At 41.3% G+C, this 72,089-nt stretch overlaps 3 protein-coding genes across 4 annotated transcripts in view; 1 reads left to right on the plus strand and 2 right to left on the minus strand.

Moving 5' to 3' along the window:
- Positions 1-1,756: 1,756 nt before the first annotated feature.
- Positions 1,757-10,359, minus strand: ccm2 (CCM2 scaffold protein). Of its 2 annotated transcripts, none has more exons than XM_020091999.2 (10): positions 9,911-10,359; positions 5,804-5,980; positions 5,547-5,630; positions 5,097-5,280; positions 4,619-4,755; positions 4,020-4,155; positions 3,747-3,804; positions 3,511-3,646; positions 3,272-3,410; positions 1,757-3,056 (listed from the first exon to the last, which is right to left on the minus strand). In XM_020091999.2, exons 1-10 carry the CDS (start codon positions 9,938-9,940, stop codon positions 2,752-2,754), a joined length of 1,386 nt encoding a protein of 461 aa, XP_019947558.2. In that variant the 5' UTR covers positions 9,941-10,359; the 3' UTR covers positions 1,757-2,751. The 2 variants fall into 2 exon arrangements, with proteins under 2 accessions (XP_019947558.2, XP_069370783.1); XM_069514682.1 differs by lacking the exon at positions 9,911-10,359 and adding an exon at positions 7,055-7,332.
- A 7,057-nt stretch (positions 10,360-17,416) lies between these two features.
- On the minus strand, positions 17,417-58,000 carry xkr6b (XK, Kell blood group complex subunit-related family, member 6b). The gene is made up of 3 exons (XM_020091998.2): positions 57,305-58,000; positions 19,303-19,499; positions 17,417-18,529 (listed from the first exon to the last, which is right to left on the minus strand). Exons 1-3 carry the CDS (start codon positions 57,865-57,867, stop codon positions 17,559-17,561), a joined length of 1,731 nt encoding a protein of 576 aa, XP_019947557.1. The 5' UTR covers positions 57,868-58,000; the 3' UTR covers positions 17,417-17,558.
- A 5,969-nt stretch (positions 58,001-63,969) lies between these two features.
- Positions 63,970-72,089, plus strand: part of mtmr9 (myotubularin related protein 9) — a 9,402-nt gene continuing 1,282 nt past the window's right edge. Inside the window, exons 1-11 of the mRNA XM_020091961.2 lie at positions 63,970-64,040; positions 64,423-64,607; positions 65,528-65,636; positions 65,775-65,900; positions 66,006-66,179; positions 66,303-66,520; positions 66,643-66,804; positions 66,968-67,109; positions 67,195-67,415; positions 67,554-67,705; positions 70,776-72,089. The exon at positions 70,776-72,089 is cut by the window's right edge and continues 1,282 nt beyond it. Coding sequence (XP_019947520.1) covers positions 64,426-64,607; positions 65,528-65,636; positions 65,775-65,900; positions 66,006-66,179; positions 66,303-66,520; positions 66,643-66,804; positions 66,968-67,109; positions 67,195-67,415; positions 67,554-67,705; positions 70,776-70,939 — 1,650 coding nt within the window. The 5' untranslated portion in view covers positions 63,970-64,040; positions 64,423-64,425 and the 3' untranslated portion in view covers positions 70,940-72,089. The remainder of the gene's footprint in view (positions 64,041-64,422; positions 64,608-65,527; positions 65,637-65,774; positions 65,901-66,005; positions 66,180-66,302; positions 66,521-66,642; positions 66,805-66,967; positions 67,110-67,194; positions 67,416-67,553; positions 67,706-70,775) is intronic.

Genomic DNA, 72,089 nt, shown 5'->3' on the forward strand with positions numbered 1-72,089 from the left:
ATTTAGGGAAAAGCCCCTTGCTTGCAGATTTTGTAAGAAGCTGCACACTGTGTGTGAAGAAAAGGGGTCTTAGCTGAATTATAGGTGACTAATTTTCTTAGCCATTCCCTTAAAAAGGTATGAAGTTGATACTGCAAGTTTAATAGCAAATAGTTCAGTGTGTTGAGCAGACATGCAGCAGCAACATTAGCATTGCTTTGGAGTTGTTTCTGGTCGCCTGTTGAATAAGTCTGTAATTTTTATCCTCCTTTTAGCTCAGATTTTGTCTCCACCAACTCCTGAAGGTGTCTGTCTCTTCAGCTGCCTCGTGCTCCACTGTGTTCAGCTACTTGCACATCCAACAAACTGCCAACTTTAGCTTTAAAATACAGGTAGTCGTGTCATCTGCGGTTACCCCTGCCAAGGAAGTTATGTTTTTCTGAGTTTTATTTGGTGGTTAATTAGTATGGTGGTCATCCTTAATACACAAAAATATCTGAAGACTTTGGGAAAAAAAGAGAACCCAATATATTTTAATGTGAACTGCGACAAAATAATGTTTCACCCTTTAACATTGTGAGATAGGCCCAGGATATAATTGACAGATCTTGATGAAAAAAATAAGGCACATATAAAGGACTTATATCCGTGTGTGCAAATTGGTGCAGCTTGATTGAATTCAAAGGGACTGTTGGGCCCTAGTGGAGGTATGCACTCTACTAAATTCTAATTAATCTTGTAACTACTACGACTTTGGCTTTATTCCTATGAAACTCGACCGAAACTTAATTAAAAACAATCAGACAATTCTACATTATATCGACCTATCCAACTGGAACAAGTAAAGAAATGCAAACATCTGATCTAGAGTCAGTATAGTAGGAATCAAGGGGGCTCTATTAGTAAAGATAATTGGTGACTTCATTACAAAACAGCATGGGAACTTTTAATGACTTAATTAAACCAACTGATCTATTTAATAATTATTTGCTTTGAGTGAGGCAGTGTAATGACTTGTTCTAAAATTGGATTAAGATGTCAAATTACAGGAGGCCAATTAGGACCCGTCCACACACTGTGAGAGCACACAGGTCAATTACACTGACAGCGAGTCAAAAACAATCATTTACACTCCTGAGCAGATTTTAGCGAGTCGTCTGTTAGTGAGAAAGAGTCTGTATCCTCACATGGAGATTACGGGCTTCTTGATCATCTCAACCCTTTGTTCCAGAAAGTCAGCGTCTCAGAGGCTATTTGAGCCCAGGTGTAGTGTTCCACTCTTTACATGCACTCTATACCTCCGCTTCAACCCCACAACAAACATGACACAACCCAGACAATCAGCTTTTTGATTCCCCTGTGTTCTGTACTTGAGCGGGAAAAGACAAAAACAAATCGGTGGATCTGAGATGAAATGGTTTAAACGCCTGGTGAGTGGCTTCGCAGTGGAATGTTTTCCACTCCGGCTGTCCTGCCAGCTTCTTCTCCCTCAGACTCACAAAACTAATCCCCCGATTTTGAGGGTAATTAAGCAACATCCAGCGTGACCGCTTTGATGAAACTCAGGCTAAAGTTCCACAGCAGCTTAGGTGCATCCAAGCAAATGATCAGTCAAAGGGGATCATACTCAAGATTTTAAAATCTTCACCTCGAGTCAATTTTGCTGTATGAGTCAAACTGGATTGAACATCAAACTGCTAATACAGCATCCAGGTGTAAATGATAATAATAACCATGTATTGTCCTTAGACATGCTTGCAATCAAACAACACACAAGCAGTGTTAAGTATGTTATTTAATAACTATGATTCGCTCAACAACTGGAGGTACAGTTCATAATGAGCTGTCTGTATGTGACAGACAGTTGGCAACAGTACTGCAGTGTAAAGGCACGAGGACAGATGTGATGTTACACAAAACAAGATGACCTGCATGAAGAACAAATATGTAAAATCAAAAAGTTACATCAGCCATCAGCTAACTGGCTTTGTCGAATACCGTCCCCACTCAGTCACGAGACTGAATGAATTTGTCTTTACAGCATTTCCTTGGTCAGTTTCATTAAGGCAAATTTATATAAATGAGTAAACACTGATAACAAATAATAGTGTAAAACAAAAGGTACACAAATCTTATTGAAAAAAAATTATATATATATATATTTATATAGCAAAATGTTACACTCTCACAGCAAACGCAGAAATGTGAAATCTCAACAAAAACCAACGTTCTTCAAATGCATGAAGCTGATTGACTTATCGTAATATGAAAGCACAAAACCAGTTCAGCTTCACTCGAACACATTTACACAGTCCTCAGATGGATGCTCCAGTGTCTTTGAAGGGATTCAAAACAGAAATGTTCCCAAAGACTCCGGAGGTTTTCGCTACATTGCTGACAGCAGTGGCAGATACTGCCAATAAAAGGAGTACAAAAATCTTAATTTTTTTTAAAACACACCAGCGGTTGCGTGAGAGTCCCTCTGAAATGCAAAAATAGCGAAGTGACTGAATGTCATCTACAGGGTCTGCATAAGTGCGTTTGTTGACTTCATGTGTTTGTGGTAATAAGTCGAGGTTTTCCTTGAGTGCTTCAGGATTATGGAACATCCTCTTGACAATTACAGGAAAATACAAGTAATCAAATCTTAGGTCACTGCTAAGGACCACCTTCATCTGATCCCTTCAGCTCATGCCTACTGTTCAATTGAGGAGTGGCCATCAGTTCGAGTCCTCAGCTCTTGCCGGTACAGTACATCTTTGTGGAGCCGTGTCAGGGAGTCACTCCCTCCTGGTCCATACTGCAGCCGAGAGCTTCAATGTCATTACTGATGTCGGTGATCATGCGGTCCCATTCGTCACCCTCGGAGGCCTCCTGGCCCTCGTCCGAGGCCACGCTGTCCCCACTTCCTCCCACTGCTCCATTGCCATTGGTGGTAGAATCAGAGGCGGAGCTTGCCGTGCGTCGATAGCGGCCAAAGCTGTCTGTGATGATTCCTCGGCCGTCTTTGACACCAATGGTCTCAAGGAAGTTCTCAAAGTGCTGGCTGTCTTTCTCTGGAATGAAGGGACGCAGGCCTGCAAACACAATACTGTCAATACTACTTTCTCCCATATGGATTGTGGCAATAGCCTTTTTAGCACATGTGTGTAAGGTGTGTATTACTGAGAAACCAGCAGCATAGATGTCTCACTTTGTGTGCGGAGACATTTCAAGGGGTTCAGACAGATTCAGCACAAGAAACCAGAGCAAGGGATTACCACACACACAGTCACATTAAAAGTGGTTGTACCAAGTAGGAGGAACTTTCTGCTGTCCCCGTAGAGTTGTCGAAGGTTTATGCAGAACTCATGGATGGATGCACCATTGCGGTATTCATGCAGCAGTGTGGCAAATTGCTGGATCTCCTGCGATGAGAGTTTTGTCCGCAGCTGTCAGACGGAAAAAGGAAAGGGGAAAAATACAAATGAGGATCGATAGAGCTTGTTCTCATAAGGAAGGGACAAAGGAAGAAAAGGTTAAACATCGTACTGTGGTCATATAGTCCTGCAGCAGCTCTGCAGCAGTGGTGCTGAGCTCTCCTTCACTCGCCGTCTTCGTCTGAGGTGATGCTGGGGTGGAAGTTGTTGGAGAGTTTCCTTCTGCCTCCACAGGGACCTGGAAAGGACTGATAGAAGAGAGCATCCCTTGTAAGTGACGAGCCAAAGCAAACCACTTTCAGCCTGTGCGTATCTAAAATAGGAACTAAATTGAAATCTTGCACTTACAATGTGCTGCCTTCTGCTTCAAAGGCCTCTTTAACATCGACTTTACTTGAAGAGTCATCTGCAAAATCAAAACAAAGAGGATAATTTGCATGTAAATTATGAAGTGTTTAAAGCTTTAAAACACGGCAAGTTCGCTGTACTGCAAGGCACAAAACAGCATGACAGTAAACTATTGAACCAAATTAGATTTTACAAGAAAAAACTGTTCTACCTGCTAACAAATGTTGCCATTGCCTGTAAAATGTGTTTTCTTTTGTCTGTTTCTTTCCTTACCGCTGTACAGAGAGAGGTGTCTCGTCGGAGTCGTTGCACCATCAAATATGGCTCGGTCCAAGAAGTCGATGGTTGATTCTGTGTAAACGATCTGAAAGACCTGGCTGAGCAAAAGACACAATTCCTCTGCTGCTGTCTGAAAGAGAAGAGGAAAAAGGAAAAATCTAGTATTTTTTTATAATTTTGCTGAAATATTTTAACTTTACTGTTATTACCCTTTTGGGTCTTTTTAAAATCACCCAATCAAATAGTTAGTCATACGTATTTATCAAGACTGTTAAAATTAAGGTTAAGAACTACATTCATTTTATCAAAGAAGGCTTTCCAAACGTTAGTAAATGCTACAATTATAAGATAAAATCTATCTCACTGTGTCAAAAACTACATTGTTGAGGATAATTTCCATAGTTTATTGAGTTCACATTCTGAAACAGCTCTGCTGGGGGTTTGGAGCAAGATTTAGTTTGTTGTGCACTCAAGATATTCTGGTAACCTGTGAGACCTAACTCAGATTAAAAAAAAATGCAGTGAACCCGGTAAACTGCCATTTACTTCCTCAAAACGTGCTTGTCTGCATAAACTCACATGCAAAACATTACCTTATTATCAACAGCCAGCACAAGCAGACAGCAAACTTCTACAAGCACAGCTCCACTCTCTGATAAGGAGCTCAGGGTCTGAGATTTGTTGAGATCGGGACATGAGCTGGGACAGGGAGAACCTCCCGACTCCTGGGCTGAAAGAAAATAACAAAATACATACATTTAAATGTGATAATTCAAAAACTCTAAGAAAGTAGACATTTACTACTTGAATGTTTCTGAAATATCTGAATTAAAACTCCATGATTATTATCTCCCAGACAGAAGGCAAATGAACCAGAGGGATCTGGCAAAATAAACAACTTTGTTGCAAGACTGTGTGTAATTGTGTCTAATATACCTTTTATCTATAACAATATCTAAACCACGTCCAGTTGTGTATTCCTAAACTGCGGTATTCTTGCACCTTTCAACATTCTGAGAATTTTTATAGCTTCATTTTATTTCGTCAACTATCATGGCAAGTATATGATACCTGTTTTGATCACCACAAGGTGCAACGAGTCGTCTCTGATGTAGGAGACAGCAGCAATATCATGGATGGGCACTCTCAGGATGATGTCCTCTCCATCGCGCCACACAAGCTTTATGTTGTACGCCGACAAGCTCACCACTGCATCTTGCTCTGATGTCAGCTGGCCCGCCAACTGATGTGACTTCTGAGAATCACACAGTCACATACAACCTGTGTAAATATTCCTCTTATGATAGAAATTATAATTTTGAAATAATATTTATCTGGCAACTAAAATATTCCACTTCATTATGAATAAGTATAAGCATTAAAGCTTTTATCGGGGACCAGTAAGGATTAAATTAATTCCAAATACTATTATGAGTTATCTTAGTAATGTAAAAGTAGAGATAGGAAGAAGGAGACCAACAAATAGTATCAGGTTGAATCTCCTTGTGCAGATATTCTTACCCTTGCATTATCAATGAGCTGTAGCACTTCTGTGCGACTTGATGGATTCAAGTATCCTGGAACTGATGTGAGCTGCCCCAGGTACTGAGAAAAAATAAAACACAACACACAAAACATACATATGAAAGTGTTTAATAGAGTAAATGAAATAAAAACAAACACCTAAGATTCCTCCATCTTTTCCTTCTGACTGAAAAGGCACTGCAGTTTTTTTGATAAACAGGCAAGGATTTTGTTTCTCTGCTTATATCACTCACTTTGACCTCCTTCTCAATGTAGTTGTTAAGTAGGATGTCAGGGTCGATGCGGTGATCCGGCTGAGAGAGCGGGAAGGTGTGTAGGGCCCTGCGCTCTGTGGCCTTCTCCTGTGCCTTCTTGTCCCTCCCCTTCTCTCCTTTCAGGAAGACTCTCTTGAACGGAGACACGATACCAGGCTGGTGAATAAAGACAAAGAGAGCGAGGAGAAATTAGAAGACAGTTTGTCTGTGTGGTGATGCATCAGCATTTGTGTGCACTTCTGTTGCCATGTTACCTTTCCAAATACACTATTCAGTTTATGGGGTATACCATAGGAGGCCATGCATTTTAAATTATAAGCCAAGGGCAATCTAACAGCATATCATTAATTATTACAGGACTTTTTATGTCAAAAATACACACATGATGCAGTTAGAACAAGCTGGCAACACAGTAAAGCACTTCCAACGCAGCTACAAGATATATGTCCTAAAGCAACCCAGGAGGAAGCTGTATCAAACTTCTGTTGACTGCGGTTCTTGTGTTCCTTGTAATTTCTGCTGAGCCTGCTTCCCCTGACTGTGCTGGATGGACTCATTGACAGATCACGTACAGCTATTTTCATTTCCCAGTGTGTATAATATCAACCACAGTGCATGCAAACACTCTGTACTTTGCAAGAATTGAACAGAATCACATCTTTGACAATCAAAATCAAAAAAATCTACCAAGGACCATGAACAAGTAAATATGTCACAAGAGAAATAGATGTACTTTCTTTTTCTACAATGTTTCTGTAGAAGCTATGCTGTGTGTTACGACTGATTGTAAAACATCAAATAATAAGACAAGAAAGCTGTATCAAATTGCACAAACTGATAGGTAACAGTCCTCTTAATATTTTTAGATTTTTCTCATCATGATCCTGGAATATTCCCTAGAAAACTGGTGCATAAAAACGTCCTATCTCGCAGTGTTAAAGAGAGTGCAATAAATATACTGAATTTGCTGCTTTGTGTGAAAAACAGTAGTTTTTTGCATAATCCTGCTGAAAAACAAACAAGTAGTCAGGGGTGAAGACATAACCACATTGACAGAGGTAACCATTTAACACTATTATCAACTAGCACCATGTCAACACTTTAGCTTTATTTAACAGCTCTGTAACAAGGACTTAACAAAAACCTTGACAAAGCTTTCATGATACTAAGCCTGAGCACAAAGCAAATTCAGAGCATGTTTCTAGATTCAAAGATTTTTAGAAAGCCTACCTCGTAATCCATTAACACGATTCAAGAGTCGCCTACTCAACGTCAAGCACAAACCCTGGACACAGATGCTGCAACCCTCACAATGTCTAAAGAGTCACCTGTTGTTCGCTCAATCAGCTGCCAACTGTCACTGAGGATCAAACACTCCCCGGGCGTGTGTGAGAGGGGTATGGCCCCCCACAAAGGAAGTGAAGTGACTCCGTCTCTATACGCAGGCACAAGAACAGGAAGGGGACTAGCCACAACTTCCTGTGATGACACGCTTTTATTTGTGTTGAAGTCGAAACCATTGAAAACATGTGACATTGTGCACTTGCTTCGAAAGCCTAATCCACATATGTTAAAGCCAGATGGATTAAAAGAGTGTTATGATGCTATTATGATGTGATGAATGCTCCCTTCCATCACTTACTCACTCAGGACTATGCAACTGAAGGTTCATGCACATTACTTCTAAACCCTGGAAACACACTGTGCTGGACTGACTGTATATAACCCACTCTGCTAACCACAGATATCATATTTGCAATGTTGTTTACACTACAGACTTAATATGCCGAACATCTGAAATATAATTTCAACTCATATTCCCATTATGTGACTGCTGCCTGATGTGCTGACACTTGATCACAGACTGCATAGAGCTACACAACCTACAGTGCATTATTTAACAGCATGTAGCTGAAGATACGTGCATTAACATTTTATGGCTTATGCTTGAGAAATGTGAGACAAGAGCTACCATATGTGACCCCAGAGAATGTCCACAGCACGTGTCATTTATAGTGAAAGTGTGTGTGCAGAAAAACTTGAGTGAGGATACCGTATTGTGCTGTGATGATCCTAGTCACAACAGGTGAAAGAAGACTTTTAAACTTTCCTACATAATAAGTACAGGTCAGACTACGATAATACATGCTGCTTTTTATATTGTTTTAACCATATTCACAGTAATACAATCCTAAAATTAATCACTATTCCTAGTTCATGCAAAAGCCATTCATAGCGAAATACATTTGTTTTCATAGAGTATTTGTCCAAGTACATGAATAAATTTTCTTCTGTGAAATTCTATGATCTTTAAGTTGTACCATTTCCAGTGCGTAAAGCTGCTCACTCACTCTTAACTTGTTTGTAAGATATTCATACCATTACAAGTGGGCTGATAGCAAGAATATATAATTTATGAGTGAGTGCACGTACATTTGTTGTGCTATATTACTGTATTTCAGTAATTCAGCTGCAAAATCAATTCAAATTTTTATTTATCCTCATCGTATATGCTTATATAAATTACATGCCAATATAAAGGGGTTTGTACTTTCACATAAACCTGTGTGATCTCATAAAGCTCCATACAGTGAATATGAAAATACAGCTGGGCCAAAAGCTATTAAATGTCACCACCAAGTGGCAGAAAGAAGAATTGTGCGTACAATTGAACATGGTGCCTAAAAGTTGAGGTAGCACCAATGTGACATGAACAAGCAGAAAACTGAGATGGAATAACTTTCACTTGAGGATATTTGAATTTACAAAAGGCTCAAACTCAATAAAGGAGCATCAGCACACTTAAATCTGTGCAAACACCTATTTGGTCATAGTCCTTGGAGGCAGGAATTGGTAACAAGTGAATTAAGAACTAAAAGAGCTATAAAAAAATGCTTTATTTGCCTCAATGCAGAAACTTGTGTCAATGTATAAAACCTTAGTGGATAGACATCAAGGGAACTGTTGTACTGGATATAGTTGACTTAAATCAACTTTACAATATTTACTATATAAATAACAAAATAACTAGGATATATATAAATGCTATGTGAGCATCGGGTTACAGCCTTCAAAGGAGGTATAGTGTATAGTGTAGTGTATTTAGAGCAATACAAATCCTCATTATCCTTAATCTTAATCTTAACCTGCAGTAATTATCATTACTGTGTCTCATCAACCTTAGGAGCACACTTTGGATTTGTGGACATGGTGGAAAAAACATTTCCCTGCCATGCCAACCTTACTGAAATCCCCCCTCAAATCAAGAGGAGGGTTAATGTTGTCACAGTGGAAAGATGAGGACATGAGCAGCACAATCAAACAAAGATGTTAGCTTCAGGGTTCAGACACTTCACTTCTCCTCAATATAATAACGCTTTCTCCTGTGCTAACCAGGAAAACTGAGGGAGAATGTCACTTTCAACAGCAGGAAGAGAAGATAGAGGCATCGTGTCGCCCAAAGAAATGTCTAAACATGAGGATCTGCCTTCAAAATCAAGGATCAGTGTGTGGTGTATATGTGAGGGAGGGGGCTGGATGGTATAAACAAGGAGTAAAGGGTCATTTCAGCATTAACTCAGGTCTCTATTGAACCACACCTGTACAAACCTTCACTAGTAAAAAGGGTGAACTCACTAGATACACAACAGTGATCCATAGTTTCCTCTGCAGCCGATTCACCACAATCTGCCCCATTTCAAGACATTCAACCAAGAAGTGTTGAAGATGATGTTCATGATGTAAACACAACTCCTTCAAATAATACTCGTCTTAAACTTAACTTGGAAAACTTCACTCGCTCCATCAAGTTAAATCTGTGACGCTCCACTTGAAGTTAAAGCCCTTCAGCAAGTTGAATCATTGTGTCAGTTTAATTAACACCAGTTGAGGGAAAAGACAGAAAACATGTCGGTGTGTTAAAACGAGTGTTTCCACGAGTGTTAGCTAACACACGCTGCTTTATGTTTAACTCCACTTAGCCGGCTAACAGCTAAGCTAGCTAGCCCCGGTCTAACTAGCTACTAAGTTAGCATGCTAGCCGGGCAACTTCCACGAAGTAGCGTCACCTCAATCGCCGGGACTTACCTTTTTCACTTTTTTCACATCATCCTCCATCTCTACGTAAATGTCCTCTTCTTCATATTCATCTCAGCGAGGAGGTCCGGGTGAGACAAGACATATCCACCGAAGCTTTTCACCAACACTCATCTGACAGCAGTCAGCTTGCTAGCCTAGCCTAGCCTAGCATTGGGAAAGTGATGCCCGAATTTGAGGGTGATAGCAAAACGCCATGCCGCTGTTTGCCTCGCTCGGCAACCATGAGAAGAAACACCGGCGCGTCACCGAATATGAAAACTGTGTGTTTCGGTGCAGCTAAAACATTAGAGGGGAAAATCTGAGGAGAAGACAAACTCGGACAAGACAGGCAAAACTTTTCAATCGTGCCGCCATTTTGGGCGTTGAGCAGCGGTCCAGCATGCTTTGCTTTGCACAAACCAAAACAGCTGCTGAGCACGATCACACCAGCTGAGGAGGAGAGGGAGCAGCCTGAGCTCCTCACACTAATACTTATGAATCATTAAATGTTCAATACACGTCGTTCTTCTACACTATTACCACAAAATACAGACACCAGGTGACTACTCGTTGTTTGCTTCGCTAGTTTTGTTACTCACTCTTGTTTCTGATCCGTGGTAAAATATCACCTGCAAAGAAAACCACATTGTTTTCTTATGAACAATGAAACGATGGATTACAATGACGTGTGGTGCTCTCCCAAAGAGAGGTAATGTCTTCTAAAATAATAACTGTGATATATTAAGGTCTCTTTTTGTTTTAAGTGTATATTAAGCTATCTAATTGCTTAACCTCCATGCCTAATACAGCTGCTATTAATGTTAAAACTGTGCTTTCCTGTTCAAAATAAGCCTTAATTTCTTGCACTGAGGAATATGAAAACGTACAGGATGTTTAAATGCTGGTGTTTTCACATGTACAATTTGTAATTTCCCTTCAAAACAATATCTTAATGACACACTGTTTACTATCCATGTTTTACTAGGACGAGAGTACGAACGGACAATCAAGACAATCGACAGAGGGAAAGAAAGGCAGATGAAACGAGTGGAGAGAGACAGAAAGAAAGATGCATAGATACAGTGGGAGGAGAGGAGACCAGTCACTGTGGATCGTCTGCGCATTAAAAGAAGGGTGAGCTCTGCACACCAACAGTAACAGTAATCACTTTTTAATGTGTCAAGCAGCTGTGATAATTTCTTATGCCTCTACGTTCCTAGTTGTTTGCAGCACATGGAGGGTTTTGTGTCTGCAGCATTTGGGTTGGTGGATTTGGCTCTTTAGGTCATTCGGGGTGGGCTTCTTTACTGTGATGATTAAATGCTAAACTATTGGTTCAGCATCCATCTAAGAAAACACACCTGACTGACTCTGTTACCAATAGCGATATAAGTGGACATCAATTCAGAAATTAAATAGAGTGGGCAAGGATCAGCAATATTATTAAATTTGGTATTCTTGGCTGTGGGGCCGTATTTGGTTTTTATTAAATAATTATATACAGTTGTTAGAGTTCTCCTCCTATCAATATACTGAAAAATATAAAAAGAAACGTATCGCATTTGTCAAAATTGTCCACACTCATCACCCAATATCCACTGAACTTCTAAATTTTAACTATTTTTTCGATGTGCTACAGAAAATCTTTTGGTAGTGGTTTGTGAAATGAAGAGCAAGGTGAGGTGACACAGTGCACCTATATTAGCCATCCCTACACAGTCATGGTATAACCACTTGTTTCTACTTAAATATTAACAATGTAATCCAAATAAATGAAAGGTCCCGTGTGAGTATACAGAGCTTAAACAGGGTTTTAAGAAGCAAAACTATAGTATTACTAACCACAAGTTTGTGTACAACCAGCTGTGTACAACAAGCCCCCCCCCCCCCCATCTTTTTTTCAACAGTCAGAATGTGAGTCATAAATACAGTACTGATATATTGCACTTTCAAATACTATATTTATTTTTCTCTTCTGGGATGAACAGTCTGATATATGAATCTACAGTAAGGCTTAACATTACATTTTCAGCATAATATTTCTCTTTTCTTCTAAAAACCAAAACATACAAAAAGAACTTTAGCACCATATGTTATTAATAATATTCATATTGTTCCCAAAAATAGGGCGTAGGTACAATACTGGACATCAGTTTTGCTTTTTTAAAGTATGGGGATTCCATGGAACAATTTACGTACATTTTTATATTTAACAACAACAAAGAAATCATTCCTTATATGTTCTCAATCACAACATTGGTTGTATGAGTACACTTCATAGAAATGCTACAGCCTGTAGCGAATTTGCTCACTGATATTGTGCCAACTTTTGGAATACCCCAGATAAATCATATAGCCTAGGGAGTATACCGATTGAAATACACCAACAAGCTAACACAATCTAGAAATTTATAGAATATAAACAAAGCAATATTTCCCAACACCTTTTTATAACAATAAAAAAAATGAGCAGCAATTAATATGACAACCATAGTCGCTTCATTGGAATATCAAATCCATTTTTAAATGAAATATTACAGCCAATTCTACAATAACAACAAAAATAGATACACACAGATTAAGGACATATAGATGACAGGAATTTACAACACAACAATCACGTTCTATATACTTTTTTTACTCAGATTCCAGTAGCAGAAGTACATCTGTGCTCCTGTGCATTTGCCAAAAAATGCATTTTATTATCTGCCAATTTCATTCTCAGAGAAAAAAAAATAAAAAATCGTTGTGCAGATTGAATCATAGTAAAACAAAAACATACTCTATGTTGAAACCATTATAATAAACACATGGACAGTAGTGTAACTTTTTTTGTGCAGATTGGAAAATTAAAATGGCACCATTGAGATTTGAGTTCTGCTGTAAACTGTGTGGAGTTGAGGTGCTAGCTCTTGAGCATGTAGTGTTTGCAGGTTTGTGTGGTGCATGTTCTCTCAGTCAACCAGTGGGCAAAGCTCTCAGAAAGCCAAAGAGTGGACTCTGCTGTCCACAGTGGTAGCACCTTTTAAATGTATTTATTCAGCACCAGGTTATAAACAAAAGATAAACAAAGGATTACAACGAAAAGAAGAAAATGCACCAATTTGTCATCTGCTTCAACTAAACAGATGGTTGTGACAGAAAGATACACACTTGATTTAAGTCAAATGTTACAATGGCCTGCTGCTACACATTAATGCAGAAATCAGGGTTTGTTGTACAGTCAAGAGCACTTACATGCTAAATGTTGCGGGTCACCTCACAATGAGTTCTAAAGGCATGCTGGGAGGTGGCACAAAAAACAGGAAATGAAGTTATTCAAAAGTGAATCGGTGGTCGGGCTTGCTTCATCATTCCATTGTATGAAAATTTTACAGATTTTTGCACCTTTCGTCATCATAGACTTCTTCCATGTTTTATTCCGACTGCAGGCATTATTGTTTTGGCTAGAGGATGTATTGTTTACACGAGACAAACGACACAGAAAGTTCACGTCTTGGCACTACAAATCATTCATCATTTGCAAGACAGAAGAAGATGTAAAGGCATAGACAAAAGTACAAAACAATCATTGACCAAATTGTTCACTGTAATGGCTGGCACCTGTTTATGACTACCCATCCAGCAGTGTAAAACTAATGCTTTTCGGTTCAGTCCTAACTGCTAGTTGTAGCTTGCTTAATCAGCAAGGCTGTAGCGATTCACCTTACTCAAACATAATAAAGATGAGGAACCCTATGTTCAAGTAAAGAAGATGTTCAGTATTGCCTTACTATTTCTCCTATGTCTCTGAAAGAACCAGTAGCTGAGTTTTATACAATACCCAAACTACATGGTTGTCGATGACAACTTGGATGAAATTATAAGACTAAATATGACGTGTAAGCTGACAGGATTGTGAACTTGACTCGATTTGTTTTTGTGGAGACACACAGGGAATATTGTTTGGTGTTGTCATCTTGGTGAGCATGCTGGCACATGTAACGAGTAAAGAAAGACATTGGCATTGTTGTTTTGCGTACCTGGCTGCCATGGCTGGATTGAAGCACCCAAAGTGACAAGGCACAACAAGGACTGAGAAGAACAAGCTTGCTGTTCAAACGCTCTTGCTGTGTGTTGTGGCTGTCGAGGGATGTGGAAGTTGGGCAGGTAACCGGACAGAAACGAATCACTGTCGGGGATATCTCCGTGACCTTGTTCATGGAATAAAGCGCGGTTGCCTGAAAACTACACTGAACGGTATAGAAGCGGCTTCCACTTGCACTCTTGTTTAGCTTAGCTCTTGAAACCCGTGTATAATTTAAAGAACACAAGAAAAATATATAAAAACTAAAACCCATTTATTTTCCGGCTTCTACCTAATCCTTTTTTCTATAGATACAGTGGCAAAATGGTGATTTCTTTCTGTAGAAATATGTAAAATATAGCGCATGTTTCATAAAAATCCGGACTTGTAGATATAGACTCTTTGTAGACTTAATTAAATTCATTTCTAATATTCCATTGACACACTTGCGCAAGCATAAATACTCTGCGTTTTATACGACATTAAGCACCACTGATGAAATGCAACCTACTTGTACATAATCTTGTCTATGATGCTATGTAACACTGTTTTCCTACACACACAAATAAATCGATGAATCACAGTGTATTTGCACCTGATTTGGACACATGTCCATGTCTGAAAAAAGGTCAGCAGTGTTTTTAATAAGGATGCCAGGCAGCCAACTACCACAATTATAAGAATGAGTTAACCGTTCCCAAAAAAACAAAATGTGCAAACCATAATTTAGTCGTACAATCCCAGCCGAGGAGTGGTCCAGGATGCAATAATGTTAAGGAAAAAAATGGAGACCCTTGAGGACATGCCTGGGGATGAGAACTGCATTGAGACACCCCTGAGTCAGCTGGTTCAGTGGTCTTGTTTGTTGGTCCTGAGGAGCCCCTGTATTTTGCTTAGTTTTTTTTTTTTAGTTTAACAATAATTCATTATTCATTTATTGACTAACTATTAACATGGCTGTTCATTCACTACAACAGAGATGAATTACTCTGGCTACTATGGTAAACAATGAACGAGTTGGTAGTTTGCATACACATGTATATCTATACATATGGTGTGTTGGATGTTTGCTCCACCCTAGCTGACCCAACGTTCTCAATTACTCAGGGCTGAACATCGCTTTTTAAGCTGAAGGGTGGCAGACCCTGGATGTTGAAGCTCTTGGTTATGGCAGTGTACCTCATTGCATGTTCTCATGTCAGGATCTCCAGTTGTTCAGCCTCAACCCCGTTGTTCAGTTACCAGAGAGTGTGAGTGTTTCACGGGAGCGTGCCAAGGCCCAGCACCATAGAGATGGGGGAGAGGGCGGAGCAGCAACCAAGGATGGAGTCGAACAACCGGCGAGAGAACAGAACCGTGGGAAAGGGCTGAGCAGACGCACAGACAAGCGTGTGCACACACTCGCCACCATGCAGGCATACTTAGATCCTCTAACAATACAGACTGCAGGATGTGCAATACAGGCAACACACGCATACTTTCTCACATAACCACACAGGGAATCACACACCACACTCCAGTCAGGCCCTTTTCCACGATTTGTCCTTGTGTTCTTTTCCAACCCCGGCAAAAACCCCCTCTCACCTTTATCCTGGGCTTACTTGGCATCTGCTTTTTTACAGTACGATGTTAGCAGGCAAACTTGGCCACAGCAAAGCAGTAAGCCAGTGAGCCAGGAAAAAGGAATCTCTGTGTTGTGAAGGGCTCTTGGGCCGCCGTTGTTGGGTGCATTTGTACTAATGCCACATACTAAAGTCATGCCAAACAGTACAATGTAAAAAACACATATTATATATTCAGATGAACCATTAAGTTAATTGATAACATTAGAGTGTGAAATGCATTCATTTTTCTCCTGAATTGCTCATTCGCCCTCTCTGGAAATGTGAGTCAAGCTCCTTTGACATGGAAGGCGTTTTTTTGTAGTTTAACCTTGGTCTGGGTGTCAGAGGGGGGGAGCTACTGTCGGTTCAGCCGGCAGATGTATATCAGTGTGTAACTGCGCTACACAGCAAGCCTATAGATGGCACACGTTTTGCATGGATTCATTCTACTGGTAGAAGGGGGCAGATAAATTGGAAATACAGCTCTGTATGATGCGATTTGGCTTTGTTTCAACTGCAACTGCCAGAACAGTGGCCCTGTACACACATTTATACCTATTAGAGCATCACTTCTTTGAGGGCACACTAATGTTGAGGAGTATATACTTTTAAACACTGCAACATGTTGTGTTATGTAAAAAAGTGTGTGCTCTGGCAAAATATAGTTATGTCAATGACTATAAATGTGGACACAAATACGCACTGAAGTATAATAGCATAGAAATATCTTCTCAGATTTATCATATTTTTTCCTCAAGAACTTATTACAAGTCTTTTTGCGCCCAAAAAGCATATATTAATCAACCTTAAAACAAGTGTTGATAAGACAACAAAATAGGGAGGTTGGAAAAGGGAGAATTTTCTAGGATTCAGAAGGGAATGGTGGAGGATTCCTTGAAGGCTGTCTTTGCACTTAAGAAAAGTGCGTGTTAACATACATTTGTACCCTTCTACCCTTTACTAAACACCTACAATCTTTACAAAAGTCTTTGGAATGTTTTTAACTATGATTTTACACCCACCAATTGACAAAACATTGTGCTCATTTCATATTTCTCTACATTCCTTTCATTGTGTTCTTTGTCCAACTCAAGTTGATGTTTTAATATTTTGTGCTGTCTCAACTGGACAAAACTGGCCAATTAAGGCTTGCTGTTACAGCTTGCCTCCACTGGAGGGCAGTCTGCACTGTGAAAATTGAACGTGGGTGGAACTGATTGAAGGTCAGTGTGCTTCTCTTTTCTTCCATACATGATGTGATTACCATTAAGGATTTTGAGCAAAAATAGCACAGCCAGGAAAGACTTGAGCCACGTGGGCTCACAGAGTGAAAAGCCATTTTGAATTGCTTGTCTCAGACACACATGTGCTCTGGATTTACAGTATCATGATGGAACTTTCAGTGCTTTTGAATTCACGGGCTCCGGACTCGGTAAACATTAACATACATTTCGATGATGTACATAAAGAATGGCAGTAAATGTTACAATGTGCAAAGACCTGCCTCCTCTGAGATTCTCCTCCATCATTCCCATCAGGCTTTGCGTCAGTCCCATGTCACAGGGACATACAATGTGCCCTTCACAAGTATTCACAGGTAGAATCACCAATACAGTATAATGCATTAAACACATTTCATAATGAAACATTCATATGTTATCTACACACTCATACAGAACGTTCCTGTATGCAGAGGGATTTATATGAGACTTCTGTATATATCACATAAGATACTGTAGGTTCAAAATTTTCTCTCTGTACTGAAAATAAATCATGACCGTGTGTTTTGTCTGGACATATTTTTGCCTGACAAAACCCACATTTACTGCAGGAAAATTGAAAGATCATAGAGGAGAGAAGGAGAGAGCCAAATGTCAAATGGAAAGAGATGGTGTCTGAAGAGGAGGAAGAGCAGAGTGAAAGAACGGAAACGTATGTGCATCGTTGTGTGTAAGAGGAGGGGACAGAGCTGTGGGAGAGGATGCCTTCAGAGAGAAGATTCATACTGCAGGAGTTCATAAAGAAGCGGGCCGTCCCTATACCTGATGCCCACTGCATTTGGGCTAATGTACTGCAGCACATTTATGGTCCTGCGCAGGCGCCGATCCACAAAGTGTGCATCCCAGGCTGGGTAGCGCTTTCTGGGCATGTCTATCTTGATGAGAGGACCCTCAGGTTGGATGGGCCTGCCGGCTGCATCTACAGGCTCTGTGGACCTCACCTGGAAAACCGGAAGGCAGGTATCCGTGGCTGTTTCATCTGACTCAACATATTCCCCTGCCAGACCTCGTGTTGGGGTGGCCTGAGAGCCTCGGGGGCCTGGTGTGGGAGCCATGGGCTCAGCCTCGGGGGGTAACGGAAGGCCCCACAGCAGCTCAGCACAGCAGGAGCTGGCCAGCACCCTCAGACGGGGGCCCATGGGGTGTAGGACCCCATAATAGAGAACCATGCAGGCCACACCTGAAGCAAAGCACAGGAAGACGCCACATAGGGCAAAAGAGGCATAGGCGTCAGTGGTGGCTGGGTCGCGGTACGCATACCAGAGGGAGCTGAGGATGGCGTTCTCCAACAGTACTACTGTGTAATAGGCCACCATTCTGTACCGCGTCCGGCCCTCACGTACATTAAACCAGCAGAAGACATAGACCACTCCCACCACCATGTTGAACAATACCTCCTCCCACTTGGACATGCAGAAGTCGGTGCCGCCATGGATGACCCAGAAAGCCATGGCACACCAGTGGAGCACCACAAAAATGCCAAAGTAGATGTGGAAAACAGAGGCAAACAGGGCAAAGGAGAGCACCCTTGAGGAGATGGTGAAAAGACGCCAGAAGAGGTGCACCAGGGCACCACGGTAACTCATACTCTTCTTGTCATCACGTGAATCTCGCAGGAGTTTGTGGTAAGAGGCTAGCACCCAGGCTAAGGACAGGAGGGAGGACATGGCAGAAAAACCTGGGGATATAGACAGACAGTAAGAGTAAAAGAAGAGAAAGACTAAGAATGAGAGATACTGATATTTGACACTAAAAACATCTGCAATTGTAATAAAAATCTAGTTTCATCATAAGTTTAAAGCATAAACTAATTGCGGTTTTATCTTGACAAGGCTGCCACACCACTTCACTGTGTACAGTATTGGAATAATTTCCACCAAGGCAAAGCCATCCCATCTTTCAAAAGCATATTATTACCAAGATCATCACAGGTCATTCATTCAACACAGTTTCTATTTAGTGCACCAATTCAGTTTCCGTAAGACATGTATAATAGTAGAGCAGACAGATATGTCGGAGCAGTAACCTGCTGCATGAAAACGATAGAGGATTATCTGCAGCAGCATGGTGTCTCAGAAAACGTATTGATGGCATTTCTATAGACACTCCGACAGAGAAGGGTATCCCTTGTTATGATTGAATTGCCTTCCTAAGGTAACTACTTCATGAGGAAACTGGAATAGTAAAATCGGTTTCAATAGAAAGAGAAATAAGTATTGAAAATTGATACAATGATGGCGAATATTGCACGCTGTGAATAAAGTAGTATGTGAACTTTCACAGAAAAAAACTATTGTTGTACAATGGTGTAAAATATGGAAGCATCTTGACGTTATGCGATAACCACAGAACGAGTATGACGTATGATTCAAAAAAAGAGAGACATGAGACATGTTTTGAACTACACACAAACCAAATCAGACTTGTGTAGAGCCTTAGGAAAGTCCTTACACTGCAGCCACTCAGCCTTGTTGCTCTGGATGATGATGCAGAGCTGCAGCACCAGCTGAGGGGCACTTTCCAAGAAGGTCTCCAGCAGTCGCAGCATGTTGACATCGGCATACTCATACATCATAGCCCAGTAAAAACGCCTCTGGTTTTCCTTCTGCCGGTGACTTTGTATGCCGAGGTACATGGTGCGTATGTACCTACGGAGAGACAAATAGGAGGGAGGGTTAGACAATCCAAAATGTTCTGCTGTCGTCTATTAAATAATTTATAAATCATGTTAACTGAAAAGACAGTGATGTTTTGCTGCCCAAAGACATGCAGTGCACAGTCACAGTTAAACTGCACATGCTTGACTTTTGACAACACTAGAGGGCATGCTTTGCTAAATTTTTAATACATAGAAAATATAGCCATCTGTATTAATAATGAACACAACTAGCCAATACAGCAGAATATAAGCAAGAAAAATAAGCACAAGCAGAAGTGAGGAAAAAAGACATGCAAAAAGAAGTAAGGAAAAAAAACAAGATTAAACTAAATTAAACCTCAAAACAAACAAACAAAAAAGCTTAATATTGCCTCTTCTGACTCATACACTGTCAGTTTCCATCCTCATTTATTATCAGGTTCCGAATGAGTCAAGTGTGGAAAAAAACAAACAAGTGACTGAACTTTACTCCGTAGTAGCACACGGTGCCCTTTGTAAAACAGTACTGACAGAAACTGCTCTGGCATCGCCTCATTAAAAACATTTGATTATCGTCCCTATGGCCTCTCAAGGTGTGGTTATTGAACTTGTTGTAGAATGCATGTAATAAACAAGGCAATAATCATTCTCGTAAGTGCACCACATGACCCATATAGTCCACTGCAGCAGCAGAAGGTATTTTCATAACTGATGGGGCTCTCATAATGGTGGAGTGACTCTGGTGAAACCAGGGAGATGGTAATGCAGGCAAAAAGTGGCAGCTAATTGAATCAAGCTCCTTTTGTAATCTCATCTCTAATACTGCTTCTTTTTTCATTTTTAAAAGGGTCATGACAAAGAGTTATTGAGTACAGCTGAGCAAAAGTGTAATATGCTGAGGGCTGTGATTTAGCTAATTGAGATTGTTATCTTCTTTGAATATGGATTTGTTTAGAAATGTAACGCTGTAGTTGAATAAGATGAAAGCATAACAGCTGTCAAGCAGGATTTTAACCTCCTCTAACATGTTAACCCAAGTCTGGCTGTAGAGATAAACAATCACTGAAACTAGTTTTACAATTATAGCGCTTTATAGTTATCTTAAACGTGACTCCAGTCATTGTATATTGGGTAGTAGCTGCAGGCTCTATCTGCCTGAGCTGGCAGAGTGGCCAAATAAATCCAGCACTTGATGTGAAGTCAGTCAAGCGAGGACAATAGTGTAGCACGGACAGAAATAGACTAGACAGTAGCACTCACCAAAACAAATTGAGAGGCCATGGATCTAAATTCAGTTCCTAAAAGTGTGATGCAAATTCACTGCAGCATGACAAACAAACAAAAGGCAGAAAATGAGTGGTTTTCAACATAATTAGCTTCTGCATTAGCTGTCGGGAAAGAGATTACTGTTTAATTTGAAATGAGGTTGAGAACATAGCACTCTACAGAATGCATCATTTAGTAGTGTCTGATAGCTTGGTTATTGTTTTGAATGATATTTAAGCATGAACTAATTTGTCTTGGAGACAAAACAGCAATTCAAGACTTTCAGTTAAATGTTACAAAACCAGGGAACATTTGGTAAATGTGGAAGCCCTGAGGGAAAACTGATAATCTCCACATACACTTTATTTTTTCTTCTGGCCATGAGAACATGGTTTATTTCTTTAATTTTGAAATATATGCTCAGATCTTAAAAACTTGAATTTGAGGTTGCTATTTTTGCAGGAAAACAGAATTATTTATTCATTTTTAATGAATAATTAATTATTTCTTGACCAAAAAAATTATCTGGTGAGGCAGAAAAAATATTTAAAAAATTGATATTTTAAGGAACAAAAATAGTGAAATCGATTGGTCCTTTTTTACTATGCTTACTCTACTATATATACTGTAACAAACTCCTCCCCATGGAAGATCTATACTTCATTTAGCACTGTTATAGAATCCTCTCCCCTCTGAGCCAAGTCTGCTAATGCACAGAGTGATGAAAAACAGACAGGTGTGGCAGGGAAGTTTTGGCGCACAGGGATGACAGTCTTTCTCGGGACAGTGGACAGGGCGAACAAGAGAGGGGGCAAAACCGACAACAATATTTTGGGGATCAATAGCTCTGGGCTGTAAGAGGCACCATTGTATCTAGAGGTAAAGGCTGGCATTCCGTGACATTTTCAGTCAGAATGGTAAATGTCAGATGGAACCAGTCATCCCCCTCTCCCTCACTAATGACATGCCACAGAGACCTACACAGGCCCTTTGTCTCCATCCCCCAATTTCCATTAGTCTGTGTTCCACTGATACGTCTGACTGGTCGGTGGTGCCACCGTCAGAGGCCCAGTGATATTCATGGACTCTGTAGATGTCTAACTTTAAAAAAGAAGAGTCCACCACAGGCACGCTTTGAGGCTGCACCGAGGAACAGCGGGGCTTTGAGCTATACTGTTAGCATGCTCTCAATATCAATGATTACATGCTGATGTTTAACATCTTATTTAAGTATATTAGCATGCTGATATTTGTTGGTTAGCACTAAACACATACTGAGGCTGATGGAAGTTTCAATAATTGTTGTTTTTTTAATTTATTTGTCATAAACCAAATTTTGAAAATTAAACTTTTTTTCTGATGGTGGCGTTTGAAGAAAAGTTATTGAATTTGATTCTGTAACCAATTGTATCTCATTTGATCTAATAATTGAAATTTGCCTTAAAAGCATCAATATGAAACTCATGGTAGTACTTAAATAAAAGTGAGGGGATCATGAAAATCTTATATTAATTGGACATATATTCAAGAACTAAGTATGCAAATTATGAGATATTTCCCAAATTAAGTGAAAATTTTGACCTCTTGGTGGCGCTAGAGGGTGGAGAAGGAGAGCCTCCAAACTCATTAGGAATCATATCCTTGTCATCATGGGTGTCTGAACCAATTTTCATGGCAGTGTAATGTGGATAGAACATTTTACAAAAAGCCAAAAATATCAAACCTTGTGGTGCCTCTAATGTACAAACTTTCATAGCAATATTGAAAATGGTGGACGAACCACCTGACAGACCAACATTGACGTTCTTAGAGCCTAAAAACAAGTAATGAACAAGGTACCTGGTTTATATTTCATCTTTGAGTATCAGCAGTGTCCACACTGTAGCTCATCATTCATATTAAAGCAATATTCTCTAAGGTAATTCACACTTCAGCTCTTACTTCAAACCTAATATAGGTAATTGAGAGGTTTCACATACACATCTGTCACTTCCCTCTCTGATAATAGTTTGTTTGCTCTGATTTCCATGTTTTCAGGAAAAAAAAAAAGAATTGTACAGTTTAACACTTTGAGTTTCACGGCTGTCAGAAAAATCTGAACTCACTCCATCACCTCTCCAACACACACAGTGCACATTCATAAGAGTCTCACACACATCCCGCGATTGTGATGCACACTGTTAACACTCCCACTGTGCCTTTTAGGATGTAGTAACACAAATGGCTCCCTGAAAATAACCACACGCATACGCACACTTTAACACACAAGCACACACACACACTTGTCAGTGCTGTAGGTAATGGGGGATTTCCTTTCTATTCCAGACACATTTGTCAGGTGGATCTCTCTCTCCTTCTTTCTTCCTCCCCCTCGCCTCCCGCCTTTCACTCCACTTAGGCTGTGGTCCTCTCCTTGATGCTTCCCTCTCCCCCCCTTCCCTTTTAGCTCCATAGCTCCTCTACAGGGCTGCTCATGAATTATTTCAAGCAAGATCATAGCGATCGCTCATGGCTCGTTAAGCATCGTACACATGGCCTAACAGCCCGACACCGTGCCGGGGTCGTGTTCCAAGCCCGGCCGTCTGCCATTGCTGTCGAGACATAGGCAACTATTAACCCCCCTCCTACCCAGCCACCCACCCACCTGTACTACCTCATTACACACATGTGCATGTACAGAATTCCCAGCACACCATCTTCAGGTAGATTTAACCACATCTCAAATTCACTAAGCAAATATAGATATGTGATTACAATGTTTGCATGAGTACACATCTTGAGCATGAGCAACAGTGAGGGGCAGGTGGAATGACACACACACACACACACACACACACACACACACACACACACACACACCATTGCACCCACAGATCATGTGGACGACTGGCTGCTTGGCCATGTTGTTCCTGCCTCTCCTCCAAAGTCATTGACCGATGAGTCATCCGACCACCCTTACTCTAATCCCTTGAGTGGGTAGTTAGATGGATCTCTCTCACACACACACACACACACACACACACACACACACACACACACACACACACACACACTTAATCAAGTTTAACAGCATCTGTTCTCCATGTCATTGTCATGGGAAGACTCACAAGCTCAGACTGCATATCTTGCCCAAAGCTGATTCATAAGAAGATCACTAGTACTATTACAGGAGCATGAAGCAGAGCTCAATGCATCATCTGCTAACAGGTGGGATCTGGCAAAACAAAAAATATGGGAGGACATGTATCATACGCAAGATGTGTGTGTGTGTGTGTGTGTGTGTTTGTGTGTGTTTGTGTGAGGTGGAGGCAATGCCAGCTGCAGTGAGTCACACCCTGAGTCACTGAGGGGCTGCACATCGACTCTCAATAAGGTTTAAACCTCCCTTATCGAGGAGATTTAAATTTCTCTTCACTTCTGTGTCTTTCCATCACAACTCTCTCGAACGCCCCACCCTGACTCCAAGAGAGAATTCAGTTCCCTATTTTTTTCCCCTAACAGATTTTTTTCCACTGATACAGTGCAGGGTGTGTGTGTGGCGGAGGGTAGCAGTTACAGCAGATTCTGCCTATTTGCGGCCGTTCTGTTTCCTCTCTCTCTGTGCAGGTTTGCTTATGGAACATTTTGTCTTGTTGAAATGAATCATCAACTAGTGTAACAATCAATTAATGGTGTAAAATTGATATCTTTTATTCCATTAATTTCAACACTGGATTTATTTATTTCAACATTGGCTTCAGGATTTATTCTTCTTTTCTATTTATGGGCTCGGATATTACCTGTGTGTTGTTGTATTGTGAGTGTGAGTATTTGCTCTTGTCTCGTTTGGGTTAGGTTTAGGGCCCCTGTTCTTCATACACCACGTATGTGTAGCTTTGACGAGAGGGCTGTTGGGGGGGGCAGTGGAATGCATTGGTTGCATATGTTAGTAAAGCCTGTTCTCCCCTCTCTGTTTGCACTGCCCTCTTCTTGCCCAAATCTGTTGAACAACCTTGTCTGGTTTTAAATGACGCAGTAAAACGAAAGTCTTTTAAGAGTAACAGACAGATTTTCCTCACTGAGACGGCAGCAGTCAGAACACACAGGCAGCTTTCTATGTATGAACTGGCATCCAGTCAGTGTCTTGCTCAAGGACACTTCAACAGACTGTCTCAAAAATCCTTCTGCCCTTTACAGTGAATTAAAGTATCACAGCTCTGGCAGCAGCTTAACAGTGATGTAACTGTTGTGTTATTCATCATTTGCCAATATGTGCAGTGCCAAAGAAAAACTGTTATAGCAAATATCTCCTCAGCTTAGCATCCAAGCCTCTATGGAGACAAATAGTAGGAAAATGGAAATATAACATGGGTGTTTTCTAAATCATAGTTTATATATTTCAAGAACTGGGATTTTTGCACTTTCCAGAAACACTTTGAGGCTCAATGTGGCTCAATGGGCGTCACATTTTGACCATGTAGCACTGATCCCACAACAGATATGTCTTTATCTTCCTTATGGCGGTGAACAGCCCCGGATGAAAGTGTGGCTGAGTCGAGATCTAAGTCCCACGGGCGAATCAGATACTCTCATATATGAACAAACAGCAATATGTGCCCAATGCTTTTGGGCAAATCCTACACCGTGAGCTGCTGGATTGTTGAATGGAGACTGAATTGACATGATGTGAGCTGAAAGCGATGGGTAGCGACAGGCTGAGATCAGTGATGCTTTGTCAGCTCTGCTCCGCCTTGTCAGTTCTTGGAGCGTGCTCTGGTTAACCACCTCTGATGTCTTGACTAAATATTATCACTGTAATTAAAACAAATGTGTACAACAATTCATGTGGTTTGTCAGGAGTAGTGATTTATTATGGACATTTTTTTCAAAGGTTACACCAGTGAGAATCTTAATGGTTAAAAAAAATCAGTGTTATCGTATCATTAGTATCTTACCTAACATGACACGTCGACATGTCTGTTGTGATAAAGGTCTTAATTTAAGTTGACATCAGAGTTGGAATTAAAGATGTCACTCTCCAAGTTAAACTAACAAATCAAATGTATTGAAAGCTTTGGTATTTGCTCATTGTCCCTTTTAGAGGAATTAGCTACTGCTTCTAACACTACAATCGCTTAAGCTCACTCACTTACATTGAGCAAGTTGGAAGTGAAAGTATACATCTGGTTGAGGCTTAGTCTGATGTCAACCTGCAAAAATTCTCACAACCACTGAGATTTCGAATAAAGTTCTTTATATCCTGAAATTCACAGCGAGCAATGAACACACGATTCACAAAACAGGAAAATACAAAAAGATTTAGATTAAAAAAGTTTAACTTGGAAAGACAAAGAGATTCGAGAGCTTTTGATGATGAGGGCAGATGGCAGTGTTGATGCTGTAAACAAAAAGCATACTGTGAACTCCTAGGTGGAATTTATACATCATGTGCTGCCTCCTTCATTTTCTACCCTCACCTGAATGTTCTGGGTATTTTCTTGTTGTGACTGACCCGAACAGAGTTCATGTCGACTGTGAATACAACACTCCAGCCAGGCTGTTCAATCTTTTTATCTCTTTCTGGCAAGAAAGTCAGTAAGCGTATATCTTAGAATGTCAAACTATTCCCTTAGCGTCATGATTTAGATGTTGAAGAAATCTGATAACATTTCCCATTTCATGTGGCAGTGTCTGGAAGCTTCTCTGTCTGTGCAGATGACAAACACTGACCCACAGCAGGTCCAGTAGTCCTCCTCTCTTCTGTACTCTCTCTCTTTTCCTGTCTGAACAGCCAGTCATTTGTCACCATTAGCAACGGTCCTCAGGTACCCCAACTCATTGCACTGTGATCACGTGACATTGTGCAACCACTAAGATGAGTGGAAAGCAGAGAGGAGAGGGTGGAAAAAAGGTATGTGGGAGGAAAGGGTATAGGATGATGGTGAGAGAAAGAAGGAGAAGAAAGGGGAGGAATAGCGAGGAGAAGAAATAGGAGTGTCAGTGTAAAGAGGAACAGAACAGAAATCATGTGACGAAGGCCCCTCAGCAACAGCCAGAGATTCAGGCTGATCTAAGATAATTTGGAGTCATTCTCCATCAATAGACAACAGCATGATACAGATAAGGTGCAGATTCCATATCAGTGCTATAGAGAGGAGACTGCAGACAGAATCCTATCGATCACCTCTGCTGGGCATTACAAGCTATATTCAGGTGGATACTCAAATGAGGGACAGGATTATTTCAATGACTGATTTGCTTCAACAGTTAAAATTAACACTAGGCCACATGATGACTGCAACTGCAACTAATGATCAGGTTTTGTATTTTTCACTTGATCTTTTGGTCTATTAATTGTCCAAATATCCATCACAGTTTCCGATGTCCTCTCTTCATATGTTGTTGAACTCGGAAGTTACAGCAGAGATGGGCAAAGCCACAGTCAAAATGAAACATCCTGTTTTCTTGGATTAAATTGGGGATTTCTCTGTAAGTACACAAGTGAAAAAATATATTTACATAACATAGGTTAGGTCAGTATCAAGTTTTGGGCAGTAGCTTTTTGATTTGTTGTTTTCAAAGGTTAAAGTGTCGGATGTAGTGATATTTCTGAACTACTTTCCCAAAAATATGACACATTTCAGCTGTTTTCACAGTTCTTTATATAAAATGTACTGAATAATATTTACCTGAGGCACACACACACACACACACACACACACACACACGAAACATACTGCTATGGTTGGAATTCTTCTACTACTGAGAGAAAATAGTCAGTATCAGACAAAATATTAGGATTGGTGGTTACTGCAGTAATTCACAAACATTTTGTAATCTGTGGCCTTCTTCTACTTGAAAATGCTTTTTTGGAGAAAAATACTCTGACATTGAAAAATGAAATCCTCTTTCTAGCCACCTTTCCCTCTGTCTGCCTTTGACTTGCTGTCTCCCCGCCCCTCTTTTACTGTTTTGTGGCTGCTCTTCAACCAGAGGAAAGGCCAGATTATGTACGGATTAAGAAGAAAAGGCTTGACCCACTTGCTTTTCAAAGAGCACCGAGCCAAAAGGGGCCGTGCAGAGGCTGGCTTCCATTGAGTGTCAGCACTTCTGTTGTACTGTGTGAGACACTTGAAGCTGATGTTTATTGCTCTTAAGACTATAATTAGCAGGGCTGGCTTATGGCGTTAAAATGTTTCCCTGACTTAGCGATTGATTGAAGGTTCCCTGTGCAAATCTCTGGGGCCTGCACTTTGTTACCACTACGATCATATAAATATATATATACCCAAAAAACATGATCTCCTTGCAGCCACAATTTAGTTTTTTCAAGGTTTGAAGTGCTTACTTGCCGGTTAGGAGGCATTATGCATTTCTCGAGCCAGGGAGATAACTCAACAATGGAGGTGAGAGACAAGTCAGCACGCAAGGAGAAAAAGAGGAGCAGGAGGGGGGGGAGAGATAGAGAGTATATAGGCGTTGGAGATAACCGCCAAGAAAGTGGAAGAGAGCAGGCGAGAGGAGGAGAGAATAGAGAGAAGTGACAGTGTGATGTAGTGACAGAGGAAGTGGAAGGTGGCGAGACGCAGCGAAAGTGGCACGACAAAGACACAGCGAAAATCTACTAGAGGTGGAAAAGAACCTGGGGAGTGAGAAGAGAGTGAGAGGAGGGGAGTGAGAGAGAATGAGACCCAGGAGGTAAACTAATCACTGAGCACGCAATGCAATTTTCTGGCTCTGTGCCTCCACTACACCATACTCCTCCCTCCTTCACTCTCGCTCCCTCCCTCCCTCCCACCATGCAACCCCTCACCGTCTCGGGGGCTCTTTTTGCTATTCCACTCACACATGCTGTCTCTCGCTCCTCTATCTATCAGACGGTTCCATTTCAACGCACCCCTCTCCTTCTTAGTACTGCCCACTAATCCCTGTTCGCTTCCCAAAATGGATCGAGCCACTCTGGCCATCAGTTTGAAAAAAAAAAAAATGCTGTTGATGAAGGAGGGAGTTTCAATGGTGATGCCGTATATTTTGAAATCATTATTTAAATATTTAGAGCTGAACCAGGTGTCTTCAGGTGTTTTCATGTGAAATCGCATGCTGGGGTTTGTGTGTGACAAGGTCAATGATGGGAAAACGGCACTGCAGTCAGCAAGTGGAAAGAAAAATTATATAAAACAGCATCTGTCTGTTTGCATCTGTGCGTGTGCACGCGTGTTCGTTTCCCCCGAGGTGGAGGCATTTAGGAAACGTTTGATATCGCTGCAGTAAAGGTTTGAAAGTGTGTTCAGTCTCTCTCCCCAGAGCAGCGGCGGCGTCTGCCTGCCTCACTATTTCGCAGTGCCTTGATGATGATGATGATAGATGTTCACCCCAGACATGCAAATAAAGGAGACGGCTGCCTAGAGCTCTGCTCATGCTCTCTCTTACCAATGCACGCACATTCACAAGCACACACATTCATACCAGCAAATGTGTATGTTTGACTATCATCAAGTCATCCACTGATATATTAATCTTCCTTTTTAGTGAATATACCCTTGGGAAAATGAGCGAGCACAGGAAACGTAATACAGCCCTATAGCACAGACACGCCAAGTGGAGATGAAGATTAGTCACACAAGATGCTAATTTGAAAGACAGAAGTCTTCTCTTAGAGAAAGATGTGAATGTATGAGAGGAAAGTGAGCGAGCTCATTATTGACATGCAGTATATGTCACTTCATCTATCATAAGTGACACTGCTGTCGCTACTGAGGCTCATAGTCTGACATAACACAAAAATATCACACAAGGATGCACAGAGCACAGGATCAGTTTCAACAAGCTCAGAGTATCAATATTCACATTCTCTACTTCACGTACAGTCAGATACACAAATATTTATATAGAATTACATAGAAACGCTCACAGATGCAACTAAAGCTTTAATAGAAATCATTATGTCAGTTTCCAAAGCACGTCATGAATATGACACATGCATTACAAGTAAAATCAAAATACTACAAAAGACCCAGACATAACACACACTCATGTGCACACACACACACACAATCATGTCTTTACACCAGACTTCACACCATCAGACAGTGTCACTATGGGAAAGCCCCAAGCGCCATGCTAACCTGAGGGGATCCAATGACACAAAGCATATGTGTGAGTCGCCGACTGCTGCTCACTGACAGGCCTACTGAGCAAAACCTGTTGTGACAGATCAAAATATCAGCCCGGCAGGCACAGCGAAGGCAGGGAGGAAGACAGAGTGCATATTAAATGGCCACCGTAACGACTAATACAGCTTAAGCGATGCAGGGTCCTTTAAGGTCACAGACCGGTGCAGCAGGGCTGCAGAGCAGACAGACAGACACACACACACGCATACACACAAAGCTGTGGTCGAAAAAAACATTCCTCCCGCCCATTCCAGCATTTTCAGCCTCCTCCCCTCACCCAAACACTGAACAGAATATAATGTAAATCCTCTGAGACAGTACCCTGGATGGTGTCAGCTTTTCCAGCTCTTAAAAGAGACACACACACCCATATACCAGCAGACATAACCACCATTCAGACTAAGCTCAGATGAGAAGTCCTGGGCTGGCTTTGCTCTACCTTTCTATGCTGGGGGATGGTTCGATGGAGGATAGGAAGAAGAAAGAGATGCGGGGGAGGGGGACAGATCGATACAGGTATCCTGTGAGCTCTTCCTTTCTTGTATGAATCTATGCAAGAAAGATCGTATGCTGACAGGGCAAAGCCCCCCCCCCCCCCCCCTCCAGACACCGGATCTAGGCCTCTGCCCCCCCTCTGATGGGACTTCATCAGTGCACAGAGTAAATGATAGTATGTAGAGCAGACACAAACACCCCCTGTGCAATAAAATCTGTCGCATCAGTGGAAGTATGTGTGTATGTGTGTATGATAGCAGCTACATCTCCTTTTCCTGTGCCTCGGGGCTGAAAGAGAAAGGTCTCTGATGTGTGATAAGATTCACTCTGGTGTTGGAAACAGTGAAAATAGTGTACTATGTATGATGTATTGACAATATGACAACATGGATGTGTGTCTTTTATGGAATTTTTGAAAGATAGTGGTTTAATCTTGACAGGGTGTCAAAAAATATACTGTCTGACAAATACTGTTCGACAGGCTGTACGTTTGTAGTGTAAAACACGCTGGACTGTGAGCTGTGGCTGAATTTGAAGCTCTGGGATTGGAGGAGGAGCAAAAAATCAGCACAATGTCAGATTGTGTATTTGTAGCAGATATTCGGCTGTACACCCATATTTATTAACTTAATATTTGCCATCCCTGGGCTGTTTTCATGAAAAAAAAAACATCATACACAGGGTGCTGATTGTTGCAACGGACTGTTTAATAAGCACCATATGCCGGGTGGTGTTCAAAGGGTCTACTACTTATTAGATGCCGCTTTTAGCAGAAAGGCTTAAACAAGTCAGATGAGGTAGAATTAAAAGTGACAAAGTCACAGAATTTCCACCCAGTAGACTTAGGTTCAACTCCTGTCTGAAATCAAAAGTTGATAGTGATTATTTATGTATTTGTCTTTTGACAAGCCACAGTTCTGGTTAGGTAGTTTGGTTAAGCAAGATCCCTCAGGTGGGTTTAGGGGAAGGTGGTTTGGGTTGGAATAGACACAATGTTAGATTTTCTGCTAGAACTTTTGACTTATATTAGTTGTCCACTTGTCCACTGAAGCATCAGTGACATTTGAAGGTGGTGAACACCAAAGCACTAATGAGCTATGGTATCCCTGCCATTGCTTTTGTCCACTCAGTCTGAGCATATGCTTTTTTCATTTTAATCATATTTGACCTTCTTTTTCCATGGACATCTGAAAGAGCCAGACTGATGTTTAACATCCTAAAATGACTGTGAGCCAAGGTTTTCAGTGTTTAATCAGTTTTAAAGGATGCAAATGACCAACCAGTGCCACCTCCTACACACCTCTCTATCTATGACTCACTGGAGTGAAAAGCATTAAATATTATTGTACACCTTAATTTTCATTGCGACACACACAGGGCTTTTCTTATCAACATATTTTCACTTCTTCCAGTCATGCAGATGTATCCCAGACAGAACTACTACACGGGTAAACATGAATGGAGCTATGTTTCTCTCCATTAAGGCTTGTACCACATGTCATGTGACATGGTGAGACACAGGTTGGCCATTACCGCTAGAGAGCACTTTAAGTTCAGTGGGTGGGTGGAGAGAGAGATTGGAAGAAAGAGGAGAGCATCTGTGGTTGTGTGGATGAGAGTTTAAATGAGGTTGCGTGTCTGTCTGTCTGTGTGTGTGTGCTTATGTGAGTGTGTTTGCCTGTAAATGTGGGCTGAGTAAGTGAATGAGAAGAAGCAGTAAGTAATGGTGAGTGTGAAATCTGAGAAACCATCTGAGAAGGAATTGCTTTTATTTTTTAAACATTTATTGCCACACATACACATATACAATATCATAAAAGGAATCTGCAGAATATGATTTTTTTTTCTTCTGCATTCAGTCCTCTCGTACACAAGCAAATGTCCTAAAACTGATTTTTGCGAACTTAACAGATAATTGATATAGACTTTATCGCCACCTACTGGCCTGGCATGCTTTGAAGTTGACTCTGGACATCGTGGACAGAGATTTTTTTTTTTGTTGAAAATATCTGTTCAATAAATATCCCCATTAATGTAGACAAAGCTTGAATCTGAAAAACTGCTATACTGATACTTGTAGAAAAGATATAATTTGTCTATAGCTAAATATATAAAGTAAAATGTCTGTATTACCTTGTTATACATTGTGATTAATTGTATGAGTTATACCTATAAGTATATGACCTCCTGAATTAAACCTAAGACTATATCAATAAAATAAATACTGTATATATACAGAACTATATTAACTTGCAATAATAATCATATAAAGCTTACTTGAACTGAACTTTAGACACTTTAGTACAGATAGACACAGAGAGAGAGAGTGAGTGAGAGAGCATCAGAGAGAGCTGATGACTCCTGAGAGTTGCTAAGTGATGGTAACTGGACTCCAACATGTTGCAGTCTGGAAAGTCTCCTGATGAATAGAAAGGAGAGAGGGCAGCAGAGGAAGGGATGGGATGGAAGACAGGAGAAAACCAAGCTGTGTAATGTGCAAGGCGTCCATTTCATTCACAAAACCTCCGAGCATCCAACCTCAGGGCTGAACAACCTGCTCCAACTCAGCCCAGGGGAGATAGGACACGAAGCTTCTCTTACTCCATCTTTCCGGTTTCTTTTATCATCTTGTTTTTTCTGTTATCTTCATGAGGCTCTCCTGACTTTTCTCGTCTAGAAATGCAGCATCACTTTGGATTTGTTGACAAACCAGCCAAACCCGTGTTCCTGCGGGAATCCCTGGCTGAGTTTATTAAATGTTTTCCAAGTGAGAAATTAATCATTTGGCTTGGACCAGATTGCACTTTCTTTTATCTTTAAATAAAATGAAAGAAAAAGTTAATTTGCACGAAGACACTGACCGTCAGCTACATGCACTTTTGTCTGGGCTGTGTAACTGCTGTAATAAACAGAGCCAAAGCACTGGGGTCTGCGTATTAATATTGCATCCTACTAAAATTACAGTAGAGTCTTCAAAATGGAAAAAATCTGGTTTTAAATTTTTGATAAAAAGCTTATGATCCCACATGCAGCTGCTCATCTCCCCCTGACCCTGGGGTAATTTGAGTCAGAGAAGCTGCATCAGCTTGTATGGTCATCATTTTGAGAAAAAACAGCCCACACAAAAAGATGTGCATGTATAAGATGAGCTCATAGTGTAATTTAAATCACTTATCTATCTTACAAAGCAATATGGAGCCACCAAAGGGTCATGGCGAGAATTCTTTTGAGGATTACTTTTGCATTCCTTCGCAAGATGTATTGTGTAATATCACAATACTTTTGTTCTGTTACTCCTTCCTTCCTTCTACCATATGAACTTGTCCGAGCCAGAGAGAAAACTAAGAGCGCGACCCAACAGGCATTCTGTTGTTTGTATCCAACCCCCACCCTGAGTTTGTGTTACCCTGTCACTGAAACATTGTTATCGCTTGTTTTCCCCAATTACAGACATGTGCAGTGCAAATTATCAGCCCACCCAACGTGACTGACCCAATCCGAACTCCAATATCGACATTTTTGTTAAAACCTGAAGTGGACCTGCTGACGGCATCAGGTCAGGTATCCACACTCTAATATAGCCCATTTCCACTCATCTTATTCCACTGCACCCCCATAGTATGGATCAACTTATTGAATGTTACTTTGAACTGGGCATGAAAGTACTACTGCTCCATAAAGATGGTTGTATAATTAGTGAACTCTTAAATTCTTCGCTCACACTCTATAGAAGAATGCAGCACGGTGATCTGCAGGATGCTGACAGATTCATTCGGAACCAGTAACTCATGACAACTGCACTAAAACAGATGATTGTTGCATGATGAGAATGAGAAACTGTTGCGAGGGAACACAAAAGTAATCCTTGAAACATTTTCACAGGGACTCTTCGGGACCATGAGAAATTGTTTTTCTAACTTTTGTAGTTTCATTTACACTTAATGTCAAGAAGTCATCATGAATTCCCATCACACACCTACACATTTAAAGATCCACACCACACATACATAGTTAATAGTTTGCAGTTATCACTAATGACAAGATGATGTTGCAGCACATTAGAGCAAACTGATCTGAGCAATTAGATAGCTGCCCAGGGATATCCGGGGGGACAAATGTCGAGCATAGAAAGTACATGTGACTGACTTTGATCTTAAAATATAACAATACCTATACAAGGTTCTTGTATTTGCTCTGTCTCATAATCATTGTGTTGGTAGGTATTGTGTGTAGGTGTACAGTTTCAGAAAACAAATATAATCTAAATTTCTCCCCATTGATTTTTCTCATGTGGGCCTGGGTATATATTCGTGCCTGGATGAATTTATATGCAGTTTATGTGGATTTTTCCATCTACAAGTTAGATAAGGATCACGGGATAAGAAGTAATGGGTGGGTGGACAACCAACAGGAGTGGAGAAAAAAAAGAGCCATGCAGGGACAACAACAATGGAACATTTCTTTGCAGCATGATTTTGATTCTTAAGCTGCAGTTTGGAGCGTGACTTTAGGAGCTGCTGTGGAGCTGGGCAGAGAGGAAAATTAGGAAGAGGAGGAGGAGGTGGAGGAGGAGAGGAAGAGAAAGTAGGACAGAGATGTGTGGGCCTGGCTCTGGAAGGACGATGGCTCTAATCAGGACTGAGCAGCTGCTATTACTCCAGTGCTCTCTTAGGGACGGAAGACAAAACCCTACTCATGCTTTAACATCAAGGAGGGAAATCTAAATCACACAGGCTCCTGTTAGAAGCAGCATACAGTAGCTTTTAGGGGAAAAGAACTGTGTTGGGACAAGTTTTTCTCCTATCTTGCTTCATAAAGACACTGACAGTCGAAAATAATTTGGTAGAATAGATCTGAAGAAGGAATTGATCGGAACTAATGAGCATCGTACACTGTTGTCACAGTATTTATTTGACCGTTAAATCAACCTGTCACAGCATGGAGGTTTTGTATTTAACATGTCGAATCAGTATGTGTCGTTTTTTCTTCCTGAAACCAAAATGTAAAGAATTTATCTGCAGTCTGCCCGGGGTAATGTTAGGGCAGTTGTCACTCAGGAGGTAGAGAGGGTCATCCACTATCCAAGAGGTTGGTGGCTTGATCCCCGCCTCTTCAAGTCTGCATTCCGTAGTGTCCTTGAGCAAGATGTTGACCCCAAATGTCTGTGCCGACAGTGTATGAATGACTAAAATAGCAGCAGGTTATGACCGTGTTACATGGGTGAATGTGATTTGTACTGTAAAGCACTTTCAGTGACTGGAGAATACTATATAAATGCAGTCAATTTACCAACTCCATTGTCAAAGTGTCTTGATCGCAACCTGGAAGCTGCCTGCAGGAAATCTGCCTCCTCCAGTCCTCCTACAGTTTCTGTCATTTTCAGTAATTCTAATCACACTTATGTATGTCCAAGTGTTGATTATTTACAGTAAGTTGGTTTATTTCATGCCATAAAATCTGAAACATTATGGTTAACAGCTGAGACTGACTCATGATTGGTTGAACACGTGTATCGGTAGAACCTAACTTATGTGGCTCCAATCCCTGATCCCTATTGCACAGATTCTGTCTCCAAATGTGCAAGATCAAGCAGAATATTTTTGGCCTCATTTCTAGAAAGTGGTAGGAAGTTGAAATACGTCTGTCTTTATATACAGTTTATGTGTCAAACCCAGAGTTACTACTTACAGTTCACATTAATAAACACATTTCTTAAAAGAGGTTGGGTTCCATTTATCATCAAAAACCTGTCTTTTCATTTAAACTTTTTCCCCACATCAGCCTCTAAACAGCATACAAATTGTTTTTCACGCAAGTCACCAAAGCCCCAGACCCTGTAGCAACAACACCCAGAAACACTGCGCGCTGAAGTATTAAATAGCAAATGGGAAGCGACAGTCTCAAGAAAACTCAGCACTTTGTGGGGGAAAACAAGCTGTCAATATCAGCGCCCTGGAAGCACATGACACTGGAAAGAGACAGAGGGACATGCAAACTGTGACAGAGATGAAGAAACGGAAAGAGAAAGAGAGAGTGGAGGGATACATTGACATCTTTCTCTCTCCCTCACTGTGGGCTAAGGTGCTTGTCTCTGACAAGAGAATGTCGATTTATATCTAAAGTGGACAGCTAAGCCAAAGGAGCTACACTGTGTTGAGACCTGTGTTTGCCCAGGAGGCCATGCAGGGTGAAATCCTGCAAATCCCTTCCTTCTCTTTGCTCTTCTAGGCCACAGAACTTTTTTTTGAAATTTCTGTGAAACCCGATTGTGAATGTAAATGCATTGTTGGTGATTTGTGGTCTAACCAAGTGTGACTGCACATATAATTGCATGTCATCATTTTCTGTCACAATTCAAGGTTTAAAACACCTTTTCCCCACAAATGCGCAGTTTCACAACACCAACTTCTTTCATGGCCCAATGCTGCTGCATGCAACAGCCAATCAGAGTACTCGAACAAACGCCATGCTACATCATGAAATAAGAGCTGTTAAATTAGTCAAACTTATGGATGCTTTGTTCTACATCGACACATAAATGTGAAAACTTTGTTTAAGTGTTACTGTCACTTTATTTTTCCCTCTGTCAATACCCACCTCCCTCCACTTGCAAGTTTTTCTCAAAGCTCCCTTGATAAACAAGCTAATTCAGGTGACCTTTTTTCGTCTGTGGCATCTAATATGGATTCCCTCAGTGTGGGGGTCGCAGCGCATCTCAAAACTAAACATCTGGGAGTGGATAATTAGCTGGTGCGTGTGTGCGCGACCGCTTTTGTGCGCTTGCACCCAGGTCACCTCGCCAGCTCACATCAGACCACATCAAACAAACCCATCTCAAGTCTGTGACACACTTTCATCAAAGACAGCACACAGGAGAGAGAAATCTCTTCAGAAAGCCTTAATGTGTTACGGTCGGGTTGCCTTCTTAAAGCAGGCCATGGTACATACAGTACGCAGCACTATAAAGCACTGATGGAAAAGAGACACAAAAGCTGTTTTCAGTAAATATACACAAAAACAGGATGGCACAGCGGAATGTGCATGCAGCTCAAAATATTTCTGAGTTTCGTTTTCGCTCGTCTTTTTTGTACTCTATTCTGCAGCGTCTGCCTGTGTCAGAGTAGGCTACAAGACGGGTTGACTTCAAACAGTCGTGTCCCATCGTACAGCACATCACAGCACCACCAGCTCCACCTTTGAAGCACCCCTGGATGGAGCATGCTCAGTGACACCCAGTCAATAAGTAATTAGTGGAGGCTTCAGTGGCAGTTGCTCACCTTGTGAGGCTGTGCACTGACCCACAGTCAGCCACACAGCTTCATCTTACACATCCAAACAGAACAAACAGGATGGAGGAATGTCTGGGAGGATGAGTTGAGAAATAGGTTTCTGAAACATTTGATCCTTCTCTCTTTTGGTTTTGGTTGCCAAACAAAATTCCTAAACAAGATAGAAATTAACTTGAATATACTGTAAATTAAAAACTAAATGTAAATAATGATTAAAACAAGGAGTTAATCCAAAATACATATTGTAATTAAGTCATCATGAATATGTAATTTGTTGCATTTAATTACTTTAAAGAACAGTTGGACAATTTTTGGAAATGCACTTATTTCATCAACGTCACACAATGAATCCTTTGTATTGTTTGGCCTGAGAAGGATCCACCTGTTGGATCCTTTGTTGCTCGAGAACGTCAGCCGCATTTGAAGAAGCCTTCAAAAAGGTGTATCACAGTCGCACCTGTGACACAATAGATCTTCAAATTTAGCTTCCAAAGGATGCGGCCGTCGAATTGAGACACAGCTCATGTATAAATGAATGAATTTTAGAGGTGCGGTTGGGCATATTTTGCTAGCTTTAATCAGGGTGGTCTTGCTATTGTCCTATGTTCCCATTATAACTAAGCTTACAGTGTGTTTGCTGTAGCTTTATATTTAGCACACTGTAGTGTCAAAAAGGGTCAACCCTCTGGGAGGTCCAGCAGTCGACCAAACTTTAAAAAAGTACAAAGTCACACACCCTTAAACAGCATGATTATATGAGCTAATCTTGAGATTCAACTATGTTAACTCCTCACTATCTTGTAAGTGCAATTCAAGGCCAGGAATTAAAAAAATAAATACCTCACGCTACAACCAAGGAAGGAAGAGCTTTAACCGGGTCATGTTATGTCTGTGTAGACATTGTAAAAACTCACAGCGAGATCAGAAGACATTCACGAGGCTTCCAGACTGAGATCAAAACCTTTATGCATAGTGCATGTGCAGAGGCTCTTCACAAAGTCTCTTTCATGGCTCCTCTCATGGTGACCCACTCTGAACTGTCTATTTTTTTCTATCTTCAATTCCTTATTTCTGTTCTACTCTCGTCTTTTTACCCAATTTCCCTTGTTTTCATTGCGTGTTTTTCCCTTGTCTTTTATATGTCGCATCTTTTCCCCCGTGCTCCTTAAACAGAATATTTTCAAGGCTCTTTTTGTGAGAGATACAGTGACAAACTGCTGCCTCGCTCTTCTTTCCTTGATGTTCTCTTAATGTTGGCAAAGTGATGTAACAGCATGCAAGTCATTTTATCTGTCTAAATGAATAAACATCAACAGCATGTTTCATTGTGAAAGATATAAAGAGCAATGTAAGCTCCCAACTGTTGCTCAAATGTATAGTCTGCTTAAAAAACAGGACAGACCCTTGACTCCACTGTTGTGTCTGTGGTAAATTCACATAGAATGGGAATAGTACAAAATACATTTCCAGTATCCGGGAACAATGGAACTTTCTCCCACTGTTGCGTCTCTATTAATTAGCTGTCAAAGCTTTAATGGATCTGGTAAAAGTGGATCCTGCCTTTAGATAATCCATATTGAATGGAGCAACAATGGCACAGATCTAAAGCCGTTTTTTCATAGTATGGGACATTTTGTCTTGTGCGCCTCCTTACTTCAGCAGGGAGATGAAATGTTACTTCAGCCAGTGCATCTGTAGCCTGCTCAACTCAAGTGTTTGATTTATTCATTATTTTACTTTATTTAATAATCTTTTCACAGAAGTTAAATTCATCAAAAGACCCCACTGCTACATTACAATGGTGACTTGACAGTTATGACATCTTGACTGGGATGGAGATCTGAGGTCAGAAACATAGTAGAGCTTTGTGTTATTATGACCAGTAGTCTACTTATAAAATTACCAAACTTAGATTCTTGTGTCTCAGCATCACTGGTTCAGTAAAAGCACTGTATTCCTTCACATAAAAAAAGAACTCAGTAGTGTTGTTAAACCATTTTTAAATTCACAAGTTCCAGATCTTTGTTTGAATCTGCACCAGTCGGCAACAGTGCCCAAAACCTTTCTGGTTTTTGTTTTTGTCTCATACCACATCCTTCCACCATGTTTCTTGGTAATCTGATTTTGCCAAAAATTCTCCTAACTATCACACAGATGAAAAACCTCTTGACAGAAGTGACAATCTAAAGTAATGTCAGCTAGCTTTACTTTTCAATAATCCATATAAATGCAAGAGCTTGTGCCATCATCCCTCCAACCCCAGATCCCTCTGTCCCATGTAAATCTCCTCTGTCTCAGGGAAACTGTAATTTCCAGGGAGAAGTGGAGCCCCGGCTCAGCCTCAGGCCATACACACTCAGAGGAGCTGCCTGTAACCAGAAATATACCTGGCAGCTGTAAAAAAAAAGAAAGAAGCTGTAATGCAATATTGGGTTGATATTTGCAGGGTATATGTGTACATGTCGTGTGGAGCCAAAAATATTTGGTTCCACACGACACGTAGACATACACCCTCCACCCCTGAGGTTTGGTTGCAATGTAGCAGAGAAAATAAAACTAAAATAAGACTGAACTGCTGGGATGTGTTATGTAGGTCATTAATGCAGCCCGTCATCCTTTGTGCATTGATCCAGAGGAGGCACATCATTAAGAGGCCTTGGTCTCCACTTAAAATGTCAAACATTACTGTACACCAAACCCATCTTGCACTCTCTAATGAATCTCTCTCTGAATCTTTTCTCCTCCATTTTTTCACACTTTTAAAATTCAGAGGGAGCTGAAGGGGAGGATTCACTTTATGGTTATGCGTCAAAGGCCAAAAAGCTTATCTGTTTGTATTTCGATGGCAGTTATTGGATAATTTTCCTTAAATACAAACTTAAATCTTATTGGGGGTGGTTGCCAACCTTTTTGGTTTATGGATTAAAAAGAAAGCAGGATAGTGTTTCCAACTTAAATTCTTACTCGGAAAATATTGATGTTTTTTCTCCTTTTCTTTCATGTTTATCATCTTGTGTATTTTACAAGAGAGATTATTTATAGGGGAAAAAGCAACTATATACGATATATATATACAGGGTGGTGGCAATCAGCAAGAGGCGCCAGTTGCTAGTCCAACGTACAGAGACAAACCATTCAGATTCACACCTACATTCAATTTAGAGTCTCCAATCAACCTTACCCTAACTTCCATGTCTTTGGACTTTGGAAGGAAGCTGGAGTACCTGAAGGAAACCCACACAGACACAGGAGAACATGCAAACTGGCTGAACTGGGAAACAGCAATATTCTCCACTGATATCACTGAAAATATGTCTAATTTGAGTTCACATGATGTTGTATTTAATACAAAACAGTATCACCATACATCATGTAGTGTGTCATTCAATAAAAACTATGCTGTTACTGTCCAGAGCTGTGCCCCCTCAGGCAGGGGACACAGCGTCTCTGTGGGCGGCTGTGGCTTATCGTCCTCCTGCAGAACTAGACGACTGAGACAAAACGTCTTGTGCAAAACACAGACCCAAGAACAGCCCACCATCACTCCATTAAATTGAGTAGACTGTGGCTCGTTAGAATGACACCATTTGCAGAGGGCTCAAAACACCTCCGCATTTGGACCTCAGCAGGGAGTTTTGTGCTTATAAAGGATTGCTATGGTAACTAGATGTGACTCTCCTGTGAGTTTTTGAGTATGCAATGATACCTGAAGATGAAATACAAGAGGGACAGTGTGTGTGTGTGAGTGTGTGAGTGTGTGAGTGTGTGTGTGTGTGTGTGTGTGTGTCTGTCTGTTTCTGTGTGAGTGTGTGAGGTGCAGGTCTGCAGAAGGCAGATATAAAAACAAACATAGCATCACAGTTCAGTTAACTTAGGGATTCCCCTTCGCCCCACACCCCTGCCTTCCTCTCTTCTTCAGGATTCCGTGCACAATCATGAGAGCGACTGCTCATATCGCTGTTTGCTCGATAGTTCACACTGATTGCAAGCTTTATGCAAAGCTGCACAAGGAGACAAGTGTCTGAGAGCAGAGAGAGAAACTGGGAGACAGTGACAAGGAGGGTGTGGGGAGAGGCGGCGGTACAGGCGACGGCAGACAACAACACTGCAGAGACAGATCACAACGCAGCAACAAACACCATCTGGAAGCCAAAGAGCGTCATCGCCATCTTGCTGTTCCCATGAACCTGAAATCTACCAATCTTGTAATCAACACAGTGCTCTCGACATCCAACTGTGAGAGGAAACAATTAGCAAGGGCGCCTAGCACCCAAAACACTGCGACAGCTAGGGCCACCAGGATCCAACAAGCACGTGCTGACTGTCGTCTAACACTTAATCAGGACTCGCTGCTGCATTTGAATAGAGGGTCAACATCTGGTTGGTGGGGAAAGGGGGGTTTGAACATCTGCACAGGGGTGGGTTTTAGGGCGGAGTTGGTTCTTCTTTGGTGCAGACTCGACAGTAGCGAGGCTCGGTTAGAAAGTCCTCAGTCTCCTTTCCTTTCTTGCAACCTGGCGACTAAAAGCTTGGGGGAGCAGTGTCGCTCAGCCCATTTGTTGTCATGGCAATTAAATGTCAATCTAGCGACGGCTGGGTTCTCTACATCACATTTTACACCCACACACACCAGCACTCACACTCACAGTCGCCATATTCAAGGTGAAGGGACCACAGCAAATAAACATAAGCATGTAGGTGGAGTTCACTGATTGGGTCATGAAAATCACATTCAGACGTGAAATATTCACATGCATAAATATGATCAATTGTTATTATTTTTCCAGATTTCATTTAATTTCATCTTTTACATTTCATCACTCTGTTTTATCACTACTCTCTCCTTCTATGTAAATGCCTCTGTGTGTGTGTGTGTGTGTTTGTGCGTGTGTGTGCATTCCTGTCTTCCCTCTCTGTTTTTCAATATTTACCACCCCCCTCATCTTCCTCTCTCTTTGTTTCTGTGGCACAGACGGTGCTGCTGAGTCTCAGTGGTGCTGAGTGAAAGTGAACTCGCAATCGACTGCTAATACAACTGTCATCGCCCGCTGCCCCGCTAAGGCCCACCAGGGGCAGGTCTGGGGAAGAGAGGCGAAGGAATGTGAGAGCGAGACAGAGGGAGGGACTGATGGCAATGTGACAGAACTCGTGTCGGAGACAAGTAGGTGGAGCAGAGTGTAGGTGCAGAGGCAGACTGCTCAGGCGACCGTGAGTCACAGAGGTCATCCTGTGACAAGGCTGCACACTGTAGCATCGCAGCCAGCAGGTCAGACAGGTGGATGGCTGTGAGCAGACAATGTTTTCTACATCGCTGGTCAGAGGGTACACATGGATGCCTCTGCCACAGCACACTGCAAAACAATATGTACATATTTACCAAGATATGTGTGTCATTTAACGTACTTTCACTGACTTACTATGAAGTTTCAGGTTCAGTGGTTGGCACGCTTAATTACCTCCAGAAAGGAGGTTATGTTTTCATCCCCGTTCATTTGTTTGGTGAAAGGATGGGATATGGGTCAGGAAAAAACCTATTAAATTTTGGTGTGGATCTGGTTAAGGGGGCAGAACCAGGGATTTTTTGTTTCTTTAACATTACGAGATCGTTACGTTAAATTATGAGGGACTTATTTTCTTCATTTTCTCAGGGAATAATTAATGAATCTTGATGATTCATGAAAAGTTCCCTGAGTGTTTGACATTTGGTGGAGCTTTATTGGATTTAAGGGAACTGTTGGGCCTTGGTGGAGGTACATTTTTTAATTCAACTTCTAAGTGTTTTTAAAGGGTCCGTTCACCCACAAGAATAAATCATATTTTCTCTCATGTATTATCTGCAGTATGGATAACAGAGGGATGGATAGATAGATAGCTCTTTTTATCATGCAAAACCCAGAAAAAGCTTGAGTGCAGGATTTAAGTGTTTCCCATAATGAACAATCTTTTTTAATGAATTACTCAAGCAAACACCTCCCCATCACCACCATGATGTTAGTTTCCATCAACTATTTGCAGTCTTTGTTTTTCACTAACCTCAATATACTGCAACACACCTCCGAGTGATCTTTTCTTGATGAAATATATTTTGTTGAAAAATATGGGGCAGAGAGAGTAGGATGGACAGAGTGGTAGAGGGAGTGGTGCGCTTTTGGGTCTTCATTTCTGAACGCATGGTTGGAGCCGAGCGTGTTTCACATGAAAGCAAAGCACTGTCACTGTACTGACTGGTCAGTGCTGGAGTCCACTAAATATCTAGGTCACAGTCTCCAGCAGGGCATTACCTCATTAACAGTTCTCCATGCACACATCTACATTTCCCCTTACTCTCTGACTCTGGCCCAGAGACGGAAAAATATGAATGTAAAAAATAAGGCAACTTTAAAAGTCATCAAATCATGAGAATCAGTCCAAATCCAGGAGGGGAACACACAAACACATAGACCAGCATGCACACGTTCAGCCGAAGTGTCAAAATGACAACACCATTATGAGCATTTGTAGTGTAACAGGTATGTGCAACTGTGCAGATGATGAAGCCATAATGGGTAAAACAATAAAAATGTCCTCGCTGACAAGACTCATTACAATTGTGGGGATCATTAATACTCATGTAATGATATAAAATGTACTGTGGAATAATTATAATGTTGCAAGTTGCCTTAATTGGTTTGAATGAAACTCAGTTTAAGTTGCACATGAGTAAGTGAGCATTTCTAATTGTCCAAATTGCCAATTTTAGCTGCCATTTATTTTATTTGTGTTTTAATAAGTCTAAATACAAATACACATATATGTTCTCTGTAGACATATAAGCTTCACAACGTGTAGTTTATTGGTGGAAGTGCAGAAATATTTGCCAAGGTAACCACCAATGATTACATCAACTAGTATTCTGAAACTTTAGCCTCCTAACCCTGTCAATGATTTTTTTTTCTATGGTATATTTGGTCTTATATAATCATTGATGAACAAAAAATGTAATCACATTATATTATATATGCCTTAACACACACTGACTTTCCTTACATTCACACTTGTATGAGGATTGTTTTAAAAGTGTAATTTAATGGAACTTTTTCTCTTTGGAAATTATCTAACCAGTGTAGAGAAGCTTATGGTTTGTAATTATTTCTAAACTAAACTTAAAAAAGACTTTCAATCTATAAAAAACCATAGCACAATAAACATTGGGGGAAAAATCATAAAAAATATGTTTGAAAAAATTACACAAAAAGCTGGTTTATGCTGATTCAGCCAACTTATATGTCTGGCTCTAATATAAATGTTTTACAGGATTGACGTTCTGATTTACAGTTGTGAAAAAAAAAATAAAGAAGGAAAGAATGAAAGAGCAGTGAGGGACACCCAACTACCCTGTCCACCTGTCTCTATTCCAGTAAAGTACTAAAAGATCCTGAGGGCGACACTTACTGAACATCTCATTACTGGAGTAAAAAATAGTCATGGTGCAAACGTACGAGCGAGCAGATGAGCATGAACTAATCACAGAGTAGATTTTATGTCTGCTGTCAGCCTGTGGTGCATGACAGTGCTGCATATTGCTCTGTGTTTTGTTACATTCACTTGTCTTCAAAGAACAGAGATTTGTGCCCAGTGGGGAGGTGAGAGAGAGGAGAGAGCTCTACCATGCCAAAAAAAGAGACAAAGACCAGGCAGGAATCTCTCATGGCAGTGAGGGAAAACTGCCAGAGAGGACAAAAAACAACCTTCCATCTCTTGGAAATAAATGTTTTGGGAAAAGCCTCAAAGTCCTGCACAGAAAACACATATCAAACGAAGTCCCAAAGAAATCAATAAACAGACACTCAAACATTTGACAGTGTTGTTTGATTTTAAATTCCCAAGGACCTCTCTCCTTGGTGCAGACGGAAAAAAATTCCTGTGCTATTTTTTTTATTGCCTTCCACTTGTGAAAATGTTAAGCTTATTTCAAAAGCCTCCATGATTAAACATCCTGCTAATCTTGTCGCGTTCTAAAACTCCACAGAGCATAAATCCATTTATTGCAAAAATATGAGGGGAGGCAAACACAAAAAAGCCTGGTTGCCGTCAATTTTCAGGTTGGAAACTATAAAAAGACGAAGGGTGTGAGAAAATGTGTTTGCCTGTCACCATTCGTGAGGTTACAAATGTGTAAATTAACCATATGTAATCAAGAATCCGACGTGTAGGTGAGAGAAAGCAACAGAATGAGCTATAACTAAGTTTGCGTCTCGTTTTTGCCTCTGTGTCCTTGCCCCAAGTATTAAATGTCTACAACTACTACAAATATATGACAGCAAGTAGTCTTTACTTAATAAGGAACTGTTTGCGTAATTCTAAGTAAATAACACCAACAGCTGTCGCTGACAGAAATATTTATGGAGTAATTGTTCCTGTTTCCTCCAAACCTGTAATCCATATGGAAGCAAGGGAGCTGGAGTAGCAGTTTCTAAACTGTTATGTCCCTTAAAGGAATACTGGACTAATCCACTCAGACACGGTGGCTGAAAATATCTCACTGACTCTATTTCATCTTAAAACCACTGCAGAGGAAGAAAAAAGAGGAACAGTGTTCTTGGACCCAAATTGGTGGTTCATACTGTAGATAATTATGCCTTTCATACTAAACACTGACATTTGCTGGACATAATATCGATTATCAGGTATTACCGTTAATGTAATGTGTTCATGCCACTTACACGGCATAGATGTGTGTTCACAAATATAATATTTAGGCAATAACAATTCACTGTCTTCATAAATGATCCAATTTCATCACCAGCCCCTTGTGGTGTTCCACAAGGCTCAATTCTTGGTCCCTTCCTGTTCTCTGTGCAGACTGCGCCATTTGACGATATGTAATTTGTCTCTTTGATATATATTATCAGCTTTATGCTGATGACACACAGCTTTATCTCAGCATCACAATAACTATTTCAAGGCAGACACAATTCAACACAGCCTTAGTGAAATTAATAATTAACTAACCTTTTAGTTACAAACCAAATCAAATTATCAGGACATTTTGAAAGGTCAAAAGAAGAATTGGAATTTATTGTTGGCTTCTTATGGTTTTTACTAAAAAAAAATTATTTGCTTTAATTCATAATTATTGATTTTGTATATTGTCTTTGATGGCTATTCCTCTACCCATACAACACTTTGTAACTTATGATTTAAAAGTCCTGCAAACCTGGTTTTTCAAAATGGCTTCTACTCAAGAGGATCTGAATCTGTAATAATCTAATGAACAATATTACACCTCAACTTTCTGCAGAACATCACGGCAACACATCAGATGTTTTACACTATACCATATTAAATGAGTCAAGTGCTTCTCAACACTCATCGCAGTATAGGTTGAAAGTATATTAACACCTCCTATACACGCTCACTGAATTGCAGACATTGTACAGTGTGAGTGAGCAGCAGGTGGCTGAAGTTGTTAGTGACATAAGAGTGACATCAGTGAGCTCCTGTTGCTTTTGGCTGAACATACAAACATCCAGACCAAAGTGTATTTTAATAACCTGCAGGACCTGAGGTATAAAGGCTGCTGTTATCATGTAATTCCCAGCAGAAACAAAGAAAGAAATGAGATAAGACTGATAGAGATGATGAGGACGGAGGGAAATAATAGGCAAAAAGCAAAGAAAACAGGTCTGAGCTTTGAAATCTGAAGTTCACATGGTTTACTGTCCCAGTCTGGCAATCTATCTGATTATGACCTCGCTACTGCGATCATCTCAGGTCCCCCTCAAGAATCCAATTTAGCTCTCCCGGCCCGCCCCAGTCACCTGGAGAAAGGAAAAAGCTACCCAGCCACAATCATGAGAGGGAGAGGAAGGACACAGTAAGGACAGTAATGGACTGCTGAGCAGGAGGCCTGAATACAAGCTGTCCTAAATATGAGAAAGCCCCTAACGTTATGTGGGCCAGATCAGCTTATTCTTACAGGATATGGCAGATAACGAATTTAATGCATGTGAGATTACAAATATGGCATAAATGTAAAAAAAAAAACCTTTTACTAAGTTTATAAGGAACATTGTAAGAAGTTTAATAATTTGCTTTCTTGCCGACGGTTAGGCGAAAAGATTGATACCATACTTGTGTATGTATGCCACAGATGAAACTGGAGCCAGGGGACGTTTAACTTAGCTTAGCTTAATTTAGCTACACATAACGACATGAAAATGGAGTAAAACAGCTAGCCTTGCTCTATCCAGGTTGAAAAAAACAAAAAAAAACATAACACAAATCCTTATTTTGAATGAACAGATGTCTGTCTAAAAGTAAAACTATTAAACTATTATTTTAAGTTACTTTGAGAAAAACAGTGAGGAGTCCTTTTGCATGTACAGTAATTATAAAACAATAAGACAACATTTTCAGCTGTACCCTACACACACAAGAACAGAAAGTGATCAAGTGACCAAACACACAAACCGCACAACACTATATATGGAATGGGAAACTATCCGTCACATGAAAGTTAAAACTCTTAAAAATCAAAATTCTGTTAAATTCAGCTGAAACCACCTGGTGTGTGTTTATGTTTGCTTGCTAACAGATTTCTGAAAATGTAAATATGACTGTAGCTCTCTCACTATCACATTGTCTGCATGGTTTTGTCAACACTTCTTCTCATTCTCAAATTAGCATGTTGACATCCAGCTCACTGAGCTGACGCAGAGCACACACGACAGCAGGGATTTTGTGGAAGGAGTGTGCTCTTTTGACTTGCGTCTTCATATTCTTCAGTAAGCGTTAACAGCTCACGAAGCAGGGTATCGCCACATACAAGTATGAGAATGAGATGAGACGACTGTGAAGCCCTGCAAGTGAGACACTGTGAGAGCGAGAGAGAACTAACGGAGCTCTTCAATTATTTATAAGCAGAGATTGTCTGTTTATCAAACTGATGCCTGGAGCGTCGACCATGATTAGACTCAAACAATGGTGGTCGTCTCCGAGCGCTGCTGATGCAGCTTCCAAGACACAACCCAGAGTGTGTGTGTGCGTGTGTGTACTTGTACTTATCTTTCGTATTTTTGTGAGGACTATTTGAGCATAGACCATGTGGAGTGAGGACATTTTGGCCGGTCCTCACTTTTTCAAAGGCCTGTTAGAGGGTTCAGATTTGCTTTTAGGATTAGGGTTAGAATTAAGTTTAGGTTAGGTTTAAACATTTAGTTGCAATGGTAAAGATTACCCGTTAGCTGCTTGGGAATGTGTCACGCCAATTAGTGTCCTAATCAAGATAGAAGTCAAAAGTGTTACTGGATTTTATTTGTTTAATTTTTGTTGGCATGGAAGTTAATCAAGTGCAAAAAGTTTATTATTCGATATATTATTATTTTATTATTTCTGAAGTTTTTATTTGTCAGCATTTGTTTCTTTTTTTTTGCAGTGGGAACTAGCATTGCAGACAGACATTTACTTGCTCCAGTACACATGTGATGGTCATCCACTTTTTTTCACCAGCAGCCAATGAAGGGTGTAATGCATATCAAGGCCCAAGCTTTCAGTTCAGTATTCACTATGATTTTGGGCGTCTAACTCATGAGAGAAAGTCTTAGTCTCAGTAGTCCCAGTAACGCTTTCATAATGCAGGAATAATTGCATTTGGTGGTGGTGTAGCTTCAAAATTAATTTAACTGTTTTTAACGTCTCCCCTTTTGTATTGACTGGCTGTATCAAGTGTAGTCTTTTCAACACAGTATAAATGAAAACCTGTGAAAAGCTGCACATCTAAAGAATCGACTTGTGGACCTGGGAGCTGCAGTTTCCTTGAGAAATTAGACATTTTGGAGAGCAGATCAGAAGTGGAAAGGTGCCGGGACGGCAGAATGTGGGAGATCTGATGCGCCCTGTAGGGAGTAAAAGGTGGAAGGTATGGCAGGATGAGGAGGAAGGAGGTTTTTTTTGAGTTGTAATGGGGCAGGAGCCAGATGCTCCAGTTTCCTTGACAGAAATGGAGGTCAAATGCAGCTTTATGTGAAGGCAACACAGGGAGAGAGGCAGACATAAAGAGAAAAATGGAGGGGAGGGAGCTGCCATGATGACTTTAACTAGTGGTGAGGGACGTGGGTTTTGAGAACACGGCATGGAGAGCCTCTAACTACAGCAAATGAGGAGAGAATAAGATGGAACAGGGGAAGACGTGTGTGGTGTCTCCTTCCAAGATGGATGGAGGGGGGTAAAAGGCTTATGAGGAGCCTAAGAACATTAATAGATGTGATAGGGAGGGATAAAAATAAAAACATATGTTGACTTCTTTGGGAGGACAGATGGTAATGCGATGGCTTAAGCTTACGAGGACCAGTAATGGATCGAGAGAGTGTGCGGGGAGAACACATGATGATCCCAAATAGCTCACCTGGGAGTTTGTGACTCACCTATTTTCTGGAGAAACTGAGGCATAAATATATATTAGGAATATAACTGCTGGATCTGGGATGCCTGATGAAAAGCAGCCTTTTGTGTGTGAGCGTTTCAACTCACGCTGGATATCCTCTGGGCCCAGGTAATGATTTTTCTCTGAAGTAGAATATGCAGGAATGGAGTAATGCCGGGGAAAAAAAAACATCACACAACGTGCACAGTGTGTTTGTTGCAAAGTGGCGACAGGGGCAGATTTAGAGGAGAATAGACGGTTGTATAGGGAAGATTGAGAATTGAACTGATGCAGCCAATGTAATTGCCAAACAGAACTCAGCACACACACACACACACACACACACACACATCGCTGAACAAACAACAGACTTCAAAGTCAGTAAATCCAACAGCATCATGAGCCAAGTTCCACAAACATGAGCGCAACAACTGTAGCAAGCAGGGAAAGAGTGTAAACATGTTAGTTTACGCAGGAGCAAATTGATAAAATACTGGCAAGCATGTTACTAAACATGGTTTAAGGATACAGCTTTAAAGGCTTTTTTTCTATATGTTCCTTACTGTCCACTAATGCCCTTGAAAGACCACAACCAGTAATGTGTTTATAAAGGTTTTGTTCTCACAATACTGACTTTCTGATCAGGTTGGTTCCTAAGACACAAAATCATTCGAGATGGGTCACAAATGTGAGAATTGTAGTTTTATCAGACGCTACTCAAATATGACCAAAAGAGTGTACTGGGGGACTACTACTTTCATCAGATGAATACACAAGATCAATACCCGATCTGTTCACAGCACAGTACGCAAGTACGAGTGTCTTGAAAACAGATGCTGGCAGCCACTTGTAACCAGTGAAGGGAGCGGAGGAGCGGAGTAGTGTGAGCGAACTCGGGTAGGGTGAAGAACAGTCGAGCTGCTGCATTCTGGATTAGCTTTAGAGGTCAGATAGCACTAGCAGGTAGACCAGCCAGGAGGGTGTTGCAGTAGTGTAGGTGTGAGATTACCAGAGCATTGTAAGGCGCTTTGGACAAAAGCATCTGCTAAATGCCCTAAATGTAAATTCAAATTAAGGAAAATGCTGAAAAACCACATGTCATAATGTTAAAGAAAGAGCATACCACATCCTTCCAGTAAGTTTCATATTGATCTGTCCTGTAGTTTTTACATTTCCTGCTGACAACAAACAAGCCCATTGTGATAAAGGGACAAATCACACCGCTGTTGCAGAGAGGAATAAGTCAATTCAGGCTTTGGCTACACAGACTTGATCAAACAAGCCTTTTATTCTATTTTTGACATTAAAAATGATGGAATATCAGAAGTTTTGTCCTTTAATGATCCCATTGTTGAATGAAAGACATTCTGTAACTAGATGTCAGCACAATGGTTGTGAGTATATTGGCCCTGTGATAAGCTGGTGACCAGGGTGCAATTCTGTGTGTGTCTCTGTCTGTGAGCGAGGAAGTGGCTGCATACAAGGAGGTATTTAAACACAGAGCCAGCCTCTACTCCCCTGAGGTGTGGACTGTGCATACACATATGTATGTGATCTGCATACTAATCTCTGTCTGCTAACCCACGTGATTAATATTCCTTCACAAGTCAGACACTGTCTGTGTGTTGACCGGTGTTGAGAGGCAGTCAGGTTGTAACATCAAGGGCCTTGAGGCCTCCGCTAAAATATTGCTTTGCTCAGGAGGCAGGCCTGACACAGTTAAAGCGAGGATCATCGTAGGCTTTTTATCTCCCATTCATTCACCCTGCACTGAGCTGAAGAGCTCTCAGCAGTAACAGCGGGTGTTATCGCCTGCAGAAATGAGAATCTAATCACCATCGCTCCTTTATTTAAGGTTTTACTCGGGTAGAGTCACCAACAGCATTCTGCTTAAACTCGTTTATGACACCGTTTAATCAACCATCTGTCTGTTTATTAAGAGGTGAAACATTTTGATTCAAACAAATACCACAGACGGATTCAAGTATTTTCCAGCAATATGCTCTAATTCAATAACCCAGCTTGAACTCCAAATTCTGATGACACTTAACCAAAACAGCAATTGAATCTATTTTCCAGATCCCTCTCTTTTTTTCTGCCACTTGAATAACTGACGGGTTTATTTTGGTGTCATTTCTGGGGGGTTTCTGTCTCTTTACCCCCAGCTGGAATAGGTTCCTAAGAAAGCCGATGTTTCTTGCATCTGATTGGCTGCTCTGTCATATAATTGGGGGTTTTCTTGCAGCGCTGACTTTAAAGGTTTGCCCCTGTTATCAGTGCTAATGAGAAAATGAGTAGCGTCACACCGACGTGTCCCAGAGCAACTACGGAATTTTTTTGCCACTCTGTGTAAATAACACACAGCAGATGTATACCTCAATGAAGATGTGTTTCCTGTGCCTGTCTGCTCTTTTTTTATCTTTTGTTCTTTGTAGAATATGATGCATTCAGGGTCTTGTATTTTATTTATTTTAAAATGCTTCTTAAATTACAATCTAAAATATGCTTAAAAATTTTTTCATATTCCTTGGAAAACTGTTGGATTATTAAGGAAATTCTCAGATGTATTTTTTCTGCCAGCCAACTAAATAAGCTGCCAAAGTCAGAGCGAGCAGTGTATCCGTTGTTTCCTTTCCTCCAAGAATACTCCAGTGCTATGGCAAGAACAAGATGTTCCCATCTTTCGTCATTTTAAACTCTCGATACTTAATTATATGGATTGTCACCAATTTATCCAAGCCTTCATCTTTTCCTGCTTTCACCCCCTCAGCGGGTTTTTTTACATGACAGGGCAGCTGGTTGCATTGTATCATCTCAATGTCTCACTTCACTGCATGTACAAAACCTTTTTGGCAACCGCATGCAGCCCTGCCAGCCAAGAGGGGCTTTTGTAGACTCCTTCCCAGTCTGTATTAATATTTACCAGGCAAGGAAACAGAGGCAGATGTCAACCATGAAGCAATTCCTTCGTGTTCACTCGATGGTGAGTGCACACACTTGTTCTGGATCAAAGCGTAATCCAAGCATCAGATTTGTGGTGTTAAAAAGCATTTGTACATTGGCACGAGGGGGAGTCCCCTTTGGCTCCTGCAGGTCTGGAGATTTCCTCGATAGCGAAGATCGAACATGACTCAGTGACACAATAAGAGGAACATATATACAGTTTCATGTTTACCAGCCTATTAAGCACCTTCAAATCCACCTCATTTGACCCATTGACATTTCACATCTTGCTGTCTTTAAATTATATTCTTACACTGAACTGGAATGATTTTTATACACTGTCGAACTACACTTTGATCCTTTTAGACTAAATGCATCGATCATCAAAAGCAAACATAAATATCTACTATGCATGCAGCACTGCGCTCCTCAGCTGAAAACACTGTCAATAACTGAGCTTTGGTGTAATGTTAGTTCACAGTTTGTGTCTGAGCTCTCAATACATTACATTATCATTTAGGATATCACCAAATGACTCATGTCCTCTAGATAATGTCTCGTTTGTGGTTAGGACGCTGTGCAACGCAGTGCTGTATTTGCCTGGGGGACTATGTGACACCCAATGAGACAGTATAAATCAATACCCACTGTCATGCATATACACATTATAACACTCTGTGACTTTAATTTGATAGGCCTCATGAATTTAAAAAAAGAAAAGAAATACCAAGATAGAGCACTAAAACTCTTTAGCCAAGGATTTAGGCACTGGACACCTTAAAGACGACAACAGTAGCAGGAGCCTGCATTTCCCACAATGCTTTTTCTTAGTACATTTCAATAGAAGCTTCCATAGGAGCTTCATGCTCACATTCGGTTAAAATTGGAATTCTTAAGCCCAAGCCAAAATAACACTGATGTTTTGTGAACTTTATGTATTGTCAGTGGAGTGTTCCTCTTTTTAAACCATGTTAAACTATTTGATTATTTCCACCAATGAGGTTGTTTTTGCCTTCTGTCCATTCGTTTGCATGTTTGTTTGTTTGTTTTTTGGTTGTCAGCAGGATTATGCAAAAGCGTCAGGACAGATTTCCATGAAACCATGAATTTTGGATCCAGACTTTACTTTCTTTAACATTGTGACAGAGGGTGTTTTTTGTGTTCACAGATTTCACAGGGAGAAATTCATGGATCTTGATGAAAGGAATCCGGCATATCTGGGTGTCCAATTTGGTGCATCATAATTGGATTTAAGGAGACTGTTGGGCCATACTTGTTACTGCTTGTATTTTTGAGGTAAGGGAGGCCCACAGGATCCTTTTTTAGTTGTGAGAAATGTAAGAGAATACAACCGCTAAGGAAGAGATGGGATTTTAAAACACTCACTGCTCAGTTGTTCTCAACTGGCACTGGAGTCCTGAAATTCTGCTCAGTTTGTGAGAAGCTTTTGGGAAATTGCCAATTGTACAATATTGTCACTCTGCTATAATAAATGCAATGGACAGAATTGGACAACACCAACATCCAGGTCTGCTGGGATTTCCCCAACAACAAAGAGCTTATAAAACTTTCTTCTTGGATTTCCTCAGGGGGGGAGATGGATGCAGTTCTTCCTCAGTCAGATGCTAATTTGGGTTTACACTGATTAAGCTGTCCATCGCACTGCCAGGAGACCTCAGTGTGATCCACTGTGTGTCTGAGCGTGTGTGAGCGGAATCTCTAGAGCTTAAGGAGACACCGGCGGCGGTACCGGTGAGTCACAGGCAAGGAAGAAGGACATGAAAGAACCGTGGAGAGCCAGTGACGGAGCAGGATTACAGACTGGGGGAGAGGAATCCTCAACAATTAACGAGGGGGTAACTGCAAAACGAGCTTTGGCAATTCTGTCGTCATCTCGGTCCTCAGGTGCACAGAGAGAAAGCAGCTAATTGAATGTGGAACTAGAAATAGAATGGAGTAATGAGACATGATGAGGGAGTGTTTTTGACTCCTGTCAGCACTTCAGCTTGTTTTCTCATATTAATGAGAGCAAAACATTTCACAAGCTGACGTTGTAGCATCTTGTTAGTGATGCCAAAGAATGGCCGTGATAGCTGCTTGGTAAATGATCATTAATGACACCAAACACATGATATAAAATGTTCATGTGTTGCAGAATTCAAATATCAAGTGAGTAAAGTCAACACTGTTAAATATGTACTCACACCCCAGAAAATACATTAACTTGGGATAACATATGCCACCCATTGGCAGACTGGTCTCTCATGGTGACTAATAATCTCCATATCAAGTTTTTAGCCCTGTGGGTCTTAGGTTGTGAACTCTCGCTAAGCTGACGAGAGCAGCTTTTGACCCTCAACCCTGAACCAGCAGCCGGCCGGACCACGTCCGAAGGGAGATGGTGGTCTGACGAAGATCACTCTCCCCGGGCTTTACACTGTCATAACATACACGCCAACACATTATGTTTATTCGAGTTTCTTATAAGCACGTTTCAGTGCTCGGGTTTCTTCTACTTTTTCTTAAATTTGGTTGTCTTTCACTGTTACTGGCATATCTGTAAATCAGAAGTTGAGGTTTTTGTGTAAAGCTATCGACTACAATTGAAACAATTGAAGTGTGTGTGTGTGTGTGTGTGTGTGTGTGTGTGTATGAGTGGCTAAACTGTAAAGTGCTGTGAGTGATCATCAATACTAGAAAAATATAGAAATACAGAGCATTTACCTTTTAGTGTATTAATCACTATAACCACAGCCGATGCCTTGGACTACAGGCCCCTAATCACAGCTCTCCCTCTGTCTACCTTCCACCAAGATGATATGAGCAGAAATAATCAATCAGACCACACTGGAGTAAATAAACTTGAGCCAATACATCTGCAGCTGATCCATACAGCAGCCTTCAGGTGTGACTCCAAATGAGTCTGATAAGAAACGCTGGGTGGATTCTCCGATTCATGGGAGAAACCATGTTGAGAGAGGAAGAAGAGTGATGATGCTCTTTTCAAGCAAAGGCAATGAGGCTTATCTTAAAACAGAATTGTGAGGTGAAACCAGAGGACAGGGGTGTCTCATTTCAAAGCCTGTGGCTCAAATGTCCTCATATTAGACGCCAAAACAATTATTAGAGAATCCATTTGTATGACGACCAGGGGTCAGTCTCAGTCTGTGATGCGCAAAAACAGACCCCACAAACGTCGCCTGTAAACCAGACAGACAGGATGAGATCGTGTCCACCGACTCTCAGTGCGCTGGTTCACATTTTGGTCCGCCTCTGGCAGCGGCAGCCCTCTCAGAGCGGCCGTCACGCGTTACTTTCTTCCTTTAAATGCCAGCCACTGCGTCTGTCTGCACCAAAGTGAAAAAACAACTCGCTGCTCAGAAGCGCTGACTGAACAGTCTACACGGAGGAGGGAGAGTGCGCGCACCATGTGTCACATTTTACAACTGTAATGTAGCCGCCAAACATGTCACAGATTACGCACGGGTACGCGCACCCTCAGCAATCCCGGACGCAGCTGCACCCCCACCCCCCTCCTCCTCCGCGACGCATCACTGTGTGTTTGGCCACAACGCGGATTTTCGGGCACCACACGGCGTCGAGCGTCGCAGAGGAATCGATGACATCATGTCTGTGGAGGGAAGATGTAGTTTTGTGAGCAAACAAAAAACAGATGCCCGTGTGGCCCCCAGTTGGCAGAGTTGGAGTATTTGACGCGGGGAGAGGAGGGAGAGGAGCAGGTGAAACGAGGCGACAGTGTGTGCGCTGTGATATGAGCGGCGAGACACACACACACATACACACACACACGCACGCACACGTAAGCTTTCGGCTACTACCTGTCCCTCTTTGAACAAGTAGCCCTCTTCCTCTCCACACAAGCGCAATGGCGCACTGTGATGAAATAACACAGCGGTGCGTTTTCAGTGCAGATGTGGACAACATCTGGCTGAGAACAACAATGTTTTAATATTTGTATAATGTACATGCATCTATATATATATGTACATAACTATATGTGTAAAATCAAGGGTCTGTGTGATACCAAACAGCCTAGTAGAGAGGGTGAGGAGGAGGCGAGTGTACAGGCATCATCACGGTGCTGATTTTCACCCTGGTCATGTCCACAACACCGGGTTATACCAGGTGACAGCCAGAGAAGAGGTTATAGAGTTGGGGATGGATCGAGTGAGAGCAGCTGGAAACATTGTGCTTTGCGGGTTTTCGCAGTTTCTTTGGAAGGATCAACTTTAAGTTATAGCCTTACCTCCACACTTGTCCCATCTGAAAGATGTGTACGACGGTCTGCCAGACCCAGACAGACAGGCGACAGCACCTGTCTCTCTGCAGACAGACTGTAGCCCTCCGACTGCTCAGCCCCTCCACGGAGCCAAGCCCGCCCCCAGTGTAATCCTGCACAAACCACCTGAAGCTCAGGATCTGGACCAGCACCGAGGGCACCAGCACGAAGAACAGGGTCAGGCCCGACCACAGGAAGTCCTGCTTGTGGTAATAGTCGACGGCCAACCACAGATCGGTGCCCACGTCCCAGAAGAAGACCAGCAGCGCCAGGATGATCCACAGGCAGTCCAGCCAGAGGCGCTGCTCCGGCGCTGGCCGCGGCGCATCTCTCCCCTTCCCCTTCGCCCGGAGGTAATGCAGGCAGGCGCTCCGGCAGCCCCAGTAGCACGACGAGGTGTTGCAGCAGTGGCAGATGTGGAAGGAGCTGCTGTTGCGCGTGTCGTCCTCTCCCGTCCCCACCACCTCGTCCAGGTTGTGCAGCTGGGCGAAACCGGTGACGACCCCGCGACCATCGGATTTCGCTGCCATCTTTCCCTCTGATGTTCCCACCTCCTCCGGCTTCCGGGGTTCGTGACGACACTTCCCTGACACCTGTTTTGCACCCCGAATGTTGGAGCCATCTAAAAGCGGGGTGTCAGCGCGCGGCGGTGGCTCTGTCTGTCACCGGATTGCGCACCGGTGGCGCCGTGGACGCAGCGCATCTTTCCTGGCGTTCCCTCCACTGCAGATCTGTCCTCACCTGGCGACGATAATCTAATCTACAGGTTCGCTCGGGATAATCTGTAACTCGTGCATCCAACTGTGCTCCACCAATTTTTACCTGTGCATTTATCTCATCCCTCTCTCTCCCCTTCTCTGCAGCGCTCCTCCAGCTGCGAGCTGCGAGTCATGAGCAGACCGTCCCTGCACTGTCCCACGCCGACGTAACTCGCCCCCTCCATCACCACCTCTCCTCTCTCCTCCACCTCTCTCTCACACCGATCTCTCTGTCTCTCCCTCTCAACGTGGTTGCCATCTAGTGTCTCGTTTGAAGCCCCCCTCCCCCAAAAAGGGGAATGCATGATGTAATGCAACATTTCTCTTCACAACAAGAGAAGTCAGTCCTCAAGCTTAGAATTAGTAACAGTGACACAGCGTGGAGTCACTTTTTGGAGGAGGAGGTGGGAACAAAATAAAGCATCATGCAAAGATTGGTGATCTTTGTTAAAGAATCTCAAGGCCTCAGGGCTGGAGGAGGGATGTACCAGGGGAGGTTATTTGAGGTCTGGGCGTGCAGTATTGCTTTATGGCTTTTGTGGCCCAGAGCTGGCAAATTTGAGTGGACCACCCAAGTGACATCATTCCACATGGTCTGTGGACTGAATGACAGTTTGGCAGTGTTGGCCAAATCCTGCCTAAAACTATTTTGCTATGTCACTTTGTTTGATGGTGGTGATGTTTTTTGAGAGAAATGTGTGTTCCTCATGATTTCAGATGCTTTGTTGACTTAACCTCTTTAAGCAACTTTATGTATATTTTATTTACTTTGTCTAAAATCATCCATACAACCCCTCATCCATTCCTCCATCCATCCACCTTTTGCGACCTGAAAAATGACTCTTGGAACCATGTTTAATGTGCACACAGGTGACTCAGTCATCTTTAAACCACCTGTACATTATAAGTAAATCAGTACCTTCAGGATATGTTTTCAAACAAATATAATTTTTTCAAGATTTTCTATTTGTGTAAATGTAATAGTTGCAATCTTGTGAAATTAATATTGTTTTAGTAATAGTCCTTCATATTTAGCTGCATCAACGACAAAGAGTCTGCATGTTGCAAGTTCACAAACATACTGTAGCAATCTATACAGGCAACTTCCACACACGACACACAGAATTGATCTATAGGTGAATCTATAGCTCTGTGAAATGGTTGCTAAGAGACACGTTGGGGTTCCTCTCCTTCCTGCAGCATTTTCCCTTCCCCAGCAGCAGTCGAGGGGTTAAGCGTTTTGCTGAAAAGTGACGCTCTCCCCTCGGGTAGCATGTGCAAAGCAAAGAGCTGGTGAGTCTGCTGCAGGTTCAACAGCACCATGATTAGACTGTGCCCAGAGAACTGCCATGCAGGGTCACATCCCCCATGAGATTGATTGGATCATGTCCTGCTCCGCTCCGCCCGACCTGCTCGCTCTGGTCTAGATGGTGGATTTTATGGGAGCTGTCCAGTTCTGAAATAGTGCTGAACCTGCCACTTGACTCTGTACTTAGAAGTATTTTGGTTCTTTCATTCTACGCTTCTTTATATTTGTGTTATTTTTATACAATCTGACTTTGTTAAATTTCAGATTAAGATTTAACAAAAAAAAAAACCTGTATATGATTTTGAAAATTAGTATGCAAGATGGAAACAGTTGCTTCTGACTTTTCTCCTGAGAGAATGCTGATACATATTTCTTTCTTTTGTGATGTTATTGGGGGAGTTGTTCTTAATGTGAATGGAGGGCCTAAGGATAGTGAATGCTGTTGACTCTACAGACTGTGGGGCCCTGTAAGTCTAAGTGTTTTTAAATACACAGACTTACAATACAATGAATACAACTTTACACTTCACAACTCTCAACTTTAATGGGAGAATATTTTAAACCTGAGTGACATGTCTCAGGTCACATGATCCCAAACACAAGTGACATCAAGCTTCAGACTTTTCCTAGTCTGAATTTTCTACCATTTCTTTGTTGTATGTGTATGAAATGTGACTCTGCATGTATTGAGAATTCCGGGTATTCATTTAACAAAACGTTTACCAAAAGAAATGATGTTATGCACAAGGACAGCTTCATCTACCATAGAGTATATATAAATAATCAAATGAGCTCTGAGCTGCATTAATTCACTTGGACTAGGGATTGGACTAGGTTTTCTGCCAGTCATGATAAAACAATACATTCAAAAACACATTTTGTGTTTACTGTACTTTTTACAGTACATATGCTGTAAAAGATCCCGCAAGGTTTGCTTTCATTTAGTCTTTTTACTTTGTCAACTTAGAGAAGAATTATATGCAGGATTGTCTACATAAATATGTTTCTGCATGACTGTGATGAAAAATACCATGTACAAATAAGAAGTTTTTAGTTTGCCTTTAAAGACCAAAACTTGTCATGGTGAATTCTTTTATCTTGGCTGGTGAGCAGTGGGAGAGGGCAGTCCTTTGTTTCAGAAATGCAGCAAAAGTCACTGTGATGCTGGATGAAAAGAATCAGGCCATAGCCGTTCCTCCGGGCTGCATAACTCAGAAAAAAAATCTTTAAAAGTGATCGAATGCACACAAGAGAGTATGGTTATGTGCAAGGGACTGGCACATCATGAAACTAGTTTCAGTGGTAGCCTTGATTTTCATATCTTCCTCAGGGCTGTTAGGCCTGTGCTGTGCCTTCTGAGCAGCAGAGCAGACACAGCTCTGTGCTGTTCACAGGAGATGGTAGGCAGTTTAACGCAGACACGGCCCGCAGCAGTGAAAACAATCAAATCAGATGACATCAATGGAAATTATGAAGCGCTCTCTTTTAAAATAAATTTGTCACAGGCTGCATCACAGGCAAACAAACTGGCATTATTCATTTTAAACAAAAGAGAAACACATCACAGGCTAATATGAGTGTGTGAGAAAAGAGAGATTAAAGAAGACCTTAAAAGAAAACAGGAAAAACTCAGAGGGCCCCTGAGGAAGTGATCAGCATAGAGGCTGGATGGGAAGAGAGCCAGCTAAATAAATCAGATAGCTTGAATGTGTGTGTGTGTGTGTCTGTACTACTAATGTGCCATAAATCCTACATCTAAGGAGCGAAACATTGAGTTTGTGCATGTTCTCTTCCTCATTTGTGTATTTTACAGTGAAGAGAAACTGACTTGTGTTGCTGGAAACAAGGAGATCACTCGAGGTTTGAAATTTGCTGAACACTAGAGACATCTCAAAGCGGTGTGGCGTGTACCAAATAACATTCATCAGGTTATTGCTCATGTAGAATCTCATAGGGATGCCTGGCAACACAGGCCATAAAAAATCTATTGTTTTATTTCAACCACATAATGAGTGGTGAGTGAGCGTATTGCAAGTGGCCAGAAGGCTTTTGACAAGCTACCAACACCTACAACTGAGAAAAACCCAATTATGCTAAAATAAATACTCATCAATAGATAATTAGTACCACATTCACTTTTCACTGGAAATAAATGTACTTGGTAGTACAGATACATGAAGTACAGTAACCACCAAAGACTGTACAACAAAAACTTATTTCATCCCAGTTTTCTATCCAGATACTTATGTTTAGAAAAATACTTTTCATGTACATTAATTTCAGAATAAATGGAAAGAAACCATTTCTTCAAACATATGAAGATTTGATGAGAACAAATAAAAAGATATGCGGCTTGGGTTCACACGGTTTACAGCAGTATACATTTAGAATGTGCTACATGCTAAATAATGCAAATAATATAATTAGTGATAAACCCTTCAGGAACATTTGCACATTTTCTTTTCCTCCTTTGGGGTCTGAGGTTTAGACAGCAGCTGCACTCGATGTGAATGTCGCAGAACAAACCCTGGCGAGCGATACTTAAAGGTATAATTCACACAAAAATTATAATTCACTCATTATATACTCGCTCCTATGCCGATGGAGAGGTGGGTGAAGTGTTTGAGTCCACAAAACACTTCTGGAGTTTCAGGAGCAAACAGTGGAGCAGCCAAATCCAATACAACTGAAGACATTAGTGACCTATCTTCCGACGTAAAAAAAGACAAAAAGAAAAACATAGCATGCCTCCATACTGCTCATGTGGGTTCATCCAAGTGTCTGCAGGCGGATGGCAACCAATGTCAAGGTGCATTACTGCAATCAAAAAGTTTATTTGGCAAATGTGGTATGAGACTCTGCACCCACGTTAGTGGGTCATCACTATCTTGAGTGACAGATTCACTGCATTCGCCCAAAATAAAACATATAAATGGGAACTCAACAGGCATTCAGAACAGGATGTCAAAGGAAGGGAATGAATCATGGATGTGACGTTGGATTTATTGGAGATTGAATGTAATGTTAGTGAGTAATGATGTAGCTTTTGGTACAAATTGAAATTAGATTTACCAGAAATATCCTGAACTTGTTGGTATAAGTCAATGTTGGATGTATGATGTGATGCAAGTGAGCGAATACAGATTGATAGATGACTAGTTGATAGATGAATAGGACCTGACCGGTCCTATTTTGACCTGAATTCCTCCAAGACAGAGAACAAAGTTTTATCTCTTTAAATATTCAACTGCTGCCATAAAAGTTACCGTTTCACAGCTGAAACTTTTATAGCAGAAATAAGAAATGAACTCATCTTCACCAGCACCAACACATTCGTCTCAGCATCCTGTTAAATAAAACATGGGTGTTAGGTAACTTTATCATTTCCTTACGTTGGGCTGTGAAGTGAATATCTGCTTTGAAAGCCATTTTTTTGTATCCACTCATTTTCTTTAAAACAAAAAAAGCCACAGCAAAGCAGATTTTTCTGAAAAGAAGGGCAGTTATTTGGTTTGTAAAGCAACACTGGGTTTCACATTCAATTGAGCGTCTGTGTCTCTCAGTGACATGGGCTGGAGCTGGAGGGGCCCGGAGCAAACCATCTATTGTAAAGTCCAGACAGGCTGCAAGTGAAGCAAAAACTGTGCTGATATGCAATACATCACACACGGACACACACACACACACACACACACACACACACACACACACACACACACACACACACACACACAGAGTCTTGACAAAGATGTGTTTAATACAGACAGGAACCCTTTAGCATCCACCAAGCCATTTCCTCTACTTCTTCTTCTTCTTCTTCTTCTCTTCACTCCTTTTGTGAGTCTTCTATTCAAAGTCTGTAGGTGTTCCATCATGTGCTTAGTAAGCGGCCCCGTCCCCTAGTTTTTTCATATACTGTACCCACATTTTCAAGAACAAACTCTATGACAATCTTTACATATATTCTCTATGTGTTTTCTATTTCCCTTGATTATTCAGTCAATGTTTATAAGGCAGGAAAGTGTATTTCAGCTCAGTCTCAGTCTTAACAACAATCCTGAATCCTGACTACTCCTCTAACCTTCTCTGAAATGTTGTGTATTTTAAAAGGAACTCCCAAACTTTCGATTTTAACCTGACTGACACAATCCTTTCTTTCTCACGACCATGCAGAATGTATCTTGCAGACAGTAAATCAAGGTGATATGGAACAACAGGTCCGTGCAGTGGAGCGACTCAAAAATGGTCCAATGTGACCACCTAGTGGCACAAACACGTTTCATACAAGATGGATGAGATTTAATAAAGCGCATCACATCTTCAACAAACAAGTGAAGGTGTGTGTGAAATGATGGTATTTCAAAAAAAAAAAAAAATGTATTTGAACGAGATGGGACACCATATTTATAAACGTTTATATCACAGCTTCACGCCTTCTGTTCCATTATTAATTAAAACTATTAGCTCATTTGGTTTAAATTAATAAAACATACATAATACCGAATTCAATTATTTTTTTCTGTATTTGTTAACAAACTGTCCGGAGCCAAAACTCACGTCAGTTGTTTCCAGTCGGCGTGTTTTTGTGAACGTACCAGCCTCGCCCGACAATCACAACAGACGGAAAGCTCATCAGGTAAATTCTCAATGAATACTTTTAGCATTGTGGAAAAACGTACACCTTTGTGCAGCGCATTTCCCCTGCGCACGACGTTAGCATTTTGACTCATTTTTAAAATGACGTAGACTTTTTCTGCGTCTATTTGTTACGCTTTCTGCTAGCTTACGTTAGTCACTTCATTTCCTGGGTCAAGCTAACTGTGGCTAGCTGACGGACTTTATATTTCGGTGTAATTCGAGTTGACGCTGACTTACACTGCGTATTAGTTTAAAAAATCAGCTCGGCAGGACGTGTGTCATTGTGTGTCAGCAGCAGTGACCTCAGCTAAGTGGCTAGCAGCTAGTGGCGTTGTGCTAATGCGTCAGTAAAACCTGTGTCTCCTCTGTCTTTCCCTCAGATCATGGAGTTTGCAGAGCTGATAAAAACACCCAGGGTGGACGGGGTGATCCTGCACCGGCCCTTCATGCCCACTGTGGAGGGGACCCTGTGTCTGACTGGTCATCACCTCATTCTCTCCTCCAGACAGGACAACACGGAGGAGCTGTGGCTGCTCCACTCTAACATAGACTCCATAGAGAAGAGGTGATGAGCTTCTGTTTCACATATTAGTCCTTCAAAGCCATTTCCAGACATTGTCAATGTTAAACTGCAGCTACATTAGTTGTTCACACAAAGATACTGACTATTAGAAATGAGATGTACAGTGAATGTTTGCATTGTGAGACCTCTCTATAAAAGACTATATGATAAAATATTTTTAAAAAGCAAAGGGAGGAATAGAGGCTCTGGGACTGTGGTGACAGGAAATCTGAGTACGAGCTTGCACTTCAGTGATTTCCACAAGCTGATTCCACATTGATCGTGTGTGGTAGAGGAGGGTGGCGAGATGTAATCCACACTGAGCATTAAATGTTCTCTGTTAAAAAATTCAAGCAAAATGCAACCCACTGTCCTATTTAGACAATTGTTTATACTACTGGACTCCTCTGGTTATACATTTTGTAAAGACATGTACTTGATAATCAAAGTCTGTTAAAATTACACGGGTGAACCTGAAAGGCCATTTGATAGCTTCTGTGTCGGCTAGTCTGCTGGGGTCAGCGAGGGTCCTTGTGACGTAAATGTTGTGATCCACTCATGTCCAGTACACGTGCAGCCCAAAATTTGTGATCGCACTGACTGTATGTGTCAACTGCACATGCTTCAGCTATAATATGTCAGTCTACTGGAATGGAAGGGAACGTGGGATCAGTCACACATCCTTGGAATGCCAGATCGTTGTAGACCCTCATTAGTATGAATGGAACTGTTGGAATGTACGTGAGGCTAGAACGAGTATGCATGGGATGCAGAAAGTATGAGTAACTCTTATGAGATAACTCCAAAGGGTTTCACACCAGGGAATGTCTTGCTTTGAGAAAACACTGAGTTTCTGTGTCTCTCTTGTGATATTCATGTTCTTGTGCTCACTCATTAAACCAAATCTTCTCCTTGACTTTCAGATTCGTGGGGTCTCTAGGAAGCATCATTGTCAAATGCAAAGACCTGAGGGTGATCCAGTTGGACATCCCCGGTATGGAGGAGTGTCTCAACGTTTCCAGCTCGATTGAGGTAAAAACAATAGGCAGCAGAGATGTGTAACTCTTAACGGCTCAGTGTTCACAGTTAATATTAGAAAGATTGTCCTGGTTTAAAATGTGTTTTACATGTGATTGATCAATGTAACATCTGTTCTCTCTACATCTCTAGGCTCTGTCCACACTTGATTCCCCATCCCTGATGTACCCTTTCTTTTACCGGCCCATGTTTGAGGTCATAGAAGATGGCTGGAATTCTTTCCTTCCACAGAATGCCTTCAAAGATTTGGAGTCAATGGTAAGTTAATTTATTGTGACAAAAGCTTTCAAATTTTATTATCCCAGAACTCTGTTTTACTTGCATAATACCTGTGTATTATCCTTCCACACATCTCTCTATCAGACTGATGAATGGCGACTAAGTGAAGTCAACAAGGACTTCACTGTGTGCCCGACATATCCCCCTCTAGTGGCGGTGCCCAAAGACATCGATGACGACACGCTAAGAAAAGCAGCTACCTTTCGTCACAGTGGCCGCTTTCCTGTACTTAGCTATTACCATAAAAAGAATGGCATGGTAAGCACAAGTTAATTTACTTAATGTGATTCTGACTGTTTCTAAAGTAGAATATATTTTTAGATTCTCATTTGTTTGACGGATGTCTGTACTGCTTGTACCTCAAATCACTTCCACGCTCAGGTGATGATGCGAGCAGGACAGCCTCTGACTGGAACCAATGGGCGGAGGTGTAAGGAAGACGAAAAGCTGATCAACGCCACTCTGCGGCCTGGCAAACGTGGTTACATCATTGACACGCGCACCATCAATATAGCTCAGCAGGCCAAAGCTCGAGGTGGAGGGTTTGAGTCAGAGGCTAACTACCCCCAGTGGAGGAGGATCCACAAGACCATTGAAAGGTGTGCCGTGGAATCGTAACTCAATTTTGCTCTGACTTCTCTAAGCCATTCTGTTTTCAGATTTTTGGATGAGATTGCACAGTTCAGACATCTCTTTTATTTGACACCTCTGTCATTTCCAGGGCTAACGTCCTCCAGGAGGGTCTGATAAAGCTGGTAGAAGCATGTAACGACCAGTCACACAGCATGGACCGCTGGCTAAGCAAACTGGAGGCTTCCAGCTGGCAGACTCATGTCAAGGAGATCCTCACCACTGCTTGTCTTGCTGCTCAGTGTATTGACAGGTCTGAAAACTTAGTCTGATTTGTTTGTTATACTAATCTTGAACCAGTAAATACCAAGAAATACTATTCATCTGCTCATTATCCTAATGAACAAGAGCATTCTTTGTTGCTTATTTAAAAAAGTGACTCCATGAAAAAATGTATTCTGTTTTTTTTTTTTCAGGGAGGGAGCATCGGTGCTCGTTCATGGTACAGAAGGGACAGACTCGACTCTACAGGTCACTTCCTTGGCTCAGATCATCCTCGATCCAGCCTGCAGGACCATCAGAGGCTTCCAGGCCCTGGTGGAGCGAGAGTGGCTCCAGGTGAGATTCTCTGAACTTTGAGGTACTGCATCTTTATGGTCTCTGCATTTCTTCCCATCATCACTCTCACCTGTATGACTACCAGGCGGGTCACCCGTTCCAGCAGCGTTGTGCCCAGTCAGCCTACTCCAACAACAAGTCCCGCCAAGAGGCACCTGTGTTCCTGCTCTTCTTGGACTGTGTGTGGCAGATCCTTCGCCAGTTTCCCTGCTCCTTTGAATTCAGCGAGGGTTTCCTGGTGCTGCTCTTCGAACACGCCTATGCTTCTCAGTTTGGTACTTTCCTCGGCAACAGTGCAGCCGAAAGGTGAGTCTGAAGTTTACTGAAGTTACTACATGTCAGCCATATGCTATCGATTTTGTTTCACATAGGTTTTCCATATTCATGCTATTCATGTACCATTGCCATTATCATTGATCAACCTAACACCAAAACTCTTTTTAGAGCCAAACTGTGTCTGCCTGAGAAGACCGTTTCTCTTTGGTCGTGGGTGAATCGGCCCCAGGAGCTGGAGCGTCTTACCTACCCGCTCTATGAAGCCAACAGTCTGGTGATCTGGCCCTCTGTGGCCCCTCAGAGCCTGCTGCTTTGGGAAGGTAAGATTCAACGGACAGTCAAAATGCCACCTTAACCACAGGTTTTACCTGAAACAATGACGTTAATGACGTGGTAATTGTGTACACTTCAGAGGTTATTATGTATCATAATCAGCTTTTGAAATACTTGTTACTTTATTAAAGTTAAACCCATCAGGTCTGTTGGAACTAATCTTGGGAGTCAAATATAGTTTGAACGTTTATAAAATCTTTTCTATTTGAATGCTGTAATTACCATTCTAATGTGTATTTTTTTTAAATCAATTTTATAAATGTGTTTGCTCTGGCTGAGCTTCAGTGCGGATCTGCTGTAGCTCGCATGTGTTGGCCACATGAGGAGTGTGTCTGTAATGTGATGTGGCTACTGCCGGCTCTGTCTTTACATTGCACAACAGTGTTTTGTCTACACCATGACAAAATAGTTCTCATGACATTGAGGGTTAGATTCGTGCTTTGAGCTTAAGCTTGTAGTGAAGACAGGCTCAAACCTGAAACCAAGTCTGGGCAAGTCAGCAACTGACACTCGCTGTCAGCATTAATGGAAGGGAAAACTGCTGTGGTCCTGTCTTCTGTGATTCCATTTTTGCTCAGACATTCTGATCTCTGACCAGATGAGGGCAGCATTCATTTCACATGAGTGAGTGTCACATAATGACAGTGGATCAGTGTTACCAGTAAATACAGTGTGCACTAGAATTTGATCAGCATTTACTTTTACCTGGTATGTTCAAAGTTACATAAAGACTTACAGACATTTATATATTTTTATTTCAAATGGAAATTTGTAACATTTGTAACAAGAAACCACCTGAGAAATAATAAACGACATGGTATGTGACAGTGACCGTGTGGCACGAAGAGGTGAAGCTCCCCACATGGTCCCTTTGGCTCAGGTGACTTTTTTTTATTGTAGGTTACACAGAAGGTGTCCTCACTGACACTTGAGATGGATAGTGACGGTGGTGCTGGGTCACTAGTTCAGTTTACAGTCAGATGCACACTAATCATAGTCCTGTTGTTCATTGTATACTTGTTTGTAACATTCTCACGTATTTCATTCATACATTTGACACTTATTTACCACCTTTAGAATCCACTGATGCAAAAATATTTCTTTCAATTCTGGTATATGAAATGCAGCAAACATATAAATATAAAACAAGTATAAGTTATTTCATATCATTGCTTTCAACATGATATTTCTAGCAGCTTGGTTTGGAATGTGCCGGGGGGTTTTCCCTGTACATTCTAAACCAAGCTCGAAGTTAATGATGGTAAAAAAAAAAAACAGGAATTGTTAGATAAGTAGAGATAAGATAAGTTTATTTCAATAATACAGGATTTCGTGACATTAAACAAAAACGTTAATGCTGAAGATTTTGAAGGCTCATATCAGCTGAAAGCATACAGACAAAATGTTGGGAGTGAGTTTAGACCTTGACACAACGGTGGGTCATTGGGTTCAGACGTTTCTGTGTGAGGGGCCCCTTTCCCTGCCCTAAAGCCGTGGAGTCACACCATCATTCTATATGATGTGGAACATAGGAAAGCTGACTGAAGCGCATGAATACAACAGTAAAGCTGCTAACACAGCATTTTCATAGAGAGTGATGCACTGAAGCAGAATGAAGCAGAATTAAACTCTCTCCTGGATCAACTTAAAAGACCCCAATGGAAGTTAAAGCCGCTGCTGTTGACACAGACAAGGGTTTGATGGCATTCAGAAAAAAAACTAGAATTCAAGCCACGTATATGTTACGGGTCCCAGAATGTGGTACCACAGCAAGAAAGTACCTTTCGTTAAAATACATGAAATGTCTGCGCTGAACTAAGGGCACTCCCGTTCACCAACTACGTAGGTCTCCTCCAGGAATACAGAAAATATATGTAACTCTGATACATAGAAGTCAGTGACTCATTTCATCCGATTAAGAAAGAAATGATCTGGCTTCGGGAAACTGAGGCGTTTATTTATTGTGAAACCCTGCCAGTAAAAACTGTCAGACAGGGACACACTCCCTCCCCCAGCCGCCCTCCCTCATGTGATGATATTTGTGCCAGACTCAGCAACTAATCTGAAATCGAAGCTGTTTCAAATTTGCAGGTCCAAAATACAGAACAGCCAAATATTAAAACTGGGTAATTGGTTAGTAATTAATAATGTCTATCTTAATATTAGTCATCGTACATAATTTAACTTCACTGCATGTGATTTTTCTTTTTTAATCAGCCATGAGCTTATATTTTCATTTTGTCTCTCTGTCTGCAGGATGACAAAAAAACGGATAATGACAATACTTGGTGGAAGGTTGTAGTGTGGGTCAGGAAAGAAGCCATTGAATGAAGTCTGACTGTTTGCATGGACAGTTAAAACTTTATGGATGAGAGCGAGCACACAGCAAATTGCGCTGCTCACAGCTATACAATGCAGTAATGGAGTTAAGTCAGAGATCTGCTGTCTTATTATGGGAAGTTCAAAAGACTTTTGTTTCATTATGAAACTGGCAGGGCAAATTACCATATTGCGGTCTGCTATAGTTTAATTAACGGGAAACACCTTTTGAAATGGCAAAACAGGGCGTTTTTAGTCTTGGTGGAGATATGTATCCTCGGAACGCCCGTGATTGGAAGAGACACTGTTGATAGATTTACACTTATTAAATAATATAACAAAGTAATTGAGATTTCAATAATAGGTGAGATAAGATGACATTAAAGCCTCATACCTGTTCAGTGAATACATGTTATCTGCAAGTGTTTCAGTGCTCAGGGTCGTTTGAGCCACCTGCTATTGTTGCAACACTGTGTTGTACATTTCTGTCATTCAGCACATCTCTGCAGTCACACCTCTTTCCAGTCTAGCAAATGACCCCATCCACCACCCCAGTTCCTCCAAGTGTTACTGTAATGTTTTAGCTCTATATTTATCTCCTACTTGTACAGAAACTGCACACATCCTCTTTATTGTGTGACTGTGCTGTTAATAACACAGTAGAAAGGATAGAAACTGCTTCTAAGAAATTAGGGTGTCTGTCATGATAACCCACAGTGCTCTCCTCTTCTCTCGTAGGAGTGTTCCTTCGCTGGAACCGCTCCCCAAAGTGTTTGGACGAGGCCTATGAAGAAATGGTTCATATAATTGAATACAACAAGGAGCTACAGAACAAAGTAAACAGCCTCCGCAGGCAGCTGGCCCAGCTGGAAACTGAAGATCCTCTGCTTCAAACACCATAGAGAGAGTGACGGAGACTGAGAGAGGTAGAAAATGTGAAAATATAACCAAATATAAAAACAGATATGTTTCCTGGTTTTAGGCTTCCTGTGCTGGTGGTTTTTACTTTTACTATTACTGTCCTCATGAAAGAGGAAGGGAAATTGATCCTATGACTCCTTGAAGGTCAAACTCACATTGAAAGCTGTAATTCTTTGGAAAGCTAAAATTACATAATCAACTCAAAGATAGCCCTGAATCATCACTTTCCTAAGTAAAAATTAAATAAATTTGGTTTTAAATATCAGTGAGCTAGCAGCAAAAAAAGAGCTTCAGGTTCCTTTTCATCTCACACCTAAACTGTTTTCAGACCTGAACTCTGGAAAATGTCTGAAAATTGGGTTAGCAGAAGTCATCTGAGTTGACATTTTGTACGACTACAACACATGCTTTTAATTTTGTTTCGTGTCCGTTGCGTGCTAGAAAATGAATTAAAACATCCACTCAAATTCTCCAGACATCTTCCTGCTGTATTTTACTTGGGGGCTGGTAGGAAACCTTGTGGAAAATGTGAGGAGCATCCGACTTGGACATTTGCGTTCTTCGGAGAACATCCCCAAAATGTGTAAGTTCAGTGTATGTCTGAAAGCAGCTTCACTGGCTTTCATTCACACACAGAGATATCTTGAGTGAGTGAGTGAGGCCTTTTTTATCCCAAAACGGACACGTTAGACTCCTGAGTGTTTATGGGCATTTATCATATTGAGGAAAGAGATACAGGGGCTTTGGATGGACAGTATGAGAGGTTCACTTACGTCCAGCTATACATTTTTCATCTAACCATCCTGCTGAATGTGCATGCAGCTGAAGCCCTGCAGAGTAACTATGGCAACATATAGGGTGCTGTAAGGCAGCATGTGACTGCTACACGTTCAGATGACATAATAAGCGTAGGAAGGGTCCACACCTACTGTGCTTTACAATGAGGGGCTTGTTTAATACAATGCTGAGCTAAATATTCTGATTGTTGTACATTGGTCATCACTTTATATTCCAGTACTGAGGTACTGAGTTTACACAAACTAATTACATAGAAAGATTTATTTAGTAAAACCTCATAAAACTATGATATCACCTTGCTTGGAAATGCCATTGTTTTCAATCTTATCACGC

The sequence above is a fragment of the Paralichthys olivaceus genome, chromosome 19, assembly GCF_024713975.1.
Source record: "Paralichthys olivaceus isolate ysfri-2021 chromosome 19, ASM2471397v2, whole genome shotgun sequence".
Taxonomy (NCBI): Eukaryota; Metazoa; Chordata; class Actinopteri; order Pleuronectiformes; family Paralichthyidae; genus Paralichthys; species Paralichthys olivaceus.

What these genes read in the sequence shown, in the direction of transcription:
- ccm2 (XM_020091999.2), bottom strand. Translation starts at nt 9,940, where the DNA reads ATGGAGGATGATGTGAAAAAAGTGAAAAAG. An exon ending in CCTTGTGGTGATCAAAACAG is followed by an intron (nt 4,756 to 5,096) that starts GTATCATATACT and finishes ATTTTCTTTCAG; the next exon opens with CCCAGGAGTCGGGAGGTTCT. An exon ending in TGCAGGACTATATGACCACA is followed by an intron (nt 3,411 to 3,510) that starts GTACGATGTTTA and finishes TCCGTCTGACAG; the next exon opens with CTGCGGACAAAACTCTCATC.
- xkr6b (XM_020091998.2), bottom strand. Translation starts at nt 57,867, where the DNA reads ATGGCAGCGAAATCCGATGGTCGCGGGGTCGTCACCGGTTTCGCCCAG. An exon ending in CAGATGGGACAAGTGTGGAG is followed by an intron (nt 19,500 to 57,304) that starts GTAAGGCTATAA and finishes GTCTCTCCGTAG; the next exon opens with GTACATACGCACCATGTACC. An exon ending in CAAGGCTGAGTGGCTGCAGT is followed by an intron (nt 18,530 to 19,302) that starts GTAAGGACTTTC and finishes CTATATCCCCAG; the next exon opens with GTTTTTCTGCCATGTCCTCC.